Here is a 60,948-nt window from a genome sequence, read left to right as displayed (position 1 = left end):
ATGTTGAATAGTAAAGGTGACAGAGGACAACCTTGTCTGGTTCCAGTTCTAAGAGGAAAAGCTTTCAGTTTTACTCCATTCAGTAAAATATTAGCTGTGGGTTTGTCATAGATAGCTTCAATCAGTTTTAGAAATGTGCCACCTATGCCTATACTCTTCAGTGTTCTAATTAGAAAAGGATGCTGGATTTTATCAAATGCTTTTCCTGCATCTATTGAGAGGATCATGTGATCTTTATTTTTGCCTCTGTTAATATGGTGGATAACGTTTATGGACTTGCGTATGTTAAACCAGCCTTACATCCCTGGGATGAAACCTACTAAATCATGATGAATGACTTTTTTGATGATAAGCTGTAATCTATTGGCTAGGACTTTGTTGAGAATTTTTGCATCCATATTCATGAATGAGATTGGTCTGAAATTCTCCTTTTTGGTTGGGTCTTTTCCCAGTTTTGGTATCAGGGTGATGTTTACTTCATAGAATGTGTTGGGGACGATTCCTTCTTCCTCGATTCTTTGGAATAATTTCTGCAGTACAGGTATAAGCTCTTCCTTGAAGGTTTGATAGAATTCTGGAGTGAAGCCATCTGGAGCAGGGCATTTTTTGGTTGGAAGATTTTTTATTGTTTCTTTTCTTGGAACAAAATTTAAACATTTCCACTAAATAAATCACTTGAGATGAGAATTTTCTTTTTTTTTTTTTTTGGGATAGAGTCTCAAGCTGTCACCCTGGTAGAGTGCTATAGCCTCACAGCTCATAGCAACTTCAAACTGCTGGGCTTAAGTGATTCTCTTGCCTCAGCCTCGTAAGTAGCTGGGACTACAGGCAGCTGTCACAATGCCCAGTTATTTTTTTTTTTTCTTGCAGTTGTCATTGTTGTTTTAGCTGGTCTGGGCTGGGTTCAAACCCACCACCCTCGGTGTATGTGGCCAGTGCCCTGCCACCTGAGCTACGGGTGCCACCCAGAGAATTTTAATTCTTGTGACTGGAAATAGATTAGTCTTACTTTCAGCAAAAGAACAATGACCACCTTCTATACAATTCTGTGTGATGGCTTTCTGCTGTGTCAACTTGGCTAGGCTATGACCTATGGTTATTCAATCTAACACTAAGGAGGTATGGCTGTGAAGGAATTTAAAGGGCTAATTACAGTCCCTAATCAGTTGACTTTTAGCAGCTACAGTTTGCCAAGGAAGAGCACCCTGGGTAATCTGGATGGGTCTGACTTGTTTAGTTGGAAGGCCTTAATAGAAGGGGTGAGCCTTCTCCAAAGGAGAGAAGAAATTCTGCCTGTTAAGAACTTCATCTCGGGCGGCGCCTGTGGCTCAGTCGGTAGGGCGCCGGCCCCATATACCGAGGGTGGCGGGTTCAAGCCCAGCCCCGGCCAAACTGCAACCAAAAAATAGCCGGGCGTTGTGGCGGGCGCCTGTAGTCCTAGCTGCTCGGGAGGCTGAGGCAAGAGAATCGCTTAAGCCCAGGAGTTAGAGATTGCTGTGAGCTGTGTGAGGCCACGGCACTCTACCGAGGGCCATAAAGTGAGACTCTGTCTCTACAAAAAAAAAAAAAAAAAAAAAAAAAAAGAACTTCATCTCATGCTTGTGGATTTCCAGCATTCCTGAGATTTCACCTTTCTGACTGCCTGCCCTATGGATTTATGTGAGTGGTCAGCTTGCACAATTGTATAAACCAACTCTGGTGTATAAGTTTGATAGGGCTACTGTACCATAGACTGGGTGGCTTAGAACCACACAAATTTATTGTTACATAATCTAGAGGCGAGAAACCCAAGATCAGGTGTTGGCACTGTTGGTTCTTTCTGGGTGCTGTGATGAGGAATCTGTTCTGTGTCTCTCCCCTAGCTTCTGGCCGCATGCTGGCAGACATCAGAGTTACGTGGCTTGTGGATGATGTATCACCCCGATCTTGGTCTTCATCTTTATACAGCATCTTCCTGTACATGTGTCTGTATCCAACTTTCCCCTTTTTACTCTGCAGGAGGACACCAGTTATATTGGATTAGGGCCCAGCCTAATGACATCAGTTCAACTTGATTACCTCTGTAAATACCTTGTCTTTAAATAAGGTCACATTCTAGTCTTGCTTTGAACAAAAGGAACAATGACCACTTTCCATACAATTCTGTGTGATGGCTTTCTGCTGTGTCGACTTGGCTAACCTACGGCCTATAGTTATTCAATCTAACACTAAGGAGGTATAAAGGTGTTAGATTAAATAAGACACCCAAATGTTTTGGGGGAAGACATAATTCAACCCATAACACCTGCTTCTCTGGTTGAATCCTGGGGATATATACTCTGTGTGTATCACTTGGTCACATTCCCTCAAACAGCTTATCAGAATCATTAGTTACTTAAGCTGACACTTTTCCATGTCTCCAGAAACATTGATTCTTCCTCTGAGTTGAAGGAGATGTTTAAATCTGGGTATAAGTATAATACAATTGCTAGGCTTTCACAAAGAAGGACAGGGTTAGGGATTTATTGGAAAATGACTTGTGGAGGTATTGTTGGAATTCTAGGACACCTCAGCCAGCTAGATTCTGGGTATTTTAACTGAGAAGTGGAGGCATTTTAATAGCTACTTTAATACTAAATGAGAACAAAGAACTTGGGAAGCAGGTAACTTGCTTTGTGGGGTTTGGAGGCGGGATCATGGATGTGAGAACGTAGAAGGAAGCTGGTTACGTGTTTCAAGTGTCCATGGTCTGGGATTGGGGAAGATATTTCACATTTGTATGCATCTGTTATTTTCTTGTGGTCAAATGAATCTTACCTGATTTAATTCTCACTATATTTTTATTAGGTATGCATTATTCCCCCATTTAAGGGTTGTAAAAAATGAGTCTTAGATGACTTTTTAAAAATCACACATCTAGTAAGACTAGGCCAGGATTCAGACATATAGTCACTCTTATTTTGTTGTGGATTCTTTATATGTGAATTTACCTACTTACTAAAATTTATTTGTAACCCCAAATGTGATATGCATGGTGCTTTCACGGTCCTTCACAGACATGCTCAGAGTAATAAAAAATGTGAGTTGCTGGTTGTACATGTTTCCAGCTGAGGCGACACAAGACTGCATTTGCTTTCTTGTTTCAGCTCTCATGCTATAAATGAGTGTTCTTTTCATGGTCTATTTAGTGTCACTTTATTTTTTTGCATTTTTGTGCTTTTTATTGGTAACTCTGCTGTTTAAAATGGTCCTCGGGTATAGTACTTTTTTTTCTTGCAGTTTTTGGCTGGGGCTGGGTTTGAACCACCACCTCTGGTATATGGGGCTGGCGCCCTACTCCTTCGAGCCACAGGCACCTGGCAATATGGCTCAAGTATAGTACTAAAGTGTCTTCTAGTGTTCCCAAGTACAAGAGGCTGGGAGGTGCCTTATGTAGAAGATGCATGTGGGTTAAGCTTTGTCCAGACATGAGTTGTAGTGCCGTTCTCCATGAATTTAATGTTAATCACCGATGTATACATGTACTAAATAAGGTGTCTTTGAACAGAAATATACATTAAACAAGGTTATGTATTGATCAGTTGATGAAAATCAGTTCTCCTAAATCAAGACTAAAGCTGGTAATGTCCCTTGGAAACTACCTGGCAGGATATATCTGGCTCCTATTCCCACCTGCTCTGTCCTGTTACCAAGAAGGTTCCATACCTCACTGACCAATTCTGATATGGCACAGATTTGAGTGAGATATTGCTGATATCATCTGAGCTATGGAAAACACTTGCAAAGTGCAGTGAAGTGCAGTGAAGTTTGAGAATTCGTGAATGTGCATGGAAAAGGAAATTCTGGTTACAGAATTTCTCTTGTTACATAGAGTTGATTTTGGATACTAAGCTTAAATGTAAGCTTCAGGAAAACTCTTGAGAAGACTATTAAGCATATGAAGAATAACTATGTAGGAAAGAACAGTGATCACCTGGAGTCGACCTGAGCTCACCAAGAATAAATCATGACCTATGTTTCAACCTTCTTTTTTTGGTTATCTTAAAAATATGGCAGTGAATATGTTTATGCATTTACTTTTTTCTTCTCTTGTATTATTTCCTGTAGGGGGCACTTGTTTTGAGTCAGGCAAAGGGAGGGAAAGTAGACCCAGGGAACAGTGTGGGAGGCAAAGGGAGAGAAAGTAGACTGAGGGAACAGTGTGGGGAAAGAGCAAAGAAACAGTAAGGAGCAATCTTAGAGCAGTTTGGTGAGCACTGGCCAGTTCAGTTTGAAGTGAGGAGTGATGGGAGATGAGGCTGATGAAGGAGGAGCTTGAATTTTAATGCAACTGGTGGGGGTTCAATGGGAGCAGATAGGACAGAGTGGAGGCAAATAATCATTAATGGTGAATGTAGGCATAGGAGAGGGGGACATGTGTCAGAAACAGGATTCATTCAAACATTTAATAAATCCTTATTGCATACTTTCTGAGAATGAGCCCTTTTCTCTCTCCAAGCCAAATGGTCTACACATTGTTACGACTTGTATACCAGTTTCCAAATTTCCCCCTTGGATGGGTCCTGTAAGGTGCATCATTTCCCTGATGCACAGCACTCAGCACATGTTTACTGAATTGATGTTTTTGAATGACTCCTTGCTCTGGCATTTTCAACTAAATTTTCTCTTTATCCTTCTCCTAGAAATACACTTGTAAGTTAAATTTTTATCATCCACCACTAACAACAAATCTTCCCTTAATTCTGCTGAAATTTTTGCCTCAACTCTGGGTTTTAGAAAATTTTAGAAAGAGAAGATCTATACTTCGGTCCTCTATATCTTCCCCTTCGGTTCATTCATAAAACAGGCAGGATCTTGTTTCTGCTCCTAGTATGTGACTTAAAGTGATATTTCAGGCACTGCCAATCTCAGCTCCTCTTGACTGTTTAGTTTTCAATCCAATTATTATGACTTTTCAGGAGTGGAGTGGACAATTAATTCTCAATTTTCTTCTCTTTATATTCTAAGTTTGTGTGGTCAATCCAAATTATTGGTCATATCTGTGTTTTGTTTTGTGTTTTAAATTAAAGGCTCCATTCTCTGTACTGTCATAGACCACACCAATTTGGTTCTCTTCCTGCATCTCAGAGGTCTTCTCACCTCTTAAATATATGAGAACTCTGAGGTCCCAGCTGCCCTTCTCCCTCCCTCCTTCATTTCTACTCTCCTTTATATCCCAAATTATTATTTTAAGAGAAAGACCTATAAATAAATGCCCAGTTCCAAAATCACCCTGACAGCAGTCTGACCTTCATCTCCTGCTGACATCTCTCTGCCTATGGTCCACTAATATTTAATAGACAACCAACCAACCACAAACTACTAATTGAATGTGGAATAAACTCCATATTTGAGAATTCAAAAGCTTCCAAACTTGGCCTCAGCCTCATCTCCTCACCTTCCACTTTCCCCTCCCAGATACTTTATGATTCCCTTAAATTAGTGAGTCCTTCCACCTGTCCTGCACTGGTTCCTCTAAGCTTGCTCTGTCCCCTGTGCTTGAAAGACTTTATGATTTTAGCCAGATTGTCACTGACTTTTGTTATGCATTACTTACAATGTGTTTTGTTAGCATTCAGTTAGTAAAGGAGAAAAGCTTGCTCCTAGAAGAGACTAGGTCACCAGTACAAAGATTAAAGCAGCCATATTTTTGTTGTGGAATCAACCCACGTGCCCACCAATTCAGTGTAGATTAACAAAATATGTTGAGGGCGGAGCATTATGGTAGGCAGGACGGACGTGTAGCCCACCTCTCCCAAGCCATCAGGTGAGAGGAAAGGGGGTCTGGACCTTCCCTGTGTGTGGATTATTGGAGTGGACAGACAGCTGGAGACGCTCAGCGAACTGGTGGATTGCTATATATGAGGGGTAATTTAAAACCACAGACTCTGTTGTAGAGATTCTTCCCTGCTCAGCCGTGCCGGCCAGCAGGCCCCTCCCCTACGGAGGTCAGCAGCTTGTAAATGCTGACAAAACCCAATTGACAAATATCTATTCCTGAACTGAGGGAGGCATCTGAAAGGAGAGCCACTCAAAACACAGGGAGCTGGGCAACCTGATGGACAATTGAAGGGAAGGGATCCTGCCCAGGAAACAGACATTTTGAACTACCCAAAAGGGCGGGCACCTTTCCCCCAGGTGTTGGAGGGGGCTGGTGGTTCAGGCTGTGTGGCGAACTGGCGGGTGCAGATCCAAAAGGAAAATTCTGAACCATAAAACTCAGAATAAGGTCCCCGAACGCTCCAACCACGGGAACTGGCTACAGCCGCTGAAGCTGCAGACCCGGCTACAGCCACTGAAGCCGCAGACATGGCTTCAGCCCCGGGAACCAGCTACAGCCACTAAAGCCACAAACCCGCCAGCAATCGCGCACCCAGCACCATTCTCCCCACAGCCCATTGCAGTTGCCAGTTTGCAGGAGAACCTGGGAACAGAGTGGAAAGACTTAAGAAGCGTGGACACCTGCACTGAGTGGGAAGGTTGGTCGCAAGTGCTGTCTGGAAAAGAACAGCTGAGGTTACACAATTTTTAGGCGACAAACTTTTACAGAAATTCCAAAATGGCGATTGGCCATGGAAAGTGGTTACCATGGTAACAGTATAAACTGTAAATCAGGTATAAGCCTCGGAACCACTCACAGCGCCACCTGGTGTCCAGAAAGTATATTGCAGTATGAATATATTCCTACGAAAGTTGATCCCTACAGTAGACATATAGATGTATATAGGTATATTTCTACACGCAAGAATATTTTTGTAGTCAGTGCCTTTTTTGTTTTTTTTGTTTGTTTGTTTTTGTTCTGTTTTTTCTTCACCATTTTCTTGGAGGAGCTTTTGATAATTTTTTATTAATACTTTTTATATAGATATATTTTTTATTTCTATGTTTTCTAATTTTAATTTCTTCCTTCTCTTTTAGTATTTCTACTAACACCACTTTTCTGTCTCTTTTTTCTTTCTTTCAATTATTTTATGATTATCACTATTTTTATTGCAGTTGTTTTTATATTGCTATTGTTGTGAGTGTTGCCTGTTTGTCTATGTGCTGCTGTCTGTTTCTGTATCTATGGGCCCATTGCCTGGTAACCTTTGTATCTATTTATTTGTTCATTTGGTCTCAATGAGCTTGGTGTTACGACCTGCAAATCTGAGCTCCCAGCACTCCCCTCCACTCTCACTCCGTGATCTGGAGACCTGTCCCCCCAGGAGTCTAGATTCTTGGGTGAACTCTCGAGAGGTGTAGACAGGACCTGGACTGCAGCTGGCCAGTGCTGATTCTGCAGCATAGGAGTGAGAAGACGACGGTTGGCTAAGAGGGAATCACACTGGAGCCGTGGTGCCCCAAGGTGCAGAGGAACAGCCGTCTTCAGCAATAACAAGGCCCACCCCCAGATATCCCATAGCCTCTCCTCCTGTCTCCCTGGGCAACCAGATGAGGCCGAGCATCTTCTCAGAGGGCAACCACCATGGAACAGACTTGAGACTGAAACACAGGCCCCATGAGTAAAGGGTTTGCCTGAGGCGGTACTGACCTGGGTGGAACACGGGGACTAGAAAACACACCCACAGAACTGGGAAACACCCAGGGTGGGGCTGATCCAGAGAACCGCTTTACTGAGCCTAAGATGCACCTGGCCCTCAGGCGATCACCAGCCTATAGACAAAGGAGGCCAAGAGGCTACAGCTGAAAACTAATCGTGCTGTAAATACAAACCTGCAGGAGTAAAGACAGGGCCTATGGCACAGGTTCTGGGAACTCAAATCAGCCTCTCCTCTGCAGAGGAATCTAGCAGGGTCAGAAACAAACTCCCACAGGGTTGTTCCATTCACCCAGTAACATAAACTAAGGGTGGGGCTGGAACGGAGTGAACACCTCCAGCCTCCATCAAGTGCCCGAGGTTGACAGGCCACATCACTCCCTGCTGGATAAAGACAGAGCAGCGGCCTAGACAAGCAGACACAGACTACCCTGTGACTTAGGCAGGTGCAAACCTCTGGAGTATCTGCTTACTGCAGACAACAGACTGGGTCACAGCCCTGTGGGGCTAGCAGCAACTGGGTGTGACAGTGCTGCAAGGTGGGGAAGGAGACATCAACCTTCCCAGACTGATCTATTTACTGGGTGGCTCCTCCTGACTCCACGCAGCACTGGAACAAGCCATATTAGAGCAATCACCAGACCCCTGTGATCCAGTTCCCAGGGACCTCTTGAACTCTACCACCAGAGACAGCTGCTGACTGAGACAATTGATTTGGACCTTTTGAACTGAGCCACTCACCTGGGGACTATCCAGGTGGTGCCCTGGGTGTGTGGTTGTACGAAGGTTTGATTTACCTTTTCCATTTGTTGCCTATGGTGGGTGGAGTGACTTAATGCCGGTATTTCTCCACAGCTGAGACTTCAACCCAGAGTAACTGTTTCACTAGGGTCAAATAGAAAACAGCTAAAAACAAGGCAGAACCACTTAGCCCCTCTACACCAAACAGGGCCCCAGTTTCTCAGTCCACAGCACCATATTGGTCCTCGACAAAACACCAGGGGAGAAATCAAAGGGAGTAAAACAATCATGGGGCGGAATCAGCAGAAAAACTCTGGTACCATGAATAACCAGAATAGATCAACCCCCCCCAAGGGAAGATATGGCAGATGTAATTGAAGATCCCATTCACAAACAACTGGCTGACATGTCAGAAATCAAATTCAGAATTTGGATGGCAAACAAGATTAACAAAATGGAACTAGGAATTCGAGGAGAAATTCAAAAGCTGTCTCAAGAATTTAACAAATTTAAAGCCAAAACCACCAAAGACTTAGACACACTGAAGCAAGAATTTGCAACCCTCAAAGATATGAAAAATACAGTAGAATCCCTTAGCAACAGAATGGACCAAGCAGAAGAAAGGATTTCTGACATTGAAGGTTAAGCCTTTGAATGCTCCCAAACTCTCAAAGAGGAAGAGAAATGGAGAGCAAAAATCGATCATTCTCTCAGGGAGCTCTGGGATAACTTGAAGAAGGCAAATATCTGACTCATAGGAATTCCTGAAACAGATGACGTGGCCTCACTGGGCACAGAGGCCATTCTGCATGAAATTATGAAAGAGAATTTTCCAGACATGCCTAGAGAAACTGAAATTCAGATAGCAGATAGCTTCAGAACCCCAGCACGACTCAACCCCAATAAGACATCCCCCAGGCATATCATAATTAACTTCACTAAAGTTAATATGAAGGAGAAAATTCAAAAAGCAGCCAGGTGAAAGAAAACTATTACCTTCAAAGGGAAGAAAATTAGAATGACTTCAGATCTTTCTGCTGAAACTTTTCAAGCCAGAAGAGTGTGGTCATCGACGTTTAATCTCCTAAAGCAAAATAACTTTCAACCCCAGATCTTGTATCCAGCTAAACTGAGTTTCATTTACGATGGGGAAATTAAATACTTTAATGACATTCATATGCTGAAGAAATTTGCCATAACCAAACCAGCTCTTCAGGATATTCTCAGACCTATCCTCCATAATGACCAACCCAATCTTCTACTACAAAAGTAAACTCACTCAGAAACTTCTGATCAAACTCCAACTTCCACAATGGTGAAAGGATTAAAAATGTCCACTGGACTTTTTAAAAACTTGATACCCCAAATTTCACCAAACTTATCAATACTCTCCATTAATGTGAATGGCTTAAACTGCCCTCTTAAGAGACATAGGTTAGCTGACTGGATACAAAAACTCAGGCCAGATATTTGTTGCATACAAGAGTCACATCTTAACTTAAAAGACAAATAAAGACTCAGGGTGAAAGGATGGTCATCCATATTTCAGACAAATGGTAACCAGAAAAAAGCAGGCATTGCAATTCTATTTGTGGATACAATGGGCTTTAAACCAACAAAAGTAAGGAAGGACAAGAATGGTCACTTCATATTTGTTAAGGATAATACTCAATATGATGAGATTTCAATTATTAATATCTATGCACCCAACCAGAATGCACCTCAATTTATAAGAGAAACTCTAACAGACACGAGCAACTTGATTTCCTCCAACTCCATAATAGTCAGAGATTTTAACACTCCTTTGGCAGTGATGGATCGATCCTCCAACAAAAAGCTGAGTAAAGAAATTCTAGATTTAAATCTAACCATCCAGCATTTGGACTTAGCAGACATCTACAGAACGTTTCATCCCAACAAAACTGAATACACATACTTCTCATCAGCCCATGGAGCTTACTCCAAAATCGATAAGATCTTAGGTCACAAGTCTAACCTCAGTAAATTTAAAGGAATAGAAATTATTCCATGCATCTTTTCGGATCATCATGGAATAAAACTTGAGCTGAGTAACAACAGGAATCTGCACACTCAGGGCGGCGCCTGTGGCTCAGTCGGTAAGGCACCGGCCCCATATACCGAGGGTGGCGGGTTCAAACCGGGCCCCCGGCTGAACTGCAACCAAAAAATAGCTGGGCATTGTGGTGGGCGCCTGTAGTCCCAGCTACTCAGGAGGCTGAGGCCAGAGAATCACTTAAGCCCAGGAGTTGGAGGTTGCGGTGAGCTGTGTGATGCCATGGCACTCTACTGAGGGCCATAAAGTGAGACTCTATCTCTACCCCCCCCCCAAAAAAAGAAAGGAATCTGCATACTCATACAAAAACATGGAAGTTAAATAACCTTATGCTGAATGATAGCTGGGTCAGAGATGAGATCAAGAAGGAAATTGCCAAATTTTTGGAACAAAATGACAATGAAGACATGAACTATCAGAACCTCTGGGACACCGCAAAGGCAGTTCTAAGAGGGAAACTTATAGCACTGCAAGCCTTCCTCAGGAGAATGGGAAGAGAGGAAGTAAGCAACTTAATGGGACATCTCAAGCAACTAGAAATGGAAGAACACTCCAACCCCAAACCCAGTAGAAGAAAAGAAATAACCAAAATCAGAGCAGAACTAAATGAAATTGAAAACAAAACAATAATACAACAGATCAATAAATCAAAAAGCTTGTTTTTTGAAAAGGTCAACAAAATAGATAAATCTTTGGCCAACCTAATCAGGAAAAAAAGAGTAAAATCTATAATCTCATCAATCAGAAACAACAAAGATGAAATAACAACAGACTCGTCACGAATCCAAAAAATCCTTAATGAATATTATAAGAAACTTTACTCTCAGAAATATGAAAATCTGAAGGAAATTGACTGTTACTTGGAAGCATGTCACCTTCCAAGACTTAACCATAATGAAGTGGAAATGTTGAACAGGCCCATATCAAGTTCGGAAATAACATCAACCATATAAAATCTCCCCAAAAAGAAAAGCCTGGGACCAGATGGTTTTATGTCAGAATTCTACCAAACCTTTAAAGAAGAATTAGTACCTATATTACTCAACCTGTTCCAAAAGGTAGAAAAAGAAGGAAGGCTACCTAACATGTTCTATGAAGCAAACATCACCCTGATCCCCAAACCAGGAAAAGACCCAACAAGAAAAGAAAATTATAGACCGACATCACTAATAAATATAGATGCAAAAATATTCAACAAGATCCTAACAAACAGACTCCAGCAACATATCAAACAAATCATACATCATGACCAAGTCGGTTTTATCCCAGGGTCTCAAGGCTGGTTCAATATCTGTAAATCTATAAATGTAATTCAGCACATAAACAAATTAAAAAACAAAGACCATATGATTCTCTCAACTGATGCAGAAAAAGCTTTTGATAACATCCAATATCCCTTCATGATCAGAACACTCAAGAAAATTGGTATAGAAGGGACATTTCTTAAACTTATAGAGACCATCTACAGCAAACCAACAGCCAATATCATATTGAATGGAATTAAATTGGAATCATTTCCACTCAGATCAGGAACCAGACAAGGCTGCCCATTGTCTCCTTTGCTTTTTAACATTGTAATGGAAGTTTTAGCCACCACAGTTAGGGAAGAAAAGGCGATCAAGGGTATCCACATAGTGTCAGAAGAGATCAAACTTGTGCTCTTCGCAGATAATATGATAGTATATCTGGAAAACACTAGGGACTCTACTACAAAACTCTTAGAAGTGATCAAGGAATACAGCAGCATCTCAGGTTACAAAATCAACATTCATAAATCGGTAGCCTTTATATACACCAACAATAGTCAAGTGAAAAAAACAGTTAAGGACTCTATCCCATTCACAATAGTGCCAAAGAAGATGAAATATTTGGGAATTTATCTAACAAAGGACGTGAAAGATCTCTATAAAGAGAACTATGAAACTCCAAGAAAAGAGATAGCTGAGAATGTTAACAAATGGAAAAATATACCATGCTCATGGTTGGGAAGAATCAACATTGTTAAAATATCCATACTACCAAAAGCAATATATAATTTCAATGCAATCCCCATTAAAGCTCCACTGTCATACTTCAAAGATCTTGAAAAGACAATACTTCATTTTATATGGAATCAGAAAAAACCTCGAGTAGCCAAGACATTACTCAAAGGTAAAAACAAGCAGGAGGAATCACGCTACCAGACCTCAGACTATACTACAAATCGATAGTGATCAAAACAGCATGGTACTGGCATAAAAACAGAGAAGTAGATGTCTGGAACAGAATAGAGAACCAAGAGATGAATCCAGCTACTTACTATTATTTAATCTTTGACAAGCCAATTAAAAACATTCAATGGGGAAAAGATTCCCTATTTAACAAATGGTGCTGGGTGAACTGGCTGGCAACCTGTAGAAGACTGAAACTGGACCCACACCTTTCACCATTAACCAAGATAGACTCTCACTGGATTAAAGATTTAAGCCTAAGACATGAAACTATAAAAATACTAGAAGAGAGTGCAGGGAAAACCCTTGAAGAAATTGGGTTGGGCGAGTTTTTTATGAGAAGGACCCCCCCCCCCGCCCCCGGGCAATTGAAGCTGCTTCAAAAATACACTATTGGGACCTGATCAAACTAAAAAGCTTCTGCACAGCCAAGAACACAGTAAGTAAAGCAAGCAAACAGCCCTCAGAATGGGAGAAGATATTTGCAGGTTATGTCTCCAACAAAGGTTTAATAACCAGAATCCACAGAGAACTCAAATGCATTAGCAAGAAAAGAATAAGTGATCCCATCGCAAGCTGTCAAGGCCCTTGAAGAGAAACTTCTCTGAAGTAGACAGGTGTGTGGCCTTCAGACATATGAAAAAATGCTCATCATCTTTAATCATCAGAGAAATGCAAATCAAAACTACTTTGCCATATCATCTAACTCCAGTGAGACTAGCCTATACCACAAAATCCCAAGACCAGAGATGTTGGCGTGGATGTGGAGAAAAGGGAACACTTTTGCACTGCTGGTGGAATTGCAAATTAATACATTCCTTTTGGAAAGATATATGGAGAACACTTAGAGATCTAAAAATAGACCTGCCATTCAATCCTGTAATTCCTCTACTGGGCATATACCCAGAAGACTAAAAATCAAATCATAATAAATATATTTGTACCACAATGTTTATTGCGGCCCTATTCATAATTGCTAAGTCATGGAAGAAGCCTAAATGCCCATCGATCCACGAATGGATCAATAAATTGTGGTATATGTACACCATGGAATACTATGCAGCCTTAAAGAAAGATGGAGACCTTACCTCTTTCATGTTTACATGGATGGAGCTGGAACATATTCTTCTTAGTAAAGTGTCTCAAGAATGGAAGAAAAAGTACCCAATGTATTCACCCTTATTATGAAACTAATCTAGGACCTGCACATGAAAGCTATAACCCAGTTACAAGCTAAGAATAGGGAGAAGGGGGAAAGGGAGGGGAGGGAGGGGGGAGGTCGTTGGAGGGAGGGGGATTAATGGGATTACACCTGCGGTGCATCTTACAAGGGTATATGTGAATCTTAGTAAATGTGGAATGTAAAGGTCTTAGCAGTATAACTAAGAAAATGCCAGGAAGGCTATGTTAAATAGTGTGATGAAAATGTGTCAAACGGTCTATGAACCCAGTGTATGGTACCCCATGATCATACTAATGTACACAGCTATGATTTAATAAAAAGAAAAAAGAAAACAAAACAACAAAATATATTTAACATGGAGCATTGCTTAGCCATTAAAAACAATGCATTAATGCCTTTTGCAGAAATTAGGATGGAACTGAAGACTACTATCCTAAGTATCTTGAAAATGGAAGGACAATCAATGAATCCCCAACAATAAAACAAAAAAAAAAGAGATTGATAATTATAAAAAAAAAAAAAAAAGAAAATGGAAGGACAAATACCACATATATTCTAATAAACTGGAACCAACTGATGGCGCAAGTGTGCACAGAGGGAAGTAAAAGCCTTGGAAATCAAGTAGAGGTGAGGAAGGAAGAAAGAGGGGCAAAAACCTACCTTATGCATACAATAAGCACTATTCAGGTGGTGGGCATATTTGTAGTACTGACTCTATCATTACAAAAGCTATCCGCATAGTATTTTGCAATTAAAAAAGAACAAGAAAATAATAAAAAACAAAGATGAAGAGCACAAGTGCCACCTAGTGGTACAATGAGGTAGTTGCAGGGGAAACTAGATTGGTCCGTTATTCAAATATTTATGGAGACCCTGGTATGTCAAATGCTGAGTACTATAATAGGTACTGGAAGAACAGCAGTGAGTAAATGACATAAAAGCCTCTGACCTCACAGTGCTTATATTAGATTATTTGTGGAATTACCATACCTAAATAAGGATAACCAAAGTCAATACCTCAATTAGGTGATGTTTGGGGGCTTGAAAAATCCAGTTACAATTAGCCGTGTCACTGTGGTTTCCAGGATAGTTAAGACTGTGTACAAAGCCTTCTTCAAAAAGGACAGTTAAGAAACCGAAGCCTGAATCTGGAACACAGGAAAAATTCTAAACAAATAGCACTACATTAATGAGGAGGAATTCTCATCGCTCTACTTTCTGTCTCCCCAAAGTGACATGTGAAGTAAATTTTCAGACCCAATAAGAAGGAAGAGATTTGTGCACTGATTTCCCAGAACTCTTCAGGTGCTCTCAACTCACTTGAGTTGTGATAAAGACCAATTATCTGGGCTAACTCAGGGCTAAAAGAAATATTATGCTCTGTTCCTTAGCTAGCCTGCATTCTTCACTACAGAGCCAGTGGGCCTTGGGAGAGGGCTTCCTGCTCCTGGCCTAGTTTCTATAGCTCTTAAACCTCTACAGAAGACAGTATTTGATAAAAGAAAATGGTTTTATCAGGAAGGTGGTTTGGTTTAAGAGCTTTATGGGTGAGATTAAACCCAGTAGCATAATCTGTGGCATCAGAGATGAACTTCAGCCTTATAGAATTGGAACCAACAAGAATGGATGAAGTGAGACTTTCTCCACAAAATTGTCCTGCAACATGAGAAAGAAGATTCTTTACTCAAAATCTAGAAAGCAGTACTCATTAAATGACACTAGGAGAATCAAATTTGCCATGATACTTCAGGGTTGTCCAAATCAGGTTTTCTTAACCTTGGCACTATTAACATTTTGAACCAGAACATCCTTGTGTTCATGTGATACTGGTAAGATGTTCAATAGCATCCATCCCTGGCTTCTACCGGTAATACTCACTCTGGTTGTGGCATTCAAACATGTTTCTAAGAATTGCTAAATGTCTCCTGGGGAGCATGATCACTTCTGGTTGAGAACCATAGAAAATCACTCCATTTCTGTTTCTTATGCAAGTAACCTTTGTTAGCTATTGATATTTTTCATATTAGCTTCATGAGGCAGGTGAAGGCCATTTTCACAACTATGAAAGCCAGGTTTTGCCAGGATGGGGAGGAGCCTTAGGGGCCTTGCAATGTGTCATTTTTATTCTTCATGGGCTCCAGGTCTGGCAGGTGGCTCTAGAAAGCCTGGTTTGAGGGGAAGGAGATGGAGCAGGTGAAATGCACCATGACCTTGCAGCCATCACACAGACTCAGATTCGATTCCTTCCTGCTCCCAATTCTGAGTCTAACAATTGGAGAAAGGAAGTGTAGTGCTTAGAGATGGCTCTAAGTGAGAAATAGTGTAACCAGGTCCTTATTAAGCCCACTTTTGACTGGTTTCTGTCTGACAATGCAAAATTCCACTCACCAATGAGTTTGTCTTCTAAAGAATATATTGACAGGTAATTGTGGTGATAAGTCTCAACATCCAAGTGAGAAAAACTGAGTAGCACATGCATTTCTTCTGGTACTAACAGGGTCCAGACATAGTCTGCAGGCAGATCACAGAGAGAGGGTTATTTCTAGATAGAAAGTGACAGTCATAGTTCAATTAGCAGGTACAACCAGACCAGGGGTAGGAGTCAGGGGGAGGGTGGCAGAGAGGCTACTCACTGCTTGCTCTCATAATACAGCTGGAGGCTTTCTGGGAAGTGCAGCTCCCCCTCAGACCCACTGACTATTCCGTCCTTCTCACTGCACCAGGCTGAGATGGAAAGCCAGGAGAACAGGGTGAGCAATGAGAGCGAGCCACAAGGCCCCTCCTAGAAACTGCACAGAAGTAGTAACTCCTGGTTCTTCTTGATATACTATTCCATTCTTCAGGAAATCTTTTCCTTTCTTAGCTCCTATAATGTTCTGTGCTTTTTTTTTTTTTTAATAAATCTTGCTTAACCTTGAGATTTTACGATTTTCTTTCTTTCTTCTTCGTTTTTTTTTTTTTTTGAGAATTAGTCGCAATTTATTGCCCTGGGTAAAGTTCCGTGTCAACAGCAATCTCAAACTCCTGGGTTGAAGCAATTTTCTTGCCTCAGCCTCCCAAGTAACTGGGACTACAGGTGTGCACCACCATACACACACACACACACATATATATATATATTATTTTTTTTAACAGAGAATGGAGGGGAGGTGTCTCACTTTTGCTCAGGTTGGTCTTGAACTCCTGAGCTCAAGCAATCCACCTGGCTCAGCCTCCCAGAGTGCTAGGATTACAGGCATGAGCCACAGCACAGGGCCTCTATGATTTTTTCTTCTTCTTAAGTCTTCTCTCTCTGATCCCACACTTCATTTTATAAGCACATGCATTTCCCAGGTTCTATCCTTAGTCCTCATCTTCTCTCTGAACAGTCTCATTCATACCCTCAGTTTCACATATCTGAATTTTAGACCTCATTTTATAGTGGTCTCCTAGCTATGCCCCCCAGATTCAACATGCTACAAATAGATTTCCTCTGGGTCAGCAAAACTTCATCTGCTTCTGATTCTTTACCTTTCAGTGCCCTTTTCTTAGTCTCTCTCATGCTCAAAACTTTGGTACTATCTTTGATTTCTCTTTCTCCCTTACCACCCTTCATCTTGTTGGCTACCAAGTGCTAATTTTTCTTGTTTATATCCCTTGCTTTCCTTCTTTGACCATTATCTTGGTTAACTCTTTAGTTTTTGTCTCTTGAATTAATGCAGTATATCATGAGCTCATGGGGAATTATTTTCCCTACAACCTACATATCCTCTACACGCTGATATTACACTGTTAAAGTATATTCCAAATTTATTTATCTGATTAATCAGTTTGTTTATTACTGTATAAAGTCCAGACTTTTTTGATTGACATTTAAAGTTTCCATAGTTTGATTTCAAGTTATCTTTCTATTCTTCTCATTCATAAACCCCCATCACATATACTAGGCCCCTTTGGCTGATTTATTCATCTCTGTTCTACCAGACATTTTCCCATTGCCATCCTTTTATATCCATTCTTTGATAAGGATGTTTCCCTGAGCTAGAATCCTTTTCTTTACCCATATTTCATTTCTACCTGTCCAAATCCTACTCAGCCTTCAAGGTTTAGCTTAAAAAGTGTCTATCTTCCAAAGTCTCCCCTATTTGTCTATTTAGAACTAGAAGCAGCCTCCCGCTCCTCTGAGCTCTCAAGTATTATTTTCCATATTGCTCTTTGTAGATATTTCCACAGGCCCACAGGACTACCAAAGATTTGAACTAAGACATCTTAGAGACTATCTGGTCCAAACTCCTTTCTTCTTCTTCTTCTTTTTTTTTTTTATTACAGTTTTTGGCTGGGGCTGGGTTTGAACCCACCAACTCTGGCATATGGGGCTGGCACCCTACCCCTTTGAGCCACAGGCGCCACCCTCAAACTCCTTTCTTTATGGATGAAGGAACTGAAGGCTGGAGTTGGGAAAGAGCTTTTCCAAAGTCACAGAATGAATTCATTGCAGAATTGTTGTGTATATATGTCAGGTAGGGGATGACACCCTTATATAAGTAGGAACAGTTTCCAGGTAAGGTGTGTAGCTTATTGACCACATCGGCACTGCCTCACCCTCTTTCCTCGAGTCTCTGATTCAAAGCTAGGGTTTGGCAAATGTCAGCTGAGTTGAGATGGAGCTCTGGATTGACAAGAAGTGAAATGGGAGGGAATTTGGGGCTCCTATTGTACAAGGATTGTCCAGACTGGCAGGGAATGACTGCTCCAGGTGGTAGTTTTATACCTAGTGAGTGTAGAGAACTCTTGAAGGGGAAGACTTTTGATTATAAAGGAAATTGATATTCAGAAATACAAGATGTTAATTCATGGTCCTGCAGAGCAGGCTGCAAGGAATCCCCACCTCTAGAGCTCATTCTCCCCTGCCCTGGGAAAGAAAAAGAAAGATGCAATGCAAAGCTTGTGGTGTACAGAACCACAGGATTACTTGGTACTATAATTGATTCCTCCTCTCTCTCTGAACTGTCCTTGTTTCTATTCCCTCATTTTCATTCTTCTCTGGCCACTGCCTTAGCAAAAAAAAATTCTTGCTATTTCAAGAAATTAGCATCTCCTTGACTCAAAAGTGCTGAGATTTTTAAAGTCAATATTCAACCAATGAAAATCTAATCTATGGAAAGAACAGAAGAGACCAACTGACAAAGTAGGAAGGGAGCCCTGGTGTTTTATGGAGATTATTTCACTCCACTTAATAAGTGGGCTAATTAAGAAGAAGTGATTAACTTAGAGGTTATACTGAGCAAGAAGAGGTCATTTTACATGAGAATGGCGGCAAGAGATGGAAATAACTTTCCCACAACTACAGAAGAGTTGCTGAGATGGCCACAACATAAACTGAAGGCTCAGTTGGAATTAACCCCCCTGGGGAAGGGACAAAAAGCCTTTTTGAGGGCAAGAACCATTAGTTAAGAAAACAATTAAGTTGGATTTTCAGGTAGAAATGAAATTCCCTTGTGTCCCCTGCCCCTAGAAAATTTGTATGTTGAAGGCCTAACTGCTGATGCGACTATATGTAAGGTCACAGTGTTAAGGTGGACATTTGCAAGCCAGGAAGAGAGGCCTCACTAGGATCTAACCCTGCTGGTACCTTGATCTTGGACTTCTAGCCTCCAGACTGTGAGAAAATAAAAGGTCTGTCTGTTGTTTAAGTCAAAAATAAAAGAGAAATTGCAATTAGTTCACTGGTGAATCTAGTAGAAGGATGTACAGTTGGTCATCCCTTGGTATCTGAGAGGAATTTGTTCTACCCTGTTTTCCAGAAAATAAGACAGTGTCTTATTTTAAGGTGTGCTCCCAAAGATGCGCTAGGTCTTATTATCAGGGGACGTCTTATCTTTCCTGTAAGTAGGTCTTATTTTCGGAGGATGTCTTATTTTTGGGGAAACAGGGTAGGACCCCTTTGGACACTAGAACCTGAAGATACTCAAGTCCCTATATAAAAAGGTGTAGTGTTTGCATATAATCTCTGGACAGACTCCTCTATACTGTATTTCAATCATCTCTAGATTACTTATAATACTTAATACAATATAAATGCTATGTAATAGTTGTTATGTGGCTCAGTGAGTAGGGCGCCGGCCCCATATGCCGAGGGTGGTGGGTTCAAACCCAGCCCCGGCCAAACTGCAACAAAAAAAAAAAATAGCTGGGTGTTGTGGCGGGTGCCTGTAGTCCCAGCTGCTCAGGAGGCTGAGGCAAGAGAATCGCGTAAGCCCAAGAGTTAGAGGTTGCTGTGAGCCATGTGACGCCACGGCACACTACCCGAGGGCGGTACAGTGAAACTCTGTCTCTACAAAAAAAAAAAAAAAAAAAAAAAAAATTTGTATTATATTTTATGGTTATTTCTTCTTTTTTCCCCCTGAATATTTCCAGTCCATGGTAGGTTGAATCCACCGAGGCAGAGCCTACGGATATGGAGGACCACCTGTTTACAGACCCTGGCCTTTTCAGACTTACTATGCCTGGACACCTTCCTATACTTATGCCAGGACTTCTCAGTCATGGCACTATTAACACTTTGAGAGGGATCATTCTTTGCTGTACTTAGCAGCATCCTGGTCCCCTAACCCCTGGAAGCCAGTCCTCTCCCAACAGTTGTGACAAATAAAACTAACTTTTGACATTGCCTTCTGGGGACAAAACTGTCCCTGGTTTATAACTACTGACCTCTGCCATAGCTTGCTGGATCTTACCAGAGCAGGTGAGAAGAGGTGAAAACACATCATCAGCTGAGATGGTTTCAATTAAAGGCAAATTTGACAAAGTCTAGGATGGATGGATTCAGTTTTTTTTTTTTTTTTTTTTTTTGTAGAGACAGAGTTTCACTTTATGGCCCTCAGTAGAGTGCCATGGCATCACACAGCTCACAGCAACCTCCAACTCCTTGGCTTAAGCGATTCTCTTGCCTCAGCCTCCCGAGTAGCTGGGACTACAGGCGCCCACCACAACACCCGGCTATTTTTTTTTTTTTTGTTGCAGTTCGGCCAGGGCCCGGTTTGAACCCGCCACCCTCCGTATATGGGGCCAGTGCCTTACCGACTGAGCCACAGGCGCCGCCAGATTCAGTTTTATTTTTTTAATTTTTTTAATTGAATTTTGCATGCTGTACCATATACCATATTTTACTCTTGTTTGAGAGTAAACTCAGTAAACATCACAATCCTTAAGTTCTACACTGCGAGCAGAAGTCCAGCCCATCTGTTCCTGGGTCCTGTCTTGTCTAGACTCTGCCCATGTTTTCTCTGGGTCTAGCAGAATGACAGCTTCTTAACCTTGTGTGATGGCTTCATTACCAGTCTGGATGTGTTTAAGGATCCAGGGAAGCAGTTTACCAACATACGTGAAGATCCCGGGGGATCCTTGGTCACTTTGATAACTTTGCTCCATATTGTTTCTCCAGCCTCATCCACAGCCCAAGCCCCAGGAAGTCACACCAGCCAGAGTCCAGGCCCCTTTCTTATTCCGGCACATGAGTGACCCTCCTGAATCTCCCTGCAAGGGGAAAAGGCCTCTGTTACCATCATTGTCAGTGCTATAACCCATAGCACTCACTTTCCACCCACAAGGATGCTAGATGACGACTAATAACATTTCTTCACTTCTTCACTTCTTATAGTTTAGACTCAGGGGGTTGGGAGAACAGGCAAGCAAAATTCCCATATGATCCTCAAATATCACTGGAACCTATTATATCTACCTTCTTTCCCATCATAGGCCTTCAAAAAAGCTGTAGGCTTTCTTCTTTCTCCTGTTTCATGCTACAGACTCAGGGAAGTCTTGCTCAGCAATAAAATTGACCTGATTTCTTGGTGAGCAGGAAGAATGGAGGAAAGTAAGTTCCCAACATCCATAAGATGGAAACCTCTAAACAGGAAAAGCCAGCCATCCTTCAAGGATGGGAGATCCCTGAGTTCATTCCTGGTGTTATCTCTTTATTTGACCTTTTGGAAAAAGCAAACGACCTCTAAATGCATACTCCTTGCTAAAATTAAATTGTTTAAATTGTCCCTTTATTTTGACTTAACTTCCCTGGCTACTTCTGACTCTTCTTTCTAGGTTCCAGTCTTAGTACCTGGACTCAGCCTTCTTTCAGCTTCTTACCTGCTAACAAAACTGATGGAAGCCTTGCCCAGACCCTGTCAGCCTAGCAGCTGGCACCCACCTGACATGCATCCTTCCCTCCTTCAGGGAAGCCTGTGCAGAGAAAGGTATCTCCACTAATGAACTGCTTCAGGGATGACAAAGCTTCCATGCACTAATTCTGGGTCAAAATTGGCCAGTTCACTTCCTGTAAAACTTGTGGGAGGATACCATTTGGAAAACATAAGGAAGGATGTCGAGCAAGGCTGGCTGACCCACAAATGTTTATGAAATTGGAAAGCTTCAAAAGAACAATATCATAGTCCATTGATTTCTGAGCTGCAGATGTTCCATTCAGGTTTGACTCCTTTGGAAAGACCTGAATTTCTAAGTATAGTATGACATTCTCTGTCTTTAAAAATGTTTGCACAATTGCTATTAAAAAGTAGATTAAGAATTCTCTTTTCTGATTACCCACCAGAAAGTTCTGGCCTCTGATTAAGAAGAGTAGCATAGAAGTTCTTACCTTCACCCAAGCGGCCCCATCCTGCTGTTGTACAATTAAATCCAGCCTCAAATTGCTCCTCTGGCTCTGGAAGACATATGGGCCCCACAAATAGGCCTGAAGGAAAGGTCAAGTCAGGGCTTGCCTTACTCATGGAGGAGAAGATACCATAAGCCACTTGCCAGTTGGCATCCAGGTAGTCCCCTGATGACCTGGGTAAGAGTTGCAATATCTCTGACTGATACCTTCTGGGGTCACTTGTCAAAGACCCTCTCCTGCCTGCATATAATCCTGCATCCAGAACCACAAGCAAAAAGAGTTTCAGATAGGGGAATTTCTATCCCAAATACCTGTCTCAAAGTGCTTGAGCCAGAACAGTGGGGCATAGGTACATAATATGTACTTCAAGGAATGTGCCATGGGAAGAGGTTATGGAGAAAGGGGGTGGATAATTCAGAGTGAGCCTCAAATGTTTACCAAATTGGAAGGCTCCAGCCATTTTCAAAAGGGCAATGTCATAGTCCATTGGTTTCTTGGTGGAGAAATGTGGGTGTGGGATGACAGGTTCAGTGGGGAGGGTTTGCTCTTCTGGGTCTTTCTGGCTCAAGTCATGTTCTCCAGCAGTGATATTCAAAGTTGACATGCTGTTTCTAAGAAAAGGAAGCAGTAATATGAATGAATTGCACTGTGCCTCTGTGTACAGTTGCAATGGTTGACAAACTGGCTTCTTCAAAATGAATATTGATGGATAATGTGGGATGTGAGTACCCTGAGTAGAGAACGTGAGAATGATTGTAAAACTATTAAAAAAAATACACATTCCCAGTTCCAGTGGATGGGTAGTAAAGAGAGACCTCATTTGGAGCCAATAATGGGATAAATTTAATACTTTGCCATGTTGGCTCAGCGCCTGTGGCTCAAGTGGCTAAGGCGCCAGCCACATACACCTGAGCTGGTGGGTTCGAATCCAGCCTAGGCCCACCAAACAACGACAGCTGCAACCAAAAAAAAAAAAAATACTTTGCCATGTTGTTTATAAATATCTAGAGATGTATATACATTATAATTCAGTATTCTAAAGCTATAGAGGACTTTATTCAGTTACTGTAAGAGGCTGACCTGGCCTCAATACCAGTGAGATCCTTTGGGAATGATTTGTGATTCCTAGTACATATGCTGCTTTGGTGTCAGAGTTCTTATCCTTAGCAGGTCACACAGCAGTATAAGTCTGTGTCCCACAGAGCATGCACACTCAGGGCTTTAGAACAGATTACAACAATGGAAAGTTGCGACCTTCTCCTTTTCTTCTTTATGTTTTTAATTTAGAGACCTGGCCTGACTTTGGAAAGACTTCATCTTCCTGGGTCAATGTTGTCTGAAAAGGAACTCAGTAGAATGCATTGAGCTGGATTAAAAGTTTTGAGGATACTATTCTTTGGGACCCTTCATTCTCAGAAGTGGTGCTTTTATACAAAATTGGAAAGGGCATGATTTTCTCTGGGTATACTTTCCTGACTCTTGGCTACATGGAGCACCTGACTTAATGGATAGCATCTTTCTAGGCTACCACCTGCCACATTGCAGTGAAATCATCAGTTGGTTCCTTTTTTAGACTATCAACTCTTTGGGGGCAGGAATTGTTTTAGTCATTTTGGTGTCTTTGGCATTCACTAGTATCTGGTACCAAGTAAACTTCCAGGGAATGTTTGCAGACTTGAAATGAAAGAGGGAACATATGGGGGAAGCCTAGTGAATACCAAGAATACTGACAATATCAGGATATTTGGATCATGCCAGATGTGGATAAAGAATGGAAGTTGCTGAACTGAGGTGTAGTGAGTCAGGATCAATAGGAAAGAAGGTGCAGAAGCCTATTTTGTATTTTACTGGCTTCCTTTTATTTTCTCTTCTCCTATCCATTTCTTTCTTTCTTTCTTTTTTTTTTTTTTTTGAGATAGAGTCTCACTTTATCACCCTTGGTAGAGCGCTGTAGCATCACAGCTCACAGCAACCTTAAACTCCTAGGCTCAAGCAATTCTCTTGCCTCAGTCTCCCAAGTAGCTGGGACTATAGGTGACTGCCACAAGCCAGGCTATTTTTAGAGACAGGGTCTCACTCTGGCTCAGGCTGGTTTTGAACCTGTTAGCTCAGGCAATCCACCTGCCTTGGCCTCCCAAGTGTTGGGATTATAGGCATGAATTAATTTTTTTGCTGAAATTTAAGAAAACCAGGAGAAAATTTTCAAAAATTCTCTTTGTAATGTTCTTTTTTTTTCACTTGGATGTTATTTTTTTTTTTAACTTTCAGTAATTTTAAATGAATGAAGTGTTTTGTTTTTTTTTTCCAGCAAAGAATGTATGTTTTCTACCAACTTGAGTAGTATCTGACAATGCCACCCAGCTCCATTTGTGCCGTGACCAGGATGGTCCTCCACTAAAGCAACACTCACTCATCACACAGGTCCATGTTTTAATAGACTTACTGCTGCTAATTTTCCAAGGGAAAGGAAAGAGTGGCCTCATCTTCATCCATGAGCTAGGCCTTTCCTACCTGTATGCAACGCAGTGAGCAGCTGTGATCACCCATTGTGGAGAGATGATGGTTCCTCCACAGACATGCTTCTGCCTTTTTTTCAGAGACACCTAAATTGCAAAGACCTGAATGGAGGCGAGTTAATATCCTGGATTCCCCCAAAACATGGTGAAGAAGCATACTCTGAAAAATAGACTCAGAAATTTTACTCATAAATATCAGTAATCATGCACTGTGAAGGGTGCAACTCAAACACTATAGCTCAGAAGAAGAATAGTACTGGAATTATTATAATAGAACATGCACAGCCCTGGTCTGAGCAAGAGGTTGTTAATTTGAAATGATCACCTATAAAGGTTATGACGAGTTGGCAATTAGAAATGTTAGTACATATTGATTTTTACAACATTGTTGATGCAGATCTATTACTCTAACAATATGAACAGTAGCTATGGATGAAGACAAAGAGTATATGGTACAGCAGAGTTCAGCTGAAGATGTTTGGAAGGAAAGCAAAGTAAGGACCAGGAATCTTTTCAACATATTCTTCAATTCCTCCAAGCCTCTTAGAGAAATAGTTTGGATCTACCATTTTCTCATGCTTTTAAGTATTTGACCTCTATACCTTTTTCATGTCTCTTGTTTATTCTGCCTCTTCAACATACTTTCTGTATTTGGTTTATCCTACTTTTTTGTTGAGACAGAGTCTCACTTTGTCACCCTCAGAAGAGTACCTTGGCATCACAGCTCACAGCAACCTCCAGCTCTTGGGTTTAGGCGATTCTCTTGCCTCAGCCTCCTGAGTACCTGGGACTACAGGCACCTGCCATAATGCCTGGCTATTTTTTTGTTGCAGTTTGGCCCGGGCCAGGTTTGAACCATGGATTATCAGTAATGAAGCCAGCTTTTGATTCTGAGCTCTCTGGCCCCAAGAGGCTACTCACAGCACTCTGTATTCTCCTGTGACATTTATCACATGCCATCATGCCTACTTTTATTTTTTGGAACCCAACTAGACTGTGGGCTCCTCAAAGATAAGAACCTAACCTTAGAAGTATCTATATCTATAGTATCTAGCGCAGCTCCTGGTACATGGACGTTATTCAATTAGTTTGTTGATGTCATAGTCTTCCTTGGATTACAATTGTGTATATATCTTCTCTGCTTCACCCCTGAGACTGAGTCTGAGACCATGGCCTATGGTGTATGGACCATAGTTGGATATCAATAAATCTTTTTTTTTTTTTTTTTTTTTTTTTGCAGTTTTTGGCCAGGGCTGGGTTTGAACCCACCACCTCTGGCATATGGGGCTGGTACCCCACTCCTTTGAGCCACAGGTGCTGCCCGGATATCAATAAATCTTTATTGATTTAATTCTGTGTGGGGATGGAAAGTGACAGTTTGGTTGTTCAAGAGAGTAGAGTAGAAAGAAGACAGTGTCCTGATTCACATCCCAGTATCAGGATAGAGGGCTTCCAGGTAATAAAAGAACTCCTTACTCTTTGTGTAAAAGACATTACACCTGAAAATATTGCACTGACTTATTTGTCCTCAATGGAATTTTTGACTCCTGGCTGAGAGACAGGCTAGATTAAAGATGTTTACCACCACTTGGTTCGTTTTTTGTCCTCACAAAGGTCATTCTTTTCCACATTTTAAAGGAGGGTATAGAAAGCTTTGTTTCATAACCACCACCCTTCATTGCCTACTTAAATCCCTCAATGCTTATTCTTCTGCCTGGCAGCCTTCCTAGATTTCCTCAAACTGTGTTGGGTGTCCCTCCCTTATTTTATATCAAACTTTCTTCATCCCTTCAATAGTTCTTGTCTTGCAGCATTGCGATAATGAATGATTTACCTCTATTACTGGACTGTGAACTACTTGAGGAAAAAAATACATCAATTAATATCTGTATTTCTAAGATTTCAGCACCATTCTTGACATAAGTAAGTACTTAGCAAAGTTGCATGGATGAACAAAAATGATTTTTCTTGAGAATGCACTCGTCCTTAAGATAGCTCTTAGATCAATATATTAAAATATACAATGTTCTTTCACACAACTTCTTGTTTAATCCCCACTTTACATTTGTAAATCAAACACTGTTATCCCCATATTACACATAAAAAAAATTACAAATCAAAATGACATGCAACTAAACAATGGCAGAACACAGATATAATAGTAAATTTTTTGATTCTGAATTCAGTGCAGGGATAACATTGATCAAAAGTGTATTGTCGGCCAGGAGTGGTAGCTCACGCCTGTAGTCCCAGTGCTGTGGGAGGCCAAGGCAGGTGGATTGCCTGAGCTCAGAGGTGCGAGACCAGTATGAGCAGTAGTGAGCCAGAGTAAGACCCCATCTCTACTAACATCAAAAACAGCAGGACAGAGCATTGCCAGAGGAAGAAGAAAATGAACAACAAAAAAGAGTACTTCAAATGAAGAAGAATGAACAAGCAAGCTGAAATTAAAAATAAAAAAATTAAACAACAAAAATAAACAAAAGTGTATTGTCCTTTTTCTTTTTGGCTGGGGCCAGATTTGAACCCACCACACCTGGCATACGGGGCTAGCGCCCTACTCCTTTGAGCCACAAGTGCCACCCCAAACTGCATTTTCTATCTGTTTCAGTCACAACAATTTACTTATTTGTTTATTTATTTATTTATTTAATTAAATCATAGCTATGTACATTAATGTGATCATGGGGCACCATACACTGGTTTTATAGACACGTTTTCATCACACTGGTTAACACAGCCTTCCTGGCATTTTCTTAGTTATTGTTTTAAGACATTTACATTCTACATTTACTAAGTTTCACATATACCCTTGTAAGATGCACCACAGGTATAATCCCACCAATCACCCTCTCTCTGCCCATCCTCTCCACTCCCTCCCCTCCCTCTTGCCCTTCCCCCTATTCTTGGGTTATAACTGGGTTATAGCTTTCATGTGAAAGCCATAAATTAGTTTCATAGTAGGGCTGAGTACATTGGATACTTTTTCTTCCATTTTTGAGATACTTTACTGAGAAGAATATGTTCTAGCTCCATCCATGTAAACAGGAAAGAGGTAAAGTCTCCATCTTTCTTTAAGGCTGCATAATATTCCATGGTGTACATATACCACAATTAATCCATTCGTGGATCAATGGGCACTTGGACTTTTTCCATGACTTAGCAATCATGAATTTGGCTGCAATAAACATTCTGGTACAAATATCTTTGTTATGATGTGATTTTTGGTCTTCTGGGTATATGCCTAGCAGAGGAATTATAGAATTGAATGGCAGGTCTATTTTTAGATCTCTAAGTGTTATCCAAACATCCTTCCAAAAGGAATGTATTAATTTGCATTCCCACCAGCAGTGTAGAAGTGTTCCCTTTTCTCCACATCCACGCCAACATCTCTGGTCTTAGGATTTTGTGATATAGGCTAATCTTACTGGAGTTAGATGATATCTCAAAGTAGTTTTGATTTGCATTTCTCTGATGTTAAAGATGATGAGCATTTTTTCATATGCAACAACAATTTAGACACAAAATTTACCATTTCCTGGACCCATTGAAACAAAGGCAGAAAATATGGTGATTCTCAGGGTTGGCACAAATATGACTGTGGAGAAATCTTTCAAAACCTATTTTTTTTTTAAGTAATTGAGGATAAAGAAAAGACTATTTACAAAATACTACAGTGAATATGCTTCATATTTCATGGAAAGACCATTTTCCAAAAGATTATGAATGCTGAAAACTCCATGTTGATTGCCAGAATTTACTCTGTGAAAGAAGATGAGATTGTATAATGTGGTCACATAAGAGAACAATCCCAGTTTTTTTTTCTCTTAGCTTCACTAAGTGAACTGGGATTATTCATATATTTGGATACATTAGTTGCCTTCTATAAATGTTTCTAATCATAGTATTTCTATGTCATATGCTTATTACAGGTGAGAAAGTCAAGATAGTTACTTGAAAAGTGATTAGATCTCCAAAATATATTTTCTTCTCCTATTTTCCCAAAGGAATATAGAATGGAGTTGTGATATTCATTGCCAGCAAAAGTTATTCCTTTGTAAAAGGTAGTTATATAGATTTCATTTGGAACTTACCTTTGGGGAGAGAAAGAGTTGTTGATTTACCTTGTTCCAAACAGAGCATTCCTAGTAGTAAAATCAGCTTGTTCCTGCTTATAGGAATTTTGAGACTCAGAGATTTTCCCTGAAATTTTAGAGAGACTAAAGAGAACAAAAATAGGAAGCCTTGGGAGATTAGAAGTAAGCCAATTCTAAAAAAGTTTATTCAATAACCTAGACTTGAGGCATTCAACCATCTCTATATGATGTCTGAATGTGGTTTCTTACAAGAATCAACCCCAGAGGCGGTCTCAGTTGAGTGATATTTCCATATCCCATTACACCTACATCAATGACTTGCTTCCACCAAGTGTATCTGGCTAACAAAGTGGTCACTATGTAAGGATTTAACCTGAAAACATTACCTGCTTCTTTGTGTAGGGTACCACTTTCTACAAGAGGATTGACTGGCTATTGAATTTGTCCCTATTTGCAACAGTAGACTTCTATACATGTTTGCTAACAGCCCTTCTGACCATCCTAAAATATTTTTCTTATTTTGTTCCAAATGTAACTACATGTTATTAAATCCGTGTGTTAGAGAAAGAGAGGAAAGGACACTCAGGTCAGACTACTAGATAGTCATCTAGGATATTGCTCAATCAATCATTTGTGAATCTGCATTTTCCCATCATTTTTTTTCTGTGTTTGAAAAAGGAAACACTAAATCTCCCTTACTTATTTTTTTTTTTTTTTTTTGTTTTTGTCAAACTGTTTAATATAGCCTTCTGGCATTTTCTTAGTTATTGTATATAGACATTTGTATTCTGTGTTTAGTAGGTTTTGCCTGTACCTATTCTAAGATGCACCATAGGTATGACCCCACCAATTACCCTCCTTCCACCCAAGCTCTCCCCTCTCCTCCCTTGGCTCTTTCCCCATATTCTTGTGCTATAGTTGGGTTATAGCTTTCATATGAATGCTATAAATTAGTTTCACAGTAGGGCTGAGTACATTGGATACTTTTTCTTCCATTCTTGAGATACTTTGCTAAGAAGAATATGTTCCAGCTCCATCCATGTAAACATGAAAGAGGTAAAGTCTCCATCTTTCTTTAAGGCTGCATAATATTCCATGGTATACATGTACCACAATTTGTTAGTCCATTCGTGGGTCGATGGGCACTTGGGCTTCTTCCGTGACTTAGCAATTATGAATTGGGCTGCAATAAATATTCTGGTACAGATGTCTTTGTTATATTGTGATTTTTGGTCTTCTGGGTATATACCTAGTAAAGGAATTATAGGATCAAATGGCATGTCTATTTTTAGATCTCTAAGTATTCTCCAGACGTCCTTCTAAAAGGAATGAATTAGTGTGCATTCCCACCAGCAGTCTAGAAGTGTTCCCTTTTCGCCACATCTATGCCAACAACTCTGGTTTTGGGATTTTGTGATGTGGGCTAATCTTACTGGAGTTAGGTGATATATCAAAGTAGTTTTGATTTGAATTTCTCTGATGATTAAGTATGATGAGCATTTTTTCATGTGTCTGTAGGCCATGTGCCTGTCTTCTTAAGAGAAGTTTATCGTCAAGTCTTTTGCCCACCCTGAAATGGGATCACTTGTTCTTTTCTTGCTAATACGTTTGAGTTCTCTGTGGATTCTGGTTATTAAACCTTTGTCAGAGGTATAACCTGCAAATATTTTCTCCCATTCTGAGGGCTAGCCCCTTGCTATACATACTATGTTCTTGGATGTGCAGAAGTTTTTAGTTTGATTAAGTCCCAGTAGTATATTTTTGATACTGCTTCAATTGCCTGGGGAGTCCTCCCCATAAAATATTCACCCAGGCCAATTCTTTCAAGAGGTTTCCCTGCACTTTCTTCTAGTATTTTTATAGTCTCATGTATGAAGTTTAAATCTTTAATCCAGTGAGAGTCTATCTTAGTTAATGGTGAAAGATGTGGGTCCAGTTTCAGTCTTGTACAGGTCGCCAGCCAGTTCACCCAGCACCATTTGTTAAGTAGGGAATCTTCCCCACTGAATGTTTTAATTGGCTTGTCAAAGATCAGCTAATGGTAAGTAACTGGATTCATCTCTAGGTTCTCTATTCTGTTCCAGACATCTACCTCTCTGTTTTTGTGCCAGTACTATGCTGTTTTGACTACTGTCGATTTATAGTACAGTCTCAGGTCTGGTAGCGTAATTCCTCCTGCTTTGTTTTAATTTCTCAGTAATGTCTTGGCTATTCAAAGTTTTTCCTGATTTCATATAAAATGAAGTATTGTTTTTTCAAGATCTTTAAAATATGACAATGGATTTTTAATAGGAAGTGCATTAAAATTATATATCACTTGGGTAGTATAGACATTTTAACAATGTTGATTCTTCCCAGCCATGAGCATGGTATGTTTTTCCATCTGTTAACATATTCAGCTATTTCTTTTCTTAAAGTTTCATAGTTCTCTTTATAGAGATCGTCCACATCCTTTGTTAGGTAAACTCCCAAATATTTCATCTTCTTTGGCACTACTGAGAAAGGAATAGAGTCCTTGACTGTTTTTTCAGCTTGGCTATTGTTGGTATATATAAAGGCTACAGATTTATGGGTGTTGATTTTGTAGCCTGAGACATTGCTGTATTCCTTGATCACTTCTAATAGTTTTGTAGTAGAATCCCTGGTGTTTTCCAGATATACAATCATATTATCTGTGAAGAGTGAAAGTTTGATCTCTTCTGACCCTATATGGATACCCTTGATCACCTTTTCTTCCCTAATAATGGTGGCTAAAACTTCCATTACAATGTTGAAGAGCAGTGGAGACAATGGGCAGCCTTGTCTGGTTCCTGATCTGAGTGGAAATGATTTCAATTTAACTCCATTCAATACAAAATTGGCTGTGGGTTTGCTGTAGATGGCCTCTATTAGTTTAAGAAATGTCCCTTTTATACCAATTTTCTTAATTGTTCTGATCATGAAGGGATGCTGGATATTATCAAAAGATTTTTCTGCATCAATCGAAAGAATCATGTGGTCCTTATTTTTTAGTTTGTTTTTGTGTTGAATTACATTTATAGATTTACATATATTGAACCAGCCTTGAGACCCTGGGATGAATCCCACTTGGCCGTGGTGTATAAGTTTTTTGATGTGTTGTTTGATTCTATTTGTTAGGATCTTATTGAGTATTTTTGCATCAATATTCATTAGTGATATTGGTCTATAATTTTCTTTTCTTGTTGGGTCTTTGCTTGGTAGAATGTGTTAGGTAATATTTCTTCTTTTTCTATATTTTGGAAGAGGTTTGGTAATATAGGTTCTTCTTTAAAGGTTTGGTAGAATTCTGATGTAAAGCCGTCTGGTTCTGGGCTTTTCTGTTTAGGTAGATTTTGTATAGTTGATGCTATTTCAGAACTTGATATAGGCCTGTTCAACATTTCCACTTCATTCTGGCTAAGTCTTGGTAGGTGGTGAACTTCTAGGTATTGGTCGATTTCTTTCAGATTTTCGTATTTCTGAGAGTAGAGTTTTTTGTAGTATTCATTAAGGATGTTTTGAATTTCTGAGGGGACTGTTGTTATTTCATTGTTACCATTCTGATTGATAAAATTAGAGATTTTACTCTTTTTTTCCTGGTTAGGTTGGCCAAAGGTTTATCTATTTTATTGATCTTTTCAAAAAACCAACTTTTGGACTTATTGATCTGTTGTATAATTCTTTTGTTTTCAATTTCATTTAATTCTGCTCTGATTTTGGTTATTTCTTTTCTCCTGCTGGGTTTGGGGTTGGAGTGTTCTTCTTTCTCCAGTTGCTTGAGATGTCCCATTATGTTATTAACTTCCTCTCTTTCCGTTTTCTTGAGGAAGGCTTGCAGTGCTATAAATTTCCCTTTTAGGACTGCCTTTGCAGTATCCCAGAGTTTCTGGTAGTTCGTGTCTTGATTGTTGTTTTGTTCCAAAAATTTGGTGATTTCCTTCTTAATCTCGTCTATAACCCATCTATCCTTCAGCATAAGGTTGTTTTGCTTCCATGTTTTTGTATGAGTATTCACGTTCCTGTTGTTATTGAGTTCAACTTTTATTCCATGCTGGTCTGAGAAGATGCAAGGAATAATTTCTATTTCTTTAAATTTGCTGAGGTTATATTTGTGGCCTAGGATGTGGTCAATTTTGCAGTATGTTCCATAGGCTAATGAGAAGAATGTGTATTCAGTTTTGTTGGGATGAAATGTTCTGTAGATGTTTGTCATGTCCAGATGTTGAATGGTTAAGTTTAAATTTAAAATTTCTTTGCTTAGCTTTTTTTTGGAGGGTCTATTCAGCATTGCTAAAGGGTGTTAAAATCTCCAACTATTATGGAACTGGAGAAAATCAAGTTGCTCATGTCTGTTAGAGTTTCTGTTCTAATCTGAGGTGCGTTCTGGTTGGGTTCATAAATATTAATAATTGAAATCTCATCATATTGAGTATTACCTTTAACAAATATGAAGTGTCCATGCTTATCGTTCCTTATTTTGGTTGGTTTAAAGCCTATTGTGTCTGTGAATAGGATTACAATGCCTGCTTTTTTCTGCTTTCCATTTGCCTGGAGTGTAGATGACCATCCCTTCACCTTGAGTCTATATTTGTCTTTTAATGTAAGATGCGATTCTCATATGCAGCAGATATCTGGCTTGAGTTTTTGTATCCAGTCAGCCAACCTGTGCCTCTTTAGAGGACAATTTAAACCATTCACATTAATTGAGAATATCGATAAGCCTTTCGAGAGTCCAGTGGACATTTTTCATCCTTTTGTGACTGTGGAAGTTGGAATTTGATCAAAATTTTCTGGGTGGGTTTACTTTTGTGGTGGAGGATTATGCTGGTCTTTATGGAGGAAAGGTCTGAGAGTATCCTGGAGACCTGGTTTAGTTATGGCAAATTTCTTCAACATGTGAATGTCATTGAAGTATTTAATTTCTCTGTCATAAATGAAACTCAGTTTAGCTGGGTACAGGATCCTGAGTTGAAAGTCATTTTGTTTTAGGAGATCAAATGTCACTGACCATCCTCTTCTAGCTTGAAAGATTTCAGCAGAGAGATCTGCAGTTATTCTAATATTCTTGCCCTTGTAGGTGATGGTTTTCTTTCACCTGGCTGCTTTCAGAATTTTCTCCTTCATATTAACTTTAGTGAAATTGATAACGATGTGTCTGGGGGAATGTCTTATTTGGGTTGAGTCATGCTGGCGTTCTGAAACTGTCTGCTATCTGAATTTCAGAATCTCTTGAAAGTTCTCCTTCATAATCTCATGGAGAAGAGACTCTTTTCCTGGTGAAGCCACTTCATCGCTTTTGGGGATCCCTATAAGATGAATATTGGTTTTCTTCAAATTATCCCAGAGCTCTCTGAGAGAGTGATCTGTTTTTGCCCTCCATTGCTTTTCCTTTTTGAGAGTTTGGGAGTGTTCTAAAGCTTTGTCTTCAATGTCAGAAATCCTTTCTTCTGCTTGCTCCATTCTGTTACTGAGGGGATTCTACTGTGTTTCTCAGATCCTTGAGGGCTGCAACTTCTTGTCTCAATGTGTCAAAATAGTTGGTCATTTGGTCTTTGAATTCGTTGAATTCTTGAGATACCTTTTGGGTTACTGCTTGGAATTCTGATTTGATCTTATTTGCTATTCAGATTCTGAATTTGATTTCTGATATCTCAGCTATTTGTTTGTGCCTGGGATCTTGTGCTGTGTCTGCCCCATTGATCCTTGGGGGAATTGATCTACTCTTATTATTCAAAATCCCAGAGTTTTTCTGTTGATTTCGCCTCATGATTTTTTTTCACCATTGCCTCTGGCTGTCCTCTGAGTTGGGGAGGTGTCTCTCCAAGATTAGACCCCAGTGGGATCAGTATATTTTTGCTGGATCTTTGTAGGGAGTGACCCTGTGTAGTTCCTCTGGGGCTGCCCCAGCCAGGGAGTTATGGCTGTGGAAGCTGCTCTGGAGTGTGACACACCCGGATCCAGCAACAGGACAGGAGGTGTTGTGTATGGTTCTGGGAGTGCCTGGTGCCCCATGACTTTGGCATAGAGCACCCACTGCTCCAGCAATCTCTGGCCAGGAGAAGGGTTCTGCGTATATGCAGGGAGGGCTCCGGAGGGCACACAGCTACCAGAGTCCCTGGCCAGACTAGTGGGCCAGTGTGGAGGCAGGGAGGGTACAGGAGGGAGGACGCAGGGTTTCACGGCTCCTGCAGTTCCTGGTCAGGGCATGCGGATGCCTGGCGGGTGCAGGTCACGGGTCGGAGGTCACGGCGCAGCTGTTATGGAGATCTGGGTGGTGCCAATCCCAGGAGTTTGAGGTTGCTATGAGCTGTGACGCTACTGCATTCTACCCAGGGCAACAGCCTGAGCCTCCAGTGTGCCAAAACTGGTTTTGCTCTGCCCTTGAGGGTTAAGGCTGTAAGGCAGCTCAGTTGCCATGTTTAGGCTGCTCAGTCACTAGGTTACTAGCTCCCACCCGATCTTTGCTCTGTGACCCTGAGTTGGAGCTTGCTGGGGCATTTCTCTCACAATGGCTCCCTGTGGCCCACAGCCGAACACTATTAGCTCCGTCCACCTCAGCACCTCAGTCTGGGGCCCTAGACAATGCTCAAAGTTCTCCACACTCCTGCTCAAGCTCTCCCCAAGCCAGTTCAACTGAGTTCCAAGTCCAAAAACACCAAAACAGTTTACAGGTAAGGACTTTGCATTCTCACTGCTGCTTGTACTTATGGCTGCTGGCAGTTTTAGGTCGATCGAACACATGCAACTACTTGCCAGTTTTCCACTGTTTTTGTCCTCCTCTTGGGGTCCAGAAGTCCCTTGCTGACTCCCTGTATCCTGAAAGGGATGATTACAGGAAGATCCCACCAGCCAGAGATGCCTGGAGTCTTATCTCCCCAGACTCACCGTGCCCAGTTGCAGGGAAGCTGTTAGTAGGCCATCATCTTGCTCCAACCCTCCCATTATTGTTTTTTACTGTTGCCTCTGGCCATCCTCAGAGTTGGGGAGGTGTCTCTCCAAGATAAGATTCTCGTGGGATTACTCTATTGTTGCTGGATCTTTGTAGGGAGTGACCCTGTGTAGCTCCTCTGTGGCTGCCCCAGCCAGAAAGTTCTGCCTATGGGAGCAGCTCCAAGTGTGGCACACCTGGATCCAGCAACAGGGCTGGGGGTGGCACACATTGTTCTGGGAGTGCCTGGTACCTGGTTACTTTGGCACAGAGAGCCCAAGCCTTTATCTGTCTCTGGCCAGGAGGAGTGCTCCGTGCAGAGGGAGGGCATGGGTTGCATGGGTACCAGAGTCCCTGGCCAGATGGGCTTGCTGGTGTGGAGGCAGGTTGCGCAGCTCCTGGAGTTCTTGGTCGGGGCAGGCAGAGGCCTGGTGGGTGTGGGGCCGTGCAGTTGCCGGTGGAATCCCTTGCTGGGGCGGGCATACGGAGGCCCAGTGGCTGCGTGGCATGGGGCTGTGCAGTTGCTGGTGGAGTCCCTGGCCAGGGTGGGTGTGGGTCACTGGGCCTCTGGGCTGCTGGTTACCGGTGAGTCCCTGGCCGGGGTGGCATGGGTTGGCCCAGTGGGTGCAGGGCACAGGGCCATGTGGTTGCTGGTAGAGTCCCTGGACAGGGTGTTCATGGGGCCACACGGTTGTTGCTGGAGTCCCTGGTGGAGGGGGGTGCTCAGTGCGGTCCCCAGAGTCTCTTGCTGGGTGCGCACTTGGTCTGGCACTGCTCAAGAACTTCCTCCCTCAGTCTCAGCAAGGGTTAAGCTTCTGGTTTATCAGGTAAGGGGGGAAGGGTGTACTGGATGTTCAGAATGGCAGGGAAGACGTTAGTTCAATTTTTCTGCCTAGCAAGAAAGTGTTCAGAGTAACAGCAGGGTCCCCCTGAGGAAGTAGTTCCCACTTCCCACAGCACTCACCTGTGGGGTGAGACAAGAGGTCCACAGTTCACTGCTTTTCTGTAGAAAACCCACAGCAGCAAATGAAGAGAAAAAAGAAATGAGACAGAAAAGCAAAAAACAACCCCACAGCTTTCTTAGGGGAGGGGACGGACACTTTTACTTTCAGATGAATTTTGTACCTGAAGCTTGGTTTCTTGAAGTTGCAGCTTGCCTTAGCAGAGGTGACCTGCAGTTATCATTTCTCTCTTGGACGCGCTCCCAGTCTTCAGCTTAATTGGGCTGTTTCTGGACGCTATTGTTCCTTTTGGACAGGAGCCTCTTTCGGAAGTTGCCTTCAGTTGGCCATCTTGCCCCTCCCCTTTCAATCTTCCTTTCTTCTATATGTGGTAGATGTTTAGGCACAGAAAAGTGACTCTGATTACCTACAAATCTTCCTTTTTCCTTGCTGAGTTTTTGGCACACAGTTTATGAGAAAATTGATCAAAGCCATCTAGGAACACATACAAATATGAAATTTTTCTGTCAATTTTTATACACTACCTGCCCCAAACAGCAAATGTCAAACCAGAAGCCACTAACTTCCTTTTGGTAACTTTTGCCCTTGTACAAAATAAATCTATAAAAATATAACACCTACAGATAATGTAAGTGCAAACCAAAAACTTTTTGTACCAGAATTGCAGCTCAATTCATAATTGCTAAGTCATGGAAGAAGCCCAAGTGCCCATCAACCCATGAATGGATCAATAAATTGTGGTATATATACACTATGGAGTATTATGCAGCCTTAATGAAAGATGGAGACTTAACCCCTTACATGTTTACATGGATGGAGCTGGAATACATTCTTCTTAGCAAAGTATCTCAAGAATGGAAGAAAAAATATCCAATGTACTCAGTCTTACCATGAAACCAATTTATAGCTTTCTTATGAAAGCTATAACCCAATTATAGCCCAAGAAGAAGGGGAAAGGAGAGAGGGAGGGGAGGGGAGAAGGGAGGATGGGTGGAGGGAGAGTAATTGGTGGAACCACACTTATGGTGCATCTTACAACGGTACATGTGAAATTTACTAGGTGTAGAATATAAATGTCTTAACAGAACAACTAAGAAAATGCCTCAAAACCAGCACATTGTACCCCATGATTGCATTAATGTACACAGCTATGATTTAATAATAAAAAAAAAATTAAAAAAAACCCCTAAGTTGTTTGGAGAGAGCAAGATGGCGGCCAAGTAACAGCTTCCTTGCATCTGGGCACCATGAGTCTGGGGAGATAGGACTCCAGGCGTCTCTGGCTGGTGGGATCTGCCTATAATCACCCCTATGAGGATACAGGGTGTCAGCGAGAGACCTCTGGACCCCAAGAGGAGGACTAAAACAGTGGAAAACTGGCATGAGAACTTAAAGAGCAAGAGGAAGTGAAAGGAAAATTAGGGCAAGGAAACAGATAGAAGAAATCACTCATGAGGAAGAATCAGCAGAAAACTCCAGGCAACATGAAGAACCAGTCCAGAACAACCCCCCCAAGGGACCATGAGGTAGCTACTGCAGAGGATTCCACCTATAAAGAAATATTAGGAATGTCAGAAAGGGAATTTAGAATACACATGATGAAAACAATGAAAGAAATGATGGAAACAATGAAGGAAATTGCTAATAAAGTGGAAAATAACCAAAAGGAAATCCAAAAACAGAATCAAATAAGAGATGAACGATATGAAGAATATACAAAGGATATAGCAGATCTGAAGGAACTGAAGCACTCAATTAGGGAACTTAAAGATGCAATGGAAAGTATCAGCAACAGGTTAGACCATGCAGAAGAAAGAATTTCAGAGGTACAAGACAAAGTTCTTGAGATAACTCAGATAGTAAAAGAGGCAGAAAAGAAGAGAGGGAAAGCAGAACATTCACTGTCAGAATTATGGGACTTTATGAAGTGTTCCAACATATGAGTTATAGGAATCCCAGAAGAGGAAGAAGAATGCCCCAGAGGAATGGAAGCCATACTAGAGAATAATATAAAAGAAAATTTCCCAAATATCACCAAAGATTCTGACACACTGCTTTCAGAGGGATATCGGAACCCAGGTCTCCTCAACTCTAACCAAGCTGCTCTAAGCCACATTGTGATGAACCTGTCCAAAGTCAAGACAAAAGAAAAGATTCTGCAAGCTGCCAGAAGTAAGCGCCAGTTGACCTACAGGGGCAAATCCATCAGAGTGACCGCATATTTCTCTAATGAAACTTTCCAAGCAAGAAGAAAATGGTCATCTACATTTAATCTACTTAAACAGAACAATTTCCAGCCCAGAATTCTGTACCCTGCTAAGCTAAGCTTCAAAATTGACGGAGAAATCAAATCATTTACGGATATACAAACATTGAGGAAATTCGCCACAACAAGACCAGCTCTACAGGAAATACTTCAACCTGTTCTACATACTGACCATCACAATGGATCAGCAGCAAAGTGAGAACTCAGAAATTAAAGGACAGAACCTAACCTCCACACATACGCAAAAGATAAAACTAAGCAATGGACTCTCACAAAATAAGACGAATAGAATACTACCACACTGCCATGGCAATTGCAACAACAACAAAAATAAACAAATGGGACTTCATTAAACTGAAAAGTTTCTGTACAGCTAAGGAGACAATAACCAAAGCAAAGAGACAACCTACACAATGGGAAAGGATATTTGCATATTTTCAATCAGACAAAAGCTTGATAACTAGGATCTATAGAGAACTCAATCCACATGAAAAAAGCCAACAATCCCATATATCAATGGGTAAGAGACATGAATAGAACCTTCTCTAAAGATGACAGATGAATGGCTAACAAACACATGAAAAAATGTTCATCATCTCTATATATTAGAGAAATGCAAATCAAAACAACCCTGAGATACCATCTAACCCCAGTGAGAATGGCCCACATTTCAAAATCTCAAAACTGCAGATGCTGGTGTGGATGTGGAGAGAAGGGAACACTTTTAGACTGCTGGTGGGACTGCAAACTAGTACAACCTTTCTCCTGGTAAATGGAGAAACCTCAAAGCACTCAAGGTAGACCTCCCATTTGATCCTGCAATCCCATTACTGGGCATCTACCCAGAAGGAAAAAAATCCTTTTATCATAAGGACACTTGTACTAGACTGTTTATTACAGCTCAATTTACAATTGCCAAAGTGTGGAAACAGCCTAAATGCCTACCAACCCAGGAATGGATTAACAAGCTGTGGTATATGTATACCATGGAATACTATTCAGCCATTAAAAAAAATGGAGACTTTACATCCTTTGTATTAACCTGGATGGAAGTGGAAGACATTATTCTTAGTAAAGCATCACAAGAATGGAGAAACATGAATCCTATGCACTCAATTTTGATGTGAGGACAATTAATGACAAGTAAGGTTATGGGGGGAGGAAAAGCAGAAAGAGTATGGAGGGAAGGGGGTGGGGCCTTGGTGTGTGTCACACTTTATGGGGGCAAGACATGATTGCAAGAGGGACTTTGCCTAACAATTGCAATCAGTGTAACCTGGCTTATTGTACCCTCAATGAATCCCCAACAAACAAACAAACAAACAAACAAACAAACAAACTAACTAACTAAAAAATACTAAGTTTTCGGAGTACCACATAGTTAGAAAACATTAGTCAAGATCACAGTTTTGCAGAAGGAAGCCCAAATCCCTGGTTGAAGCTTTATCCACAGATACATTAATGCTGAAGCCAAAAATTCATTTCTGGCTTTTGGTGTGAGAATAATATCAGCCCCAAGAGGTAATCAATCAATGTCTATGCTATCCTCAAAAACTTAGTCTTCCTTTGACAACAAGTGCCCTTGAAAATTCTATTGCATTTTGTCAGTCACTTTTGTGAGCAACTTGACTCATAATATAGCCCTTCTGACACCAAATTAGCTTCAAGATTTATCCTGAGTCAGTGATTCAGAAGGCAACTGGAAGAAATAAAGAACAAAACCTATTTGGAAGGACATATTCTCATCAAGAGTCATTAGATATTCTATTACATTAGGGAGCAGACTTAGATGATCAAGAACTTCAAATAATAGAATGATCTAATTAAGGAGTTTAGACAGAAGGAGTGAAGAGACTTGACACAGAATCTGTGGGAGGGGTTTGAGGAGCTCTCAGGAAGACCTGCTGAGCAAACCTTGGGTCTGTATTTGTTAACATAAAGCAGGGAGAAGTAGTTAAAAATTACTTATCAAATGTCAGCACTAAAACAGGAAAATATGGAAAATGTTAGACAGAATTTGTCTACTTGTTTTTGTAAAACTGCAGACCTGAAGCAAGACTCCTGTTTCCAGACTCAAGACACATTTAAAGTCTGAAGAATATTTACCGTAACTTTTGGTCTGGCATAACAGCACATTCTCGTTCTTCCATATACATTCTCAGAGTCTAGTTTTCCAACCTTCTGCACATTCAGAGCTCACATACTTTTCTCATGATTCTTTAGGTCTCCAGGGCTGAATGCAGGCTCCTGTCAAAGGTCAGAGTAAGTAAAACAAGCTTATGCCAGAAGTCCTGGTAAATCTTTCCATATAATCTACTAGATGCTACAAAATATTTGTTAATATTTTTGAAGAAATAAAAGAATAAATAAGAAAAGAAACTTTTTAAGAATAGGCTACACAGACTTGAAGAAAAGAGACACTCTAGAATAAATAACATACTCTTTAAAAAATAGGTTAAACAGTAGAATACACATAGCTGAAGAGAGAATTACTGAGTTAGAAGACAGATTTTAGAAATTACCCAGAATGTTGAGTGGGCATGAGGAGAAAGAAACATGCACGGAATAAAAAAGAAGTTATGTGATGTACAAAACAGAATGAGAAAGTGAACCTATGTCTAAAAGGAATGGCAGAGGAAATTGCAATAGAAACAATAGGAGACAGGCAATATTACAAAAAGCTCTTTTAGAAAAAAGAAATGATCAGTTGGGTTTCGCAAGTGTTCCTGTGCTTATATTCTGTCTGTACACACGTTCTCAAGCATGTCTAACCTGATTTACCTCTTATCTGTAATGTACCTTACCACATGGCTTTTAATTGGCACTTAGCCATTTCTAAGCAGGTATAGTATTACCTTTCAGAATTCATATTGGCAGATATAAAATGATGATTAAAGCTGAGAACAAAACCACATACTACATACCAAGCAATTTCCTTCTTTCTTCCTTTGAGGTGCCAACTTGCACACTGTACCCACTCAGAAACAATTTGTAATAGGACATAGACAATAGCCAGACTCAGCTCTGAAAGGTAATACTGCCTTTGAAGAAGTGGGACAGAGGTGGCCTTTTGCAAATGTGGATCTTGAGCTCTGCTCTCAGCAGATTTCAGATGTAACCATTTGTTAACTGTACTGAAAGTGTGTCCTTAAGAAGAAAGTGTTCAAATTAAAAGAGCTGCTGCCGGAAAAAACAAACAAACAAACAAACAAACAAAAAACATAGTGGCTAAATTGAAACCCATATAAGAGTTGAAAGAACAGTACAATAGGAATTCATGGACTCATCACTCTGATTCAACAATTACTCACACTTGGCCTATTTCATTTTTTTTTTTTTTTACAGCATTCCAACCCTTCCACAGTCTTATTGTGAACCAAATCTTGTTTATTATATTATTTCATCTATAAATAATTCAATGAATATCTTAAGGATTCATTAAAACATAGCCACAATACCATTATTAAATTAAAAAGAGAAATACTTTAAAAATACTAGATATTCAATGTTAAAATTCTTCAAGTTGTCTCACAATTTTTTTTACACTTGGCTTGATTTAAACAGCTTCTACCTTTTTTCATTTAGTTGTTATATCTCATATCTTTTTAAAAGCCATAGCTTCCTTCTTTCTTTTTAGTTTGTATAATTATTTTTGTTGAAAGAATTGGTTATTTAGTCCTTTGGAATTTTCTACTGTGTATGTTTTTTTTTAATTTTATTTTTATTTTCACATATACATGTGTTCATTAGGCTTCCACTTTTTGCCTTCACAAAATTAAAAAGGCTTAAAATTTAACAATAACGATGTTTAACATAGGGACAAGAAACAAAAACTTTGCAAAGAACGAACGAAGACAAATACATTCAGAAAAGAAATCAGATGATTGCTGCAATGAAGTATTAAGTAATAATAATAATAACAGTAATGCAAAGAAAGTAACGTTCACATTGTCAAATAAGAGTATGTCTATTATAAAATGCTTTGACTCTGAGGTTCAGTATGGAGTCATCAATTAACTACTTCTTATTATTTTTTCCCAAAGTATCAAAAAATAGACAACTAATATTTATAAATAAAGATAAAAGATAATTTCAAAAAATAGATCATGCCAAATCTTATAGACAATAGAAAAAGAAGAAATACTTCAAAATTATTCTACTTAATCTAGATACACCCGATATTAAAATTAGAAAAAATATATTATTATAAAGGGGAAATTACAAACATATCCTAAACAACAAATTAACAAGTTGAAGTAAAAATCAATGTTTAAGTAATGTACTTTAGTCAAAATCGAATCCAATTTATGTGAGAATTAGTCACTATTTCTTTCTTCTTCTTTTTTTCTTTTCCTTACCCTCACCCCCTCCCTCTTTCTCTGTCTGCTCGTCCCTTCCCTCATGCCCCACCATTTCATTAATTGTCCTCATATCAAAGTTGAATACATAGGGCGCATACTTCTCCATTCCTGTGATGCTTCACTAAGGATAATGTGTTCCACCTCCATCCAGGTTAGCACAAATGTTGCGAAATCTCCATTTTTTTAAAAATAGCTGAATAATATTCCATGGTATACATATACCACAGCTTGCCAATCCATTCCTGGGTTGAAGGGTATTTAGGCTGTTTCCACATTTTAGTGATTGTAAATTGGGCTGCAATAAACAGCCTAGTACAAGTATCTTTGTAATAAAAGTTTTCTTTTTTTTTCTCTTCTGGATAGATGCCCAGTAATGGGAAGGCAGAATCAAACGGGAGGTCTAGGTTGAGTTCTTTTACTTTTCTCCATACTTCCTTCCAAAAAGGTTGTACTAGTTTGCAGTCCCACCAGCAGTGTAAAAGTGTTCCTTTGGCTCCACATCTGTGCCAGCATCTGCAGTTTTGAGATTTTGTGATGTGGGCCATTCTCGCTGGGGTTAGATGGTATCTCAGGGTGGTTTTGATTTGCATTTCTCTAATAGATAGGGATGATGAGCATTTTTTCATGTGTTTGCTGGCCATTTGTCCATCTTCTTTAGAGAAGGTTCTTTTCATCTCTCTTCCCCATTGACGTATGGGATCATTGGTTTCTTTCTTGTGGATTAATTGAAGTTCTGTATAGGTCCTAGTTACTAAGCTTTTGTCTGTTTCAAAATATGCAAATATCCTTTTCCATTGAGTAGGTTGTCTATTTGCTTTGGTTGTTGTCTCCTTGGCTGTACAGAAGCTTTTCTGTTTAATTAAATCCCATTTGCTTATTATTGCTGTTGTTGCTATTGCCATGGCAGTCTTCTTCATGAAGTCTTTCCCCAGGCCGATATCTTCCAGTGTTTTTCCTATTCTTTCTTTAAGGATTTTTACTGTTTCATGCCTTAAATTTAAGTCCTTTATCCATCTTGAATCAATTTTTGTGAGTGGAGAAAGGTGCGGGTCCAGTTTCAGTCTTTTATATGTGGATATCCAGTTCTCTCAGCACCATTTATTGAATAGGGAGTCTTTCTCCCAGTGGACATTCTTGTTAGGTTTATCGAAGATTAGGTGGCAGGAAGTTGCTGGTTTCATTTCCCGGATTTCTGTTCAATTCCAAATGTCTGTGTCTCTATTTTTGTGCCAGTACCATGCGGTCTTGACCACTATGGCCTTGTAGTACAGCCTAAAATTTGGTATGGTGATATCCCTGGCTTTGTTTTTATTACTAAAAACTGCCTTAGCTATATAGGTTTTTTTCTGGTTCCATACAAAACACAGAATCATTTTTTCCAAATCTTGAAAATAGGATGTTGGTATTTTAATAGGGATGGCGTTGAAAAGGTAAATTACTCTGGGAAGTGTAGACATTTTAACAAGGTTGATTCTTCTCAGCCATGAGCATGGTATGTTCTTCCATTTGTTAAAGTCCTCTGCTATTTCCTTTCTTAAGGTTTCATAATTTTCTTTATAGAGGTTCTTCACCTCTTTTGTTAGGCAAATTCCTTTTCTTTTTTTTTTTTTGTTTGCAGTTTTGGCCAGGGCTGGGTTTGAACCTGCCACCTCCAGCATATGGGGTCGGTGCCCTACTCCCTTGAGCCACAGGTGCCACTCATTTTTTTTTTTTTTAGGTATATTCCTAAATATTTCATTTTCTTTTTATTAAATCATAGCTATGTACATTAATGTGATTATGGGGCACCATACACTGGTTTCATAGACCGTTTGACACATTTTCATCACACTGGTTAACCTAAGTATTTCATTTTCATTGGGGCTATGGTGAAGGGAGTTGTGTCTTTAATTAACCTTTTATCTTGCATGTTGTTAGCATGTATAAAAGCAACTGACTTGTGGACATTGATTTTATATCCTGAAACATTACTGTATTTTTTAATGACTTCCAAGAGTCTTGTGGTTGAGTCTTTAGGGTTCTCTAAGTATAAGATCATGTCATCAGCAAAGAGGGAGAGTTTTACCTCCTCTGCTCTGATTTGGATGCCCTTTATTTTCTTGTCTTGTCTAATTGTATTGGCTAGAACTTCCAGCACTATGTTGAATGGTAATGGTGACAGAGGACAACCTTGTCTGGTTCCAATTCTAAGAGGAAAAGCTTTCAGTTTTACTCTATTCAGTAAAATATTAGCTGTGGGTTTGTCATAGATAGCTTCGATCAGTTTCAGAAATGTGCCACCTATGCCTATACTCTTCAGTGTTCTAATTAGAAAAGGATGCTGGATTTTATCAAATGCTTTTTCTGCATCTATTCAGAGGATCATATAATCTTTGGTTTTGCTCTGTTAATATGGTGAATAACATTTATAGACTTGCGTATATTAAACCAGCCTTGCATTCCTGGGATAAAACCTACTTGATCATGATGTACGAATTTTTTGATGATAAGCTGTAATCTATTGGCTAGGATTTTGTTGAGAATTTTTGCATCTATATTCATTAGTGAAATTGGTATGAAATTCTCCTTTTTAGATCAGTCTTTTCCTGGTTTTGGAATCAGGGTGATGTTTGCTTCCTAGAGTGTGTTGGGGAAGATTCCTTCCTCAATCTTTTGGAATAATTTCTGCAGTATAGAAATAAGCTGTTTTATGAAGGTTTGAGAAAATTCTGGTATGAAGCCATCTGGACCACAGCATTTTTTTTCTTGGGAGATTTTTTTTTTTTTTTTTTTTTTTTTTTTTTGTTGCAGTTTGGCCGGGGCCGGGTTTGAACCCGTCACCCTCGGTATATGGGGCTGGCGCCTTACCGACTGAGCCACAGATGCCGCCCGGGAGATTTTTTATTGTTTCTTTGATCTCAGTGCTTGAAATTGGTCTGTTCAGGAGATGTATTTCATCTGGGTTAAGTCTAGGGAGAGGGCATGATTCCAAATATTGATCCATTTCCTTCGCATTGTCAAATTTCTGTGCATAAAGTTTCTGGTAGTGTTCAGAGATAATCTCTTGCATCTCTATAGCATCTGTTGTTATTTCCCCTTTATCATTTCTGATTGAGGTTACTAGAGATTTTACTTTTCTATTTCTAGTTAGACTGTACAAGGTCTATCTATTTTATTTATTTCTTTTTTCTTTCTTTCTTTTTTTTTTTTTTTAGAGACAGAGTCTCACTTTATCACCCTCCGAGGAGTGCTATGGTGTCATACAGCTCACAGCAACCTCCAGCTTCTGAGCTTAGGCAATTCTCTTGCCTCAGCCTCCCAAGTAGCTGGGACTACAGGCATCCACCACAACACCCAGCTATTTTATGTTGCAGTTTGGCTGGGGCTGGGCTTGAACCCACCACCCTTGGCATATGGGGCCAGCGCCCTACTCACTGAGCCACAGGCGCCGCCCCAATTTTATTTATTTTTTCAAAAAAACAACTCCTTGTTTCATTAATTTTCTGAATGATTCTCTTTTTTCAAATTCATTAATCTATGATTTAATTTTGGATATTTCTTTTCTTCTGTTGTATTTAGGCTTAGATTTTTCTTCTTTTTCCAGTTCCATCAGATGGCTTGTGAGTTGATATGCTCGCTTTCTGTTTTTCGAATGTAGGCTTCTAAAGCAATAAGTTTTCCTCTCTGGACTGCTTTTGCTGTATCTCATAGGTTTTGGTAGCTTGTGTCTTCATTGTTGTTATTTTATTTTTATTTTTTTAAATTTCCAAGTTTTATTCAGATTATAAACCTTTGGATTGAAAAAAATTCAATAGGCTTGGCACCTGTGGCTCAAGCGGCTAAGGCGCCAGCCACATACACCTGAGCTGGCGGGTTTGAGTCCAGCCCAAGCCTGACAAACAACACTGACAGCTGCAACCAAAAAATAACCAGGCATTGTGACGGGCGCCTGTAGTCCCAGCTACTTGGGAGGCAGAGGCAGGAGAATTGCTTGAGCCCAGAAGTTGGAGGTTGTTCTGAGCTGTGATGCCACAGCACTCTACCCAGGCTGACAGCTTGAGGCTCTGTCTCAAAAAAAAAAAAAAAAAAGAAAAAAGAAAAAAATTCAGTAACCCCCCAACAGAATAAACAAAGTTCCAAACCATATAAAACCAATTATTATATTATTTAGGAATCAATACATATATGATAAGAATAAATATCACCGAGAAGATTAATCAAAATTCAGAATAGCAGTTACCTCTGGAAAGAAAAATGGACAACTCAAAATCTTTAATTGTATTAGCAAATTCTTTTTCTTAAGTGACCTATGTGGTAAAAACATTTATTTTTATTATCCTTCAAATAGAACACATATGAAACATTTTTGTGTGTGTGATAAACATCACAATAAATAGAAAATTAATGAAATTCATGCATCCTTTTTCTGTGTTATTTATAACACAAGCCAGAAACTTGGGAGTCACCCTTGACCATGCTCTCACCAACCAAATCCAATTAATTATCACTTCCTACCCTGGCTGAAGCCACCTTTGAAGCACTGAAATCCATTCCTGTCCCTTAAACCATTGCTCTAATGCAATTTCCAAACTGCAGCCCAGGAAAACACCTTAAAACATATCTCTTGCTGTAGAAGCAACAGAAAGATAAGTAAAGTGCCCAAGGCTATGTGGCCAGGAAATGGCAGAGAGAGGATTCAAATCCTTCCAGTTTTAGTTAGGAGTCAAGGTCTTACCCACCCACCATCCCACCTTGGGTGATACTGGAAAAGGCTCAGCACTGCCTCACATAGGAGGTAACCTGGGTAAAGACAGATTTATTTCAATCACCACCTTACCTCCTTTATCTAGCTCCTAGTTATCCAGACTCTGAGCTCCAACCACTTTTCAAGAACTGCCTTCCTAACACCCCTGTGCTATGACAGCAAACCCTTGTGTCTGCTCTCCCAGTATTTCATACATTTCTACTAATACATGTCCTCCACTAGACTGTGACCTCTACAAGAGCAAGGGCCTGCTTAGCCCACTGTTTACAATGCACTTTGCCCATCCTGGTTCCTCTCCCTATCCATTCCTTAGTGAATGATAGGTCACCAATGAATGACAAGATCTCTCATCTTTTTTTCCAACAATGGGCAGTCTTGTCTCTGACCCCACCCTCAGGGCTGAGTGTGAGCCAGAGAGGGGAGGAAAGAGATGAGCCCTGGCTGACCAATCCAAAATGGCCTTCATTGTGTTATGCTTAAGGAAGTTAATGATTTCCCTTTTTATGTCTTCCTGCACCCAACTGTCATTCAGCATAAGATTGTTTAACTTCCATGCCTTTGTGTGAGGTTGAGTGTTTTTGTTGGAGTTGAGTTCCACTTTTAGTGCCTTGTGATCTGAGAAGATGCAAGGTAGAATTTCAATTCTATTGATTCTGTTGAGGCTTATTTTGTGTGCTAGGATATGATCAATTTTGGAGAATATTCCATGGAGTGATGAGAAGAATTTATATTCTTTATCTTTGGGATAGAATGTTCTATTTGCATCTATCAAGCACAGTTGTTCTAGGGTCTCATTTAAATCTCTTTAATTTCTGTTTAGAGGATCTGTCCAGCTCTGAGAGAGGGGTGTTAAAGTCCCCTGTTATGGTGTTACAGGATATCATATTGCTCAGACTAAGCAAGGTCTGTTTCAAGAATCTGGGAGCATTTAAATTGGGTACATAAATATTTGAAATGTCTTCTTGTTATAATTTTCCCTTGACCAATATGAAGTGACCATCATTGTCTTTTTTGACTTTGGTTGCTTTAAATCCTCATGTATCTGAAATAAAATTGCAACCCCTCTTTTCTTCTGAATTCTATTTGCCTGAAAAATTGACTGCCAACCCTTAACTCTGAGTTTTAATTTGTCTTTTGACTTGAGGTGTATTTCCTGCAGAGAACAAATATATGGCTTGTGTTTTTTATCCAATCAGCCAGTCTATGCCTCTTCAGTGGGGAATTCAAGCCATTGACATTTATTGAGATAATTGATAAGTGTGGTAGTGATCTATTCAGCTTATTTTGTGAAAGTCCATTGCCTAGTTTTGTCTTTTGCATCATTGTGGAAACTAAGTTCTGTCCTTTAATTTATGGATGTTTATTTTGCTGAAGGCCCATTGTGATGGTCAATGTGTAGAACAGGTTGAAGTATTTCCTGTAAAGGTGGTATTGTTGTGGCAAATTTCCTTAATGTTTGCATATCAATAAAAGATTTGATTTCTCTGTCAATTTTAAAGCTTAACTTAGTGGGATATGGAATTCTGGGCTGGAAATTAAAGATGGATGACCATTGTCTTCTGGCTTGAAAAGTTTCATTAGAGAAGTCTTTGGTCACCCTGGTAGATTTGCCCCTGTATGTCAGTTAGCACTTACTCCTGGCAGCTTGAAAAATCTTTTCTTTTGTCTTTACATTAGATAGTTTCATCACAATGTGCCTTGGAGAAGCCCTATTTGAGTTGAGGTGAACAGGGGACCGATATCCCTCTGAAAGGAGTATGTCAAAATCTTTAGTGATATTTGGGAAATTTTCATTTATAATATTCTCTAGAATGACTTCCATTCCTCTGGGTCATTCTTCTTCCTCCTCAGGGATACCTATAACTCACATATTTGAACACTTTGTCAAGTCCCATAATTCTGTCAGTGAACATTCTGCTTTCTCTCTCTTCTTTTCTGCCTCTTTAACTATCTGAGTAATCTCAAGAGCTTTTCCTCTACTCTGAGATTCTTTCTTCTGATGATCTAATCTGTTGTTGATACTTTCTTTTGCATCCTTAAATTCCCTAACTGACTATATCCTTTCAATATTCCTCATATCGTTCATCTCTTATTTGATTCTGTTTTTGGATTTCCTTTTGGTTATTTTCCACTTTCTCAACAATTTCCTTCATCGTTTTCATCATCTGTATTTTAAATTCCCCTTCTGTCATTTCTAACATTTCTTTATAGGAGGAATCCTCTGCTGTAGCTACCTCATGATCCTACAAGGGGTTACTCTGGACTGGTATTTCATGTTGCCAGGATTTTTCTGTTCATTCTTCTTCATGAGTGCTTTCTTGTATCTGTTTCCTTAGTCTAATTTTCCTTTCACTTCTTCTTGCTCTTTAAGTTACTATGCTTCTGGCCTAAAGTTTTAATGAGTCCTTTTGGTATGGGACCAGAAGGATAAGAAGATTAAAGAGCAAGAAGGGAAAAAAGATTTTAAACAGAAAGATAAAAGAGAAAGAAGAGGGGGTGAACAAAGGGAAATATTGACAAGAAGAAGAAAGGCACAGAAAGAAGGAAAGAGGAGTAATATAGGTATATAATAGGGTACTATGACCCAACCTTAAAAACTCCCAACCTCTGGGGGTGCTGGGGTGGGTGGTTCCCTCAAGGTCAACAGCTCTTTGCCAGCCAGATCAGACACAGTACCCCACCTTCCAGGTATAGAAGAAAGACAAAAATACTATAAATCAAACCAAAACAAACAAGCAAAAAGCCTTATGGGATAAAATTGGAGAAAAAAAATTCAAACAAAAAACAAATAATAGGGGCAGAAGCATTGACAAAAATGAAATTCTAATTGTTAAAGAAGGCAAAAATGGAAGATTGTATTTAAACTAGAATAGTGAAAAAAAGGGAGAAAACAGAGCAAAAGGGGGAAAAATGTTAAGGAAAAATGTTGAAATGAAGAAGAAGAAGAAGACGACCCCAAAATAATACCCCCAAACCAAACAACTTGCTGAATGTTGTCTGGGTAACAGGTGATCTTCTGAGGTATGAGATGTTGATTGCAATATTAATAACAGCTGTTTGAGATGGAGCCTGGAGGCCTCTGCTGGTTTCTCAGACCCTGCAGGTTTGGGAGCCCAAATGTCTCCTTAGTCTACTTAAAAGACACTCCAAACTGTAAACCTTGGCCAAGCAGAAGCTTTCCAAAGAGAGCACTTATCACTGGGATCTCTCCTGGTGTGGCTGCCTGCTTATCCAGTGTGCCAAATCCAGTACCCTCTATACCTCTGAGGGCCAAGGTTGTTTATCTGCCAAACACTTGGATCTCCATACTTCCCCAGTGTCTCAGTCTCTGCTTTTGAGCAGCTCAGTCACTAAATTACTCGGCCAAGGTCTCCTGGCCAATCCCCACACTGCAACACTCAGGGGCAGCTCTCCCACAGTAACTGTGTGGGCAGCCCACAGCTGAACAATATTAGCTCCCCTCCAGCTCAGCAGCTCCATCTGGGGCCCCAGACAATGCCCAAAGTCGTCTGCACACCCGCCCAAGATCTCTCAAGGTAGTTCAATTGAGTGCCCAAGTCCAAAAAACCGAAACAGCCTACAGGTAAAGCTTTTCCTGCTTTCAGTCTTGCTGTTGCAATGGTTACAGCTGTGGGCAGCCTCCAACCAAACAAATATACCCACCACTTGCCAGTTTTCCACCACTTCCGTCCTCCTTGTGGGGTCCAGAATTCTCTCACTGACTTCCTGTGTCACCAAAGGGAAGCCTCTGGGAAAAAACCACCGGCCAGAGATACCTGGAGTCTTCTCTCCCCACTCTCACTGTGCCCAGCTGCATAGAAGCTGCTACTCGGCTGCCATCTTAGTTTGGTCTCTACTGTCCATGTTTTGCTGATTGAAAAGCTGTGGCTTTAATGAACTCCTGTAACCCCGCATTTGACCCGTAAACTGAGAGGCAGACCTAAATAGAATCTTGACCAGAGTCAAGTTAGATTTTTGGCAAAGAATTTTATAGTAGGGTTATGTACTTCCTGTTGCATGACACCATGAGGCACTTAATGCCTGGTTGTCCTTTCTATGATTTTAAAATTAGTCATTAGGTTCAGATGTCATTAGTCTGCCTCATCTGATATAAAGTCCCTTACATTTTATTCACTTAGTTTTAAACATCTCTTGATCATCGTTGTCTAGTTCCATTATTTCATTAGGATTTACAAAATGATGACATTCTAATTTTTTTGTATTTTGATGTATTATTTGTTCCTTATTTTTATTTTTTACTTAACTTTTTAAATTAAATCATAACTGTGTACATTAATGCATTTATGGGGTAAAATGTGCTGATTTTATATACAATTTGGAATACTTACATCAAACTGATTGACATAGCCTTCACCTCACTTAATTGTTGTTAAGATATTTATACTCTACTCTTAATAGATTTGACATGTACCCTTGCAATATGCACCACAGGTGAGTTCCCACCGATTACCCTTCCTCCACCTGGCCTCCTCCCTCCTCTCCCCTCATTTTTCTCTTCCCTCCTTCATTCCAGGCTATAGTTGTGTTAATATTTCATATGAAAGTGTGGATGATTATATATTGGTTTCATAATAGTACTGAGTCCATTGGACACCTTTTCTTCCATTCTTGAGATATTTTACTAAGAAGAATATGTTCCAGCTACATCCATGTAAGCATAAAAGAAGTAAATTATATAAAAAGATTATGCAGCCATCTTTTCTATGGCTGCATAATATTCCATGGCATACATATACCACCCAGAAAACTCAAACTAATTAATAAGAAAAGAACAAGTGACCCCATTTCATTGTGGGAAAGAGACTTGAAAAAAAGCTTTCCTGAAGAAGACAGGCCTAAAGACACATGAAAAAATGCTCATCATCTTTAATCATCAGAGAGATGCAAATCAAAATCACTTTGAGATATCATCTAACTCCAGCAAGAGTAGCCCACCTAACAAAATTCCAAAACTAAAGATGTTGGTGTGGATGTGGAGAAAAGGGAACACTTTTGCACTGTTGCTAGGAACATAAGCTAATACATTCCTTTGGAAAGAAGTTTAGAGAACACTTATGGAACTAAAAGTAGACGTGCTATTTGATCCTGCAATTCCTCTACTAGTTATATATCCAGATGACCAAAAATTACTTTGCAACAAAGATATTTGCACCAGTGTGTTTATTGCAGCCCAATTCATGAATGCCAAGTTATAGAAGAAACCCAAGTGCCCATCAACCAATGAATAGATTAATGATGATATTCTAATTTTATCATTCTTCTGCATTTTCCATCAGGAACTATTATATAAAAATGTCCCTTTCATCAATTATTTAAGTATCCCCACATTATATTTGACATAGGCAAGTTAAGGTAAATGCTTGATTCTTCTTTTTTACTAATCATTCTGAAGACGAATGAGCTATTTTACCAGTATCCTCCAAAGATGATTCTTTTTTCTAGTATCATTATGAAGCTATTTCACATATTACAATCTAAGCAGTCTCCATAGGTGTCATTTCACTAGATAATCAGGAATTATCACATCTACTATTATCATAGTTTATAAATATGGAGTGTAAGGATCAAGTAGCTTCATGACTTGCCCAAGGCTACACAATTAGTATTTCAGTCTTGATTTTAAATTGTGTTGTTTTGACTACTTATTCCATATTCTTTTTATCACAAAAATGAGTTTATGCCAGGCGGTGCCTGTGGCTCAAGGAGTAGGTCGCTGGACCCATATACTGGAGGTGGTGGGTTCAAACCCAGTCCCAGCCATAACCTGAAAAAAACAAAACAAAACAAAAAAGAATAAGTTTATGCCAACTAAGTCCTTGTCAGTTCTCCTGTGTGCCTTTTATTTTTCACTGGCAGACCAGAGGATTTTGTCCACTTTTTTCTTTCTTCTCTTTCTTTCCTTTTTCTTTCTTTCTTTTTTTCCTTTTTTCTTTCATTTTCTTTTTTTCTTTGGCTTTCATTTTTTACTGACTACCAAAGTGGCACAAAAGAAAGATGCATTTACACAATATCCTCTTGTTGTATTGTTCCCTTGACCAACATAAAGTGACCTGCCTTTAATTTTCATGTGTGTTATCTTTTAGTTGTAACAGGGAATAAGCAAGTGTTTATAAATGAAGATGCTGTGATTTATGCCTAGGGATTGGATTAAGTTGGTAGCCTGAGAACATATTATAGCCTCATGCTCCTGTTCCAAATTCATGATAGGCAAGATATATTCAATAAAGGAACTCCTAGCAGTGCTAGAAAACCAAAAATAGGAAAAGTACTTTTAGTCACCCAAAATTATAAATATTCCTAGAAAGATAAAAAGAAGATAGAATTCAATTAAGGAAAGAACCAAAGCCTAACATTCTTATTAGGAGAAAACTGCTGAAAAAATTCTGGGATGATAGAACTTTGGAGGCAGCAGTAAAAGTGAGCAGGAGAAATCTCTAGGATAATAAACAGTGTCATTATTTGGGGTGCCCCAGGCAAAATTAAACGTTTTAATTTAATCCTTCCCACTCTAACTTATTCCAAACAAGAATCAGTGCTAACGGTGTTCTCCTCTGGGAGGGAGACATGAGGAAATATTTGGACCCAATAGGCAAGGCTGGCAACTTCAGGAGGAATGAGAAGCAGACAGGCCCCAGAATCCAGCTCTTGGGACTTTACACTTGGCAGTACATCTTGTCTCTCTCTCAGGGACACCAGAGGTGTCTGAGAACATTACTGATGGTAAACATTTTGGCATTGTTGACTGAAATTGAGGGTGCTGAGATAGAAATAATTTGATTAAATTTTATTGGAAATGGAATATGAGGTTTTACCCAGGAAGACACACCAACAGAGTTGGAGGTGTTCCAGAGTCTGTCATAGGTGGAAGGATTTGATGGGAAAATTTAAAAGAAGGAAAGATACTCCTCATACTAGAGTTGTCTTCTTTTCATTGGAGAGTATAGTACTGAAATTATGACCATTATCTACAGATTACATCATATAGGCTAGGAAAAACTTTATATGCTAAGCCAGGCATTGTGGTGGGTGCCTATAGTCCTAGCTATGTGGAAGGCTGAGGCAAGAGAATTGCTTGAGCCCAAGAGTTTGAGGTTGCTGTGAGCTGTGACACCAAGGCACTCTACCTCTACCCAGGGTGACAGCTTGAGATGCTATCTCAAAAAAGAAAATAAAGGAAAAAAAAAAAGAAAAAGTCTATGTGATAGACAATCAGTAGAACTTTATGCTTCAGCTAATATTAACATAAATGTCTTATTCAGTGTCAGCAGGTTATACTGATCAGTATGTCAATAATTTGAAGACTTTACAGTAAGATTCTTTACTCAGGCAGAATGTGACAAGACCTCCTCCAGATGGATTAATTTGGAAGCTTGCTTAATGTCATGTGACATTATTATTTAGTCTTTATTCAAATCAATAAACTCAGAGGGATATAAATAATATTACATGTATGGAAATCAACGTCAGATACTGCAAAATAAAAATGTTGCTAAAATAATGAAAGAAACCCTCAATAGCACAAAAGAGAGAAAGAATAAAAAAAAAAGTTGAGATAAAGAAAATTAATGTAGAAGTTCTATCATGTGTCTAGTAGGAGTCCCAAAAGAGAGAGTTAAAATGGTGAAATGTAGTGGAGAAGCAACATCTCATGAAAAAATTGAAGAAAAAATTTCAGTGTCGAACTAAGACAGAAGTCTTCAGAGACAAAGATCCTCCCAAGTACCAAATAAGGTTGACAAGAACAGAATATTCCCAAAATAATGCAATAATTTTTCAAAATAAAGTCTATAGAGAATATCCTAAATGTTTCTTTTAAACATTTTTTTTTCTTTTTTTTTGAGACAGAGTTTCACTCTGTTGCCCCAGATTATAGTGCTGTAGCTTACTGCAACCTCAAACTCCAGGGTTCAAGCAATCCTCCCGAGTAACTGGGAGTAAAAATGCCTGCCATAATGCCTGGCTAATTTTTCTAATTTTAGGAGAGATAGGGTCTTGCTCTTGATAAGGTGGTCTCCAACACCTGAGTTCCAGCAATCTTCCACCTTGGCCTCCCAGAGTGCTAGGATTACAGATGTGAGCCATCGTGACCAGTCTTTAAACATTTCTATCAATAATAATAGTCTACAGAGGAAGAAGATATTGACATTAGACTTTTCATCAACAACACAGGATATAAGGAAGAGATGGAAGAAATACTTCTAAGTTGGGAAGTGGGGAATAATTATGTCTATACAATCTAGTACCCAAATAATATGTGACTAGAGCTGGAATGAAAATAAAGGCATTTTTATGTCATGGTAGGACTCAGGAATATTATTGCTCACGGTTTTATCCTAGATGAGAGAAAACCTAAGGGGACACACAAGACAGAAGAAACAGGAGGAAATAGAAGAACAGATAAAAATAGGTTATTAGTTGAAATAAGTGTTGATTAAAAACAATAATTTGTAGCTAAATTTCCTGATGATTTAACAAACAAGATGAGAAGTGATAAGAGGAGAATGTGAGATAGATAAAGGCATGCTAATAAAAAGTTTAAAGTGTTAAAAGTTTAGGAGTTGCAACTATTGGAAGAATAGAAATAAGATACATAGATTAAAAGTAGTACAAAGAAAATCAATTCAATTTAACTAAAGCAAATATTGGTATGAAAACAATAACAACAAACAACCAAAAAAGCATAGTAAATAGAAAACAAAATTATATCACACCACAATAGATGGTTTAAGGAGTGAGGAAATGTATACTTTTAATTATTGCTGGTGGCAAGTACATTGACAAAGTATTTGTAAAGGTTTTATAAATAAAAGTTGTTCTGTATATAAAAATCTAGATAAATATTTTAATTAATACCTAAGGATTTTCAAGAAAAACATTGATGAATTAAAGGATATGAAGATGTTATAGTTCTTAATAAATACCTGAAATATATTAATTACAAAGTATAATCTGATAAATATTGTGGAAGTGTCTAGGTCACTGCATGTTAGCCAGGAATGAAAACATATAAATGTTTGCAATAACAATGAAAAGGTGTTAGTCACAAGAAAGTTATGGTAGTCTTAACAGTTTATATACTTAGTAATACTAATGTTGAAATATTTAAAGCAAATTCTGATAGGAATATGAGAAACTGAAAAACCTACAATCATATGGGATTTTCAGAAACTGGTAGGTCCAATAAATAACAAAAAGGTTTCATCTACTAGATTATTTGCATCAAACTTCATACCGCTAGTTTTCTTTAGTGGCAATTTGGCAGTACCCATTAGAATTTAAATTGTGCAAACATTTTGACCCAATAATTTCACTTTTTGGATTACATCCAAGAGAAATAGTGATACAATGAAACATTAGTAGGAATATAGTTAAATAAATGCTAATTAAATACTTTGATTAATATGCATTAGTACAGAGCATGAAGCTCATGAATATAATATGGAATTATCTAAAAACTATTTTTGAGTAAAACAAGCAACTGCAAAACAATACAAACAGTAGCATCATATATCAAAGCAACTTGTAAATAAGAAACAAAGAAGAGATCCTGGGTTTGTTAGAAAGAGGGCACTGGGACCAGAGTAAACATGGGATGAGGAAAGACAGGTATCTTCAGTAACTGGATCTCTGTCTATCTTCAGTGTTCAAAGTTTTAGGAAAAAAATATGCAAGGTCTGACAATTAAGTTCATGAATGTTGGCAGCACTATACAAAGAACTCAGTAAGGTTTCATGGCCTTGGTATATCATTGTCTCATAGTCATATTCTTGTTAACTTGTGGCGTGTCTTGCCCAGTGACATTCGTTATATTGTTGCTGTGTGTTTTGTGTGTCCTCATGAGAATGTCAGAGCTTAAATTAAAGGAATACACAAACATTCATAAATTTCTTGTTAAACTTGGCAAGAGTGGAAGTGAAAGGAGGGACATGATAGTCCAAGTTTATGGGGATAATTTCATGAAGAAAACAGGAGTGTACAAATAGATTAAACATTTTTCTGAAGGGAGAGAAAGCATCACTGATGAAGGGAGTTCAGAGTGGCCAGTAACAAGTAGAACTGATGAAAACATTGCAAAAATTCTTCAAATTGTATGTCAAAATTGTCAGCTGACTGATAAGCAAAGCAGACTGAGTAAACATTGATAGAGAAACAGGACAATCCTAATTAAAAATCCTGAACAACAATTCATGGCTCTGCATTACAACAGTGCACTAGCTCACATGGCATGGTCTGTGAAGGAGTTTTTAGCCAATAAACAACTGTATTGGAACACCCACTCTACTCACCTGATTGGCCCCCCGTGACTTTTTTCTTTACTCAAAGATAAAGGAAATATTGAAAGGTAGGTATTTTGATGACATTCAGAACATCAAGGGTAATATGACAACAGCTTTGATGGCCATTGCAGAAAGAGTTCCAAAATTGCTTTGAAGGATGGGCTAGGCACTGGCATCAGTGGATAGCTTCCCAAGAGGAGTACTTTGAAGGTGACCACAGTGATATTCAGGTACATAGCACTTTTCCTAGGATGAGTTTTTGAACTTCATTGTCAGACCTTGTAAAAGTGAGAAATGCCAAAGCTGACTTGAAATCTAGGTCATCTTCATATTGAGAAAACATTATGGCTCTTCAGTGCAGCTTTCTAAGGTGTAACTACTTATAAGCCACATGGAAATGCTCAAGAAAATAGTTCCAGTGCTCAAGAACATCTGCTCATAGCTGTTCCTCAGAAATGGCATGGGTGATTACAGCCATAGCCCATGATAATTACATTGATTCAAATCAAGTCTCAAAACTATTTAGATCTATGCAGTTGTAATATACAAATAATGACGAGAATTAATGAAACCCTTGAGATCTTAATGAATGTCTCAGCCAACATAACGGTGTGTGAGTACATAAACATACCTAATCACCTTAGTCATCCTGGATTTTCTCCCATTGGATTTGCCACAGGATGTTAAATCTGTGCACGTCTGGTCATGAAGTATGTTTGGTCTTGTATTCCAAAAGGTCCTCCATCCTACATAAATAAGCTCTTCCCAAAAGAGATGATTCCTGGGGTCTGTTATTACATTTGAATCTCAGGTAACATTAATTCTTTGTTCTTGATATATAAATGTCCTTTGCATTTGCAGTGGAAGCTAAAAGCTGCTTGTTTGAAATAGATTTTTATTTATGGATTATGCATTCACTGCCATTCATTGCTAGATCTTTTAACATAAATCATTTCATTTAATATAGTGTCCATGTAAGGTAAATATTATTATTACTGTATATTAATTTTTAAAATAAAGAAAATGGGGTCCAAAAGTGTTACCTAGCATTTTCAAGACCAATCTGGATAGTAAGTGCCAGACCTCAAATTTATTCCCAGAACTTTGTGGTATAATTTTATTTATATTTTCGTTATAGCACTTTATCTCTCCCATGTTATACTGGCTGGCACTCATATACTGTTTTTTAGTTCATTTGTATATTTCATGTAAATATTTTCTTATAAAAACACAAGATCGGGGAAACAGAAAGAGGGAAGGAGGGAGGAGGTGGGGCCTTGGTGTGTGTCACACTTTATGGGGGCAAGACATGATTGCAAGAGGGACTTTACCTAACAATTGCAATCAGTGTAACCTGGCTTATTGTACCCTCAATGAATCCCCAACAATAAAACAAAAAACAAAAAAAAAAAAAACACAAGATCTATTCTAGATTTGTGTTTTTTAAACCTCTGACACAATCCTAGGACCAATTAATAAAATCAGAGATTTAGCTTTCTGTCGTTATATCAAGTTAATTCACATTGGAATAGTGCATAAAGTATGTTTATCATAGATTGACTAAGAATAGAGTTCTGCTAGTTATTCACTTGTATGTCTTGTAAAGAAGTATTTTAAATTTTATGATCTTTCAAAAAGTAGTCAATATTCTATTTGGATATTCAGGGGACTTATACATGGTCAGTTTTGTTCTGTTAGAAAACAATAACATACTTTATCCCTCAAAATGGCAGGCTTCTGATATTTGATGGCACTTTTGAAGTATTTATATTTGTTAGTATATTTTACTGGTTCTTTTTTTTTTTTTTCTTTTTTGAGATAGGGTCTTTCTCTGTCACTTTGTTGCCTGGGGATGAATGCAATGGCACCATCACAGCTTACTTCAACCTCAAACTCCTTGGCTCAAGCAATTCTCCTGCCTCAGCCTCCTGAGTAGATGGGACAAAAACCTGGCTAATTTTTCTCCTTTTTTTTTTTTAGAGATATGGTCTTGCTGTTGCTCAGGCTGAACTCTTGGCCTCAAGTGATCCTTCTACCTCAGTCCAAATTGTTAGAATTACAGGTGTGAACCACTGCATCTATTTCTTTTCACTTTCAACCTTTCTGAGCCTTTATGTTATTATGTTCTGTCTTGTAAAAAGAGTATAAAGAAAATTTATTTTTAAATCCAACATGAACCCTGTTTTCTTTATATAGACTACTTGTATTGCTGATTTAGTTGGATTTCCACCATGACCTTTTTATTTTATGCTTTCTACTGAATTTGCATTTTTTTTTTTTTTTCTGGAGATGGAATCTCACTCTGCTGCCCAGGCTAGAGTGCACAGTGTCAGCCTCCCTAACAGCAACCTCAAACTCCTGAGCTC

General features: G+C 39.4%; 1 protein-coding gene across 1 annotated transcript; it reads right to left on the bottom strand.

Moving 5' to 3' along the window:
* Positions 1 to 1,647: 1,647 nt before the first annotated feature.
* On the bottom strand, positions 1,648 to 29,323 carry OVCH2 (ovochymase 2). The gene is given in 14 exon segments (XM_053559897.1): positions 1,648 to 1,992; positions 14,781 to 14,919; positions 15,287 to 15,419; positions 16,152 to 16,270; positions 16,394 to 16,487; positions 18,631 to 18,654; positions 21,080 to 21,278; positions 21,949 to 22,099; positions 22,392 to 22,488; positions 22,849 to 23,021; positions 24,922 to 25,013; positions 26,761 to 26,780; positions 29,021 to 29,129; positions 29,273 to 29,323. Coding segments are annotated over 14 exon segments (1,746 nt in total).
* Between the last annotated feature and the right edge of the window lie 31,625 nt (positions 29,324 to 60,948).

The sequence above is a fragment of the Nycticebus coucang genome, chromosome 14 (genome assembly GCF_027406575.1).
Source record: "Nycticebus coucang isolate mNycCou1 chromosome 14, mNycCou1.pri, whole genome shotgun sequence".
Lineage (NCBI taxonomy): Eukaryota > Metazoa > Chordata > Mammalia > Primates > Lorisidae > Nycticebus > Nycticebus coucang.
This window is presented reverse-complemented; position numbering and strand designations above follow the sequence as displayed.